The sequence below is a fragment of the Amblyomma mixtum genome, chromosome 8 (assembly GCF_055824585.1).
Source record: "Amblyomma mixtum isolate Tamu chromosome 8, ASM5582458v1, whole genome shotgun sequence".
NCBI classification, from domain to species: domain Eukaryota; kingdom Metazoa; phylum Arthropoda; class Arachnida; order Ixodida; family Ixodidae; genus Amblyomma; species Amblyomma mixtum.
Genome location: NC_143019.1, coordinates 1,185,221 through 1,256,234, shown reverse-complemented (window position 1 = coordinate 1,256,234; position 71,014 = coordinate 1,185,221). Strand labels below are relative to the sequence as shown.

The following is a 71,014-nucleotide window of genomic DNA, read 5'->3' as shown; positions in this document are numbered from 1 at the left end:
ATATGAAATAAATTTTACGTGCATTGATCCAGGTCCCCATTTGTTGCCATGCTGATCACTAAACTATGCCATTAGTTATACAATAATTTATTGGAGAAAGGTAGCTCAGTCAAATAGTGTGCATATAGTGAGCCAGTCAATGCATTTTGGCTCTAATACTGAGAGCCATGTAGTCTGCTGTGGGCGTGTGATAAGAGACACTTCCATGGAGAGAGAGAGAGAGAAAACTTTTATTGCTCTTTCAAGAGATTCGCGGAGATGAAGACTTCTTGGTCGTCCTGCTTGGGCGCTGGCGACTTGAGTCTTCGAGCAAGGGTGGGCCCTCAGTCCAGGGCTCCACTGAGTCGTGCCGCTTCAACAGCGTGCTGTACCAAGGCCCTCTGGACCTCGAGCTCGCTGCTGGAGAGACAGCTCTCCCATTGCTCCTCACTCGGTGTTTGATAATTGTGGAATGCTATGTTTCTTTCGCACTCCCAGGTAATGTGATAGAGTGTAGGTGTACCGCCGCACCAGGGACAGTCTGATCTGAATGCGTTGGTGACATTTTGCTGTATATGTACAGGTTAGGAAAAGTGTTCGTCTGTAGCCTACGCCATCCTACAGCCTCTTCCCTAGTCAGTGCTCTGTGTGGTGGTGGATACCTCAATCTAGTTCCCCTATAAAGTTGTAGGGTCTCTGCGTAGCCTCCCTCGCACGTGAGTAGCCGTAACTCCGGGGCGTCCGATAAGCCTGCTCGGTAAGTGAGCCCTCGAGCCAGGCTGTCCGCCCTTTCGTTTCCTGCTACGCCTGCGTGAGCTGGCACCCAGATGATATGCTGTATAGGCGTTTTTCCAGCGGAAGCTGCCGCCTCGCCGATGATCCTAAGGGCGATGCCGCTAATGTTGCCCTTCGTATAACTCTTGCATGTTTCTTTCGAGTCCGTTAGAATGTTCAGGGAGCGGCCTCTTCTATAGCCTTCGGCTACCGCCAGCGCGACGGCAATCTCTTCGGCCTCCGCTATCCCCGACACTCGCACTGAAGCGCAGGAGGTCATTTCCCCTGTACCATTGACTACCACTACAGCGGCTGTGCGCTTCTCTACGCTTGCGTACGTAGAAGCGTCCGTATAAGTGTGTTTTCGGATCGGCCTAGCCTTTTGTCCATCTGTTCGGCCCTAGCCCTCCGCCTCTCCTCGTGTAAGTTGGGATCCATGTTTTTAGGCAATGGCCCTACATTGAAAGTCCTTCTGAGGTCGTCTGGTACTTCTGTGTATCTGTCAGCCAGACCACCGGTGTTCCGACCCAACCTCTTCAGGAGCGCCCTTCCTGTGGGGGACCCTCTGAGTCTAACCAGTTGTGCACCCGTTTGAGCCTCTGCGAGCTCGTCGAAGGTGTTGCTGACTCCGAGCTGGAGCAGTTTTTCGTTTGATGCGTTCCTGGGTAGGTGCAAAGCGATCTTGTAGGCCTTCCTGAGGACACAGTCGGCCTGCTCCCTCTCCGCTTTCGTTGTAGCGTGGTAAGGCAGCGAGTACATGACCCTGCTGACGATCAAGCTGTTTACGAGTTTTAGAGTGTCTTCTTCCTTCATTCCGTATCTCCTCTGAGATACTCGGCTGATCATTCTTCCCACTTGTTCCGCGGCCCTCTTGAGCAGGGTGATGGTGTGACTGCATTTGCGGCTACTTTGCAGCCACATACCCAGGATGCGGACCAGGTTCTTTTCCTGGATCAGCTGTCCTTCGAGGACGACATCCAGTGAAGCTTGGGTGGGGTGTCTCCCTATTCTGATGATCTCCGACTTTTCGGTCGAGCACCTCAGGCCTCTCTCCCTTACGTAGTCTTCTATGCAGGTGGCAGCTTCTTGTAACCGATCTTGTTTCTCTCCTAGCGACCCTTGGGTGGTCCATACGGTAATGTCGTCGGCGTACATCGCGTGTTGAATACCCGGGATCTCTTTGAGCCTTCTCGCTAGTCCTAGCATCGCCATGTTGAAGAGTACAGGCGATATGACAGAGCCTTGTGGTGTTCCCTTGTAGAGAACACCACACTTCCTTGTATGGAAGTCTCCTGCTACACGACAGTGTTTGCTCCCCAGCTGCTATCTTAGGGCACTTCTGCAAGGCGAGCTTATCACACAGAAGACATTGGCCCAAAATAAAACTTGGACTGAGCGGTAGTATCTTGTAGTCGTGCACTCAGCAGGGATTTGTGAAGAGCTTCATTTGACATGTGCCTCCTTGCTTAGAGGGTGCATTTCGGAGATCTTTTTTCTGTAATTCAAAGTGCCCAGTACAAGGCTAGACACAACACAAAGAATACAAGCTATAGTTTGGTCAGAGCTGCTGTGAACTGCATGTACAGCGGGGAAGCGTGAATAATGTTTAGTTTAGCATTGTGAGCTTGGAAAGTTGAAGTGAATTATACAGCAAAATAAAAACACACAAAAATGTGTTGTACAAACTGTAATAGGATACCACTTAAAAAAGCATGCAGTTAATAACACTGGCTACAGCCTGTGGCATCCTATACTACTCTGCTGAACAGTTGCACCAGAGAACAAAATCAGCATTTTAATTTTTGTTTGTATCAAATGAGACAGAGGATTCTTGAGGCTATAATTTCGTCTCGTGATTAAGTTCTTGTTTGGTAATAAGAAGAGCTTTAGCAATGGCCTCCATTTTGTCACGGAAGGATTCTATTTGGCAGTCTTGAATGGGGGCGGAGCTTCACTGCAGACTTGAGGTGTATCCGACCATAAAAGAAGATGCACCGGGACTGACTAATGGGTGTGTGTATATTTCTGAAAGAACGGGAATGTATCTAGTAATGTCAGATACATTCTTACATTAATGTATCTAGCAATGCCTTTGCCCTGTGCGCTTTCATGACCTGTGCTCTCATCGTCAACCTTTTTCTTTGTTTTATAGACTGTGGCTTAGATACCACTTAGTAGTTTCTCATTTTTTGGTATACAACCTTTGGACCTTTCTAACCTCCTGATTGCATTAGAAGCTGAAAATCAAGACAGTACTGTGAATGGGCTCAAAATTCTGTTGCACATTACAGTTTTATAATGGAATGTCTTGTAAAACTTTTGCACTGAAAAAATGATGTATCTGTAATTACACCATTATTTGAATTGTAAAGTTGATTAAAAAAGTTTATCTTCCATGCTGGGTGTGTAAGGTAATGCTCTGTAAGAAGCATCCCTTTACATGATGTGTTGATATTACCCCATGCCGGGCTCCACTTTTTGACTCCTATGTGGCTGCAACAGGTCTGAAAGTTTGTATTGTAAATGTTGCAAATGAATTTACTCTTATTATTTTATTACCAACACTGTTGCTTTGCTTTTTTACTATGGTCACATTCTGGCGTGCATAGATATATTCTTGCAACATTTGATTTTATGTTTGGTTTCTTCTGCTCCAACTTGTGTTGTAGACCTGACAAAAAAAGGCTTGGTGTGGCACACTCTTTTTCCTTTGTGCAGTGTTTTAGTGCTAAGCCTTTCTGTCAAGCATGTTACCAACTTGCCCAGATCTCCAATGTGCTCATGTTGCATAGAGTTGGCAGCAAGAGTTTGTGGGATGCCGCTGTGTAGAAAAAAAATTCTTCCAGCTCCATCATACAATCTAATTGCCTGAAAGCCCCCCCCCCCCCCCCCCCCCCCCTTATGTAATGCCTCAACAGAGGCCTTTAAAGGTAAAATAAATGATGATGATGATGAGGTAATTTCATGCTCTGTCTGCTGATCCTCTGTTCATGCTGAATGTTGCGCACCTCATATCTCACTCGTGCAGTCATTTGCATTCAAGTCTAATTATACTTGCTTTTGGATTGCTGTGTAAGGGGAGCATCTTTTTGCTAAGAGTTAGCTTTTATCTTGCACAAAGCAAAGCTGGTTTTTTGGATTGTTTACAATTATAGCCTTTTTTTCAACAGCAGCATTCAGCAGAAGCTGACTCAGTCATGTAAATCTGTATCACCTTTCATAATGTCTTCGAGGCTGCAGCTTTGGGAGTTGTCTGTTATTGAGCGAAACATGCTCTTGCAACACTTTCAATTTTTTTCAGCAAACCGACAAGTTCAAGGCAATCAACCCTATGGGCCAGGTTCCTGTCTTGCTCGTCGATGGAAAGTCCATCAGCCAGTCGGTAATGTGTCATGCCTGTAATGTGACATTTGTTAAAATTTTCCGTCCCTACAGCTACATCAGATTAGAATTGTTATCCTTGCCAGTTAGTAGTACCTCATACCACCGTAAACTCCACATTGAAATTACTTTATTGTCTCTGAAATGGTCAGCCTGTGGCCCTGAACGCAGCCATTTGCAGAAAACCTGATTTCAGAATAGAATAGAGCACTGAACCAACATTTCTTTCAATTCTAAGCACATTCCCCTTACTCAAGGAAATGCATCCGTGAAGGTAACAAAACTAGAGCAACAAACGAACTCGGTGCACAAGTTGGGAAACAGATGGGCAAGATGAACGAGGCTCAAACGCAGTGAACTGTGTAATGCAAACCGACCGTTTAGGAACAGCTTGACCTTTCCTAGCAGCAGAATGCTATTGATTCAGTTATAATGCTAGAGGTGACTGTTCCAATATAGCAACATGCATCTAAGAACACTTATGTCACATTGGAGTAAATACGGTATTTCATTCTGAGAGTGCCAGGTTACCATCATGACTTGAAGATAAAAGGTCAGACTTTACGTTTGTATTTTGATTGATAGTGCCCTTTTTGATTACTACGGAAGTGCGAGTGCTAGTTTGCCGTCTTTGTTAATGCCTGCCTGTCTCTGATTTCCTGATAAAAACGAGAGCCTGACTATCATTGTTGCTGTGCTGGAAGTGTTTTTTTATGCATACTTCACCAAGTCACACTTTTTTTCTGGCGCTCATGAACTGCAACAAATTTTTGCATAATCTAGCTCACCTTGCAGTTGCTACTGTGACGTGAAACAAACAAACAAAAAACAAACAAACAAACAAACAAACAAACAAACAAACAAACAAACAAACAAACAAACAAGCAAACAAACAAACAAAATTTGCTGATTGTACTGTAAACACAGGGATAAACACAAGCTCTTAATAAATATAACTGTTTCTCGGAATTTTGTGGGGTAATGAGTTCGTGTAGCATGTTTGTTCAGATAAAGTGGTGTTAAGAGTTAAAGAGGATGTGCTTTCAAAGCTGAGATGTGTAACATGTGTTTTAAGGTCACCAGCAGTAGGTCGCTTTAAAATGATGGTTTAGAGCGACGAGGGTGTGTTCTCTGCATGCGAGAGCAAAAAAAAAAAAAAACCACCTTCGCAGCCAGGTCACAATCTGAAGAGGAAGCAAAAAAAAATGCTGCATGATGATGTGCGGCTAACTGAGTGCCGTGAGTGTTGCATAATCAGGCCCCTCCGGCTGTGTAATGCATTTCAGGGGGCGAACAGTGGCAAGAGGTGTTGGCCAGCTTTAGTGGTGTCTCTTTCAAGCCGTTTCGTGTTGTTTGATGGGCAGGCATACTCTCTGCGTGCACCGCAGGTGGCTATTATGGAGTACCTTGAGGAGAAGTATCCAGAGCAGAGACTCCTGCCTGCAGACGCTTACCTGAGGGCCAAGGTGGGTGCATTGCCTAACGGCGTCTCCGCTGGCAAGTCATGCGGCTAACATACCCTACGGGCACTGGGACGTCCTGTGGATGCCCATGGGACATCCAAGGGAGTTTCAATGCCCATGGGATATAGCACAACTGATGGCTTATGCTAATAAAGCCGGTCTCCGCGTGTTGTTATGACTGAAGGAAGGGTAAAGAGGACGATGCAGATAGTTGGAAGAGATGTGAGAAGAAAGGTTGACGGATGTAAACTGCAGTGACTGTGGCCTTGCTGTGCTGATCTCTATTATGCCGTGCCTGCCATGCCAACAAAAAGGAAAAAGAAAGTTCCAAAAACTGCTTGAGATCAGTGGCAAAAAAAAAATAAACTATAACCGCTTTGATTTCAACTGGTTTTCCCAAGGGTCCAGTTGTTTTTTTTACTTTCACTTGGTTGTTTCGATTGCATTTTTGGAACTTTGTTTAGTTTCCTTTTAGCATATTCCTTTCTTTTGCAGCTTTCAGGTATTGCCTCAGAGATGGGAGTAGCACGAATTGACGTGAAATAGGCATGAGCTAATATTGGACCCTATCACTAATAGTCACTAATATCACTAATAGTCATATTAGTGATTGGGCTCATGTATTTATTGCCAGTGTCCATCTGTGGTGAAATAATGGAACCAAGCAATCCTGGCAGCATTAAAGCAAGCAGCTAAAACCAAACAACAAATATAATTCAAAGTTGCCAGCACATTTGTACTAAATTTAAAACCAGACATGTAAATGGTGACATTTAGATATGTTGCACAGGAGCATTTCTGGCTGGTTTCTTTCATGTGTATAGATAACTTTGCTGCAAACTCCAGTTTTTTTTTTGCTTTGCCAATTTTTTGTATGGTGCAGTTATATTGCTTCGAAGCACAGCTACTTAACTCAAAGTCCTAGCACGTAGTTTTACTTGCCACAAGGAGTTAACAATTCTGGATGTTGTACAACAGGTCTCTAGACTTGATGATGGCATATCATTTCGGTGCTCTTTCACTGCAGGCAGTTTCATTGGAACTGCTGCAAAGAAATAGAGATTTTGTTCGATGGAGACAAAACGGTTGAGGCCCACGCACATTGTAATGTCGGTGCACTTTAAAGAAACCCAGATGGTGAAAATTTTTTGGAGCCCTTTACTACGGTGTCCGTCATACCCCGAGTTGCTTTGTGATGTTATACCCAATAACACCAAGCAAAGGAGATTTCTACCTGACATTGCTACATTCTTCAATTATGAGCCAACAACCACGCTTGACGTGACATAATAGGAGTGGCATGTGATAACTGGTCCAATTTTTATCAAAAAACTTCAGCGCATAGATGAAAGAGTAAAAGATTGATGTCCATTGTGATGCTATTCACATCCTAAAAGAGATTGATAGATCTTTTGAGTTAGTGAGCAGGAAAAAAAAATATTTTTGCTTTGGCGCCAGCAGTTTTGCAGCTGTCAAGCTAACTTGTGTTCAAGTTTATTTCAGCACAGAGCTGTACAGGCCAAATGCTGTCAGGACCCCGAAAAAATGTTTTAACAGCTCCAACGTTTACTCCAACGCATTTAGCTAAATAGCGTAGCATTTATGGGTGCAAGGACGAAATGATATTGTTAATACAGTTGAACCTCGTTATAACAAAGCTGAAGGGGCCCGGCGATTGCTTCGTTATAGTCATAGCTTTGTTATAGCCTGTGTTGACCGAGCTTCCAAAAGGAATTCTCATTCCTTCGTTATATCCATTACTTCGTTATAAACCTTTTTGTTATAACGAAGTTCGACTGTAGTACCACAACGTATTATGCAATAATTACCATATTTACTGGCATAATGAATGAATCAGATATTTTTGGTGTGAAAGTATAAATCTTTACCTAATGTGTTGCCTTATGTGGTAAAAGTGCCCCAAAATTTTTGCACATGTCTAGGGAGAAGCGTATAATCATTACGCGATTCAACGTGGCAGTAAGTGTGCGCCCGGTGGCTCAGAGAGCGGGCATAATGTAATGCACTGCAGTGCAGCCTCGAACAGTGTACGTGTGGTTCTGCCATGTGTCTCCCAGTCCGCCTGCACCTGTGTTAAAGTTGCAAAGAAGGAAAAAATAAAAACGTTGCTGTCGAACTGCAGCTGTATGGCAGTCAGAGCCTACCCGTCGGAAACAAGTGTTTGATTGGGAAGGGCAACAGGTTCACCGAACTGAACGGATGTCCACGTGCCACTCTCATTATAAACTCAAATGGGGCAGGATGTATTCCTCTCGTAAATAACTAGTTTATATTTATTTCTGGCGCAGTGTAGATGCTTTCAGCAGGATTTCAGGTTGCCAGTGTCAGCTTTGGTTGTACTATATCCATACGCAGCAGTTGGGCCAGCTTGTACTGCACAACTCGTTACTTGCATCGAGAAGTGGGAAAATATTTCTGTGGCAGTGGTTCTCCTACTCCCTCCTGAATTTCCTAATATATCCGGAAGCCTGCAGATCTCCTGGAAAGTTTCTCGGTTTTAGGACAAGACCTGACACTGTTTGATATTCTCATCAAGTGTAACATGCGAATGAAACCGGACCTATTTAGGAATTTGTGTCCTGCTTGAAAAAGAAGCTTAAGACAGTGCCCCAAGGCAAGCAATAGCTGAACACGTTTTGCATGGAGGAATTTAGCCAGCCTGGCTAGAGCAGCGATGAGGTGTGGGTGTCTAATTTTGACGCATTCTGCCCTTCAAAACAAAACTTTTTATCAATATCAAGGGTTTTTATCAATATCAAGGGTTTATCAATAGCCTTCTGCTGACTCTCAATAAGTGTCCTCCTTTGTGGCAGAATGATGATTGTTGCTGGAAGGACCAGAAGGAATGGTATGAAGTGTATAATTAATTGTGATTTTTGTGTTGAATATCAAAGATTGTTTCACTTTCGGAGTGCTTATTGCATATCTTTTTCTGGCAAGCCCATTTTTTTTTAGAACTTTTCTTATCCTTGATGTATTCATGGTGCCTTTACATTCGTACACATCCTGGTATTTTGAGGCACCTCTGTGAACGTGAACTCCTAGTGAGCTGAATAAATTCAGAACATCAAAGTCATGGCTTGGCTGATGCAGCTGATGGCGATGAGTCTCCCAGCATCCTGAGACTGTTCTTGATATCAAGCTTTTGCATGTGTCTCTTATTTTTTTTTTTGCAGTGCCGTGAGGTTGTAGAGCTGCTTGTCTCTGGAATCCAGCCACTGCAAAGCATTGGTCTCATCCCACTCCTTGGCAGGGCCGAGTGGAAGAAGTGGGCCGACCGTACCATTACTCGTGGCTTCACGGGTGAGGATATTGTGTGCACCTGACAGAAAAACAAGGCTAAAAATTAGGTCGAATCTTATTTACCAGTTGCTTTGACTGTACTGTGCAAGAGCCCATAGTGCCATAGGCACTGCGGGCAGGGCACTTTTTTTTTTTTAATGCGAAAGCCTTTAATACCTCATCGTTGTCAACAGAAGGTTGTCAGCAGAGGTATCACGCTTTTCTAATCAGACCAGAAAAAATAAATAAAACCGGGTAGGAAATTGGTCGAGTTGGGGAATCGAACCAGGGTCTCCGGAGTGCGAGACGAGCACGCAACCACTCCGCTATGCCAGCTCGATGGTTTGGAATGAACGATGGGTGATGGCGTTCTGTGGACTCCCTGGCAGCGTTGCAAGACGCTGTCGCGTTTCACTCTGAGAGGCGAAGCCTAACATCTTAACCAACATGTGTAGGTGGACTGCTAGGTATTTTTTTTTTAATTGTGTTCACAATATACCTGCTGCAGTGGCTGATTAGCTTTGCAGCTTCAATCCCCAATGCAGCAGCTGCATTACAATGAAGATGAAATGCATAAATACCTGTGTGCTATGCAATATCATCAGCACATGATATTGCCACCTAGCATTGCCAGGTGGCGCATAGCTGCTGACGACGACGAAGAAGGGCTCGCGCCGTGTGGAATCTGTCGCCCTTGCTGCCCCAGCTTGCGTGGCCTTGTCTGTCTTTGCACTTGTTATTAAAGCCCCCCTTCGTCAACAAGTACGTTACAGTTTGGTGGAGGTGCGGGGTACCCGTGAACCCATGCAAGAGACCCCTCCAGGCAGCCGTCGCGCCAGCCCTGTACCACTCGACACCCCGGTACACCGCTTCAGTCGGAGGATCCAGGGACTGCCTCCGGAGGTAGGACTAGTAGAGAGCGGCGCCATGGAGACAGCCGCTCCTTCTCCTCTGCAAACTGCCGCTGCCGCGCCATCTCACTACACCCTGCAGACTCCGCGGATTCCCAAGACGTTCCGTGGGGAACTTTTTGAGGATGTGGAGGACTGGCTCCTTCATTTTGAGCGCGTAGCTGCGTTTAACCAATGGGACGACGCAGCCAAACTCCGGAACGTTTACTTCAGCCTCGAGGATGGTGCTCGCACCTGGTTTGAGAACCGAGAGGACGTTTTAATCTCGTGGCATGAGTTCCGTCGTCGGCTGCTGGAGGCCTACACAAGCGCTGATCGTCGTGAACGAGCTGAGCGTGCACTACAATCTCGCATCCAGCTGCCGAACGAAACTGTCCAGATGTACGTCGAGGACATGACGCGCCTATTCAGAAGAGCTGACCCGGCCATGCCGGAAGACAAGAAACTCCGGCATTTGATGCGTGGCGTCAAAGAGCAGCTTTTCGCAGGCCTCGTGCGCAGCCCACCATCGACCGTTGCTGCATTCCTTACAGAGGCCACAACGATGGAAAAGGTGCTGCAACAACGTTCTGCGACCTACGACCGGCCCGTGCATGCTGCTGTTGTCACCGCATCGTTTGCTACCTCCGGGAGCCACCCTGACGATCTGCGTGAACTGATTCGCACCATCGTGCGTGAAGAGGTCCTGAAATTTTGCAGCCCTTCGCAGCCAGCGCTAGGTTCGATTTCTGCTCTTGTTCGCGAGGAAGTGCAACAGGCGTTCAGGGCTCCTGCTGTCGAAACACCTCCTCTACCAGGAGAATGTCACCGCCCCACCTATGCTGAAATTGCGAGGCGCCCGGCTGCGGTTTCGCCACCACCGTTTCCGGTAACGCCTCCTGAGCCGCGGTCCTCCGTGCCACCAGTGCAGTATTTCGACGATCGCCGAGCGCCCTTGCGGAAGGCCGATATCTGGCGCTGTCGTGCCGGCGCCCACATTTCGCTGGCGGGCCTGTCTAAACAAGCGCTGCGCGCCCGCCGACGCTCAAAGCAGGCCCAGACTTTCTCGGACAAGTCGCGACATGCAGCGTGACTCACCCCGACGCCGCGGCGCCGACACGGACCCTTCCTCCTCTCCTCCTCTCCGTCGGTGCGAACTCCTCCGCCGCTCGCTGGCTCTCGACCATTGGTCTAATTTGAAAGGTGGCCAGTGATTGGAGGATTTGAACGGCTGGCTGCCGTAACCGTTTCCAGCGGCTTTAAAAGCGGAGCCGCGCTGAACCCGAGCAGCAGACGGGCAGCAGAAGAGCCATCACGCCGGAGCTACGCTCGCCGCCGGGGCCGCCCTTCTTCTGTGTGCCTGCCCGTGGTGCTCTTGGCCCTTGTATCATGTAAAAGCCCTTGTACATACTGTACATAAAGTTCATTTGACTCACCGTCGCCTCGACCGTTTCCTGGCTCGGACACCCAGTCCCAACAGTGGAGGCAGCGGTGGGATGCCCGAAAGTCCCAACAGTGGATGGCAGCTGCGGGATCGACCGGCGTCAGCTACCTCGGCGCGGTGAGTGCCTGATGTTTTCCCCTCAATTCGCCAGACTGCTCTAGCACACGTGATTGTAGTTTAGAGTAGGGCTGTGTGTTGCACTGGAGAGAGCTTTGCTGTTTCGAGCCAAGTCGGAGCGCTTTGAAACGAAAGCTGGTGCAGAGGGAGTTAACGAGGCGTGTTTGGAAAGAATTACTCGCGCGTGTCATACTAGTAGCGCTATAGTAGTGACCGGCAAGGGAATTCTAAGAAAAGGGCAAACTACAAGAGGCTATTGTGCGCGATGGAGAACTTCAAAGTGAAGGAACTCATCGAAATTTGTGAAGAGTTGGGCATTGATTTGGGCCCCGCAAAACGAAAGCATGCGATTCTTGAGATCATGCGAAGGGAGAATGTAACGGCTGAGGAAGCCAATGAGGCCTGGGAAGAGATCACAGAACGCCGTGAGCGCGAGGAGGCAGAAAAACAGAAGCAGCGTGAGCGCGAGGAGGCAGAAAAACAGAAGCAGCTTGAGCTCGAAGAGGCAGAAAAACGGAGGCAGCTTCAGAATAAACGACGTGCTCGCGCTAACAAACTGAAGGACCTGGAGTTTGAAGCACTCGAGATCTTTTATGAGAGAGATAGAACATTGTTCGCTCTGCGTAAGACCAACGGTCATCAGCTGAGAGACAGGCCGCAGCCCTTCGTGATCGCCGAAGATATGGCGAAATATCTTGCGGAGTTCGAGCGCGTCTGCGAGAGAAAGCGCGTTGAGCGGAATGGTTGGGCACAGAAGTTGGTAGCCCTGCTTTCTAGCGAAGCGTATGACGTTGTAAAGCGTCTGTTGGACGACGGCTTGGCGGACTACGATGAGCTGAAAAGCTTCTTACTGGCGAGATATAACGTGTCACCGCTGGACCTTCGCCAAAGGTACCTGCGAGAGAATAGCACCCCATCGTTTAACGATTTTCCCTACCAGTTTAAAGCCGACATTTTAGAGTGGCTCGAAAATGCTGAAGGGTCGGATGATCGTGACACAGAGGTAGAGTGCATAGCTGTAGAGCAGAGCTGCCAGTGCGGCACAGAGGAACGTAGTCCGTGCTTGGCAGATGTAACTGCTCCTGTAACAGTGGGAATTGTCCCGCATTCGCCAACCGAGAAAACCTCTATGCCATCGGATAAGGTAGTCACAGCATCGGACGATGCATTTACAGAGGTCTCGCCCATTGAAATTGTGGCGGAGTTACCGGAAAGCGAATCTCCTAGCGTGTCGAAAGCAGGAGAAGTTGCCGAACAGGGCAGAGAGGACGTCCGTCTGGACATGAATGAAAATGCCTGCGCCGACGCAAGCGAAGTAGATGAGGTCGGCACACCGTGTTGTGCAGCGCGTTCGGCAGAAATGCAGAAACCCGACACTTACGATCAACGAAAGCAGGCGCATGGAGAGTTTGCGGACGCTGAGTTGTGCGTTGGTGTCTCTGGCGAGGAATGCAAAACGAGTCCCGTGCTTTCGCACTGCTCTGAGCTTTGCGATATTCCAGAAAGCAGTTGCAGTAGCGAGAACACCGCGACTGAGGGCAGAGCCGACCCTCATCCGCAATCGGCTGAAACGCGTCAGGAGCACGACGCGAGCTGCGTGTCAACACTAATGTCAGGAGAAAACACTGGTTCGTCCGCGCCTGTAGAAGCCAAGGTGCTGGACGACAGTGGAGTACAGAACCTCCCAGACGACATGGGGGCTGTAGACGTCATTCCTTCCGAGAAAGATGAGGACGAATGCGCACTCAGAGACGCTGAGCAGGAAGAGCGCAGCTTTGAGGAACTTAGTGAAGGCGACAAAGACAGGTCTGATCTAGGTAGCGCACGTGAATCGGCTGAGAATCATAGTGATATTGTCAGAGAACAGGAACCTAGGCGACGAAAGCAGCATGTGCTTCCTCAGGAGAAAATGATAGGAAAGCACGAGAAAGAAAGCTGCAACCCGAAGGAAAGTAACAGCCAGTTCCGAAAAGTGAGCTATCACCACAAGGTGACCGACAAACAGTGCTGCCGCCGAAAGGTCAGTAAAGGCAAGCTCAAGAGAGAGAGCTGTCACCGAAAGACGATGAAAGGTAGGCAAAAGAAAGAGTGGTGCCGCCGAAAGATGAAAGGCAGGCAGAAGAAAGACGGGCGCCGCCGAAAAGAGAGAAAGGGCAAACGCGCGAAAACGGGTTTCCACCATCGGAAGCGCCAGCGTCGCCGGCAAAATGACTTCAGTAAACTCAGTCACGTTGTCAGCCCTGTAACTAGCGTCAGAACCAGAGCTAAAGAAATGTGCGAGGCATCACTATCGCGCAAAGCGAAGCGCATAAGTGTGCCGAGGCACATAGGTCTGGGCAGTAGAATACACTGCAAAAAGAAATCGTGCAAACATTCGCGCGGAAAAGTGCACCAAGGCACCAAACCGGGATTCAAGAGAGCGCTGCCCGGGAGGCGAGAAATTAAGGAGCGGGACAAGTGTGAATCTTGCCGCCAGCACAGAGAGAGCGAGACGCGCAAAGGCACGTGCTCTCATGCGGGCTCTCGCTTTCCGCTGCATTCACGGGAGAAACCGCGCTCCCATAGAAAGCGGCACGCGCGCGGAAGGAAAGCGCGTGTACGGCTCAAAGAGCGAAAGATTGTACGAGGCCGCAGTGACAGGGGCAAGAAAATTGCCAAGAAGAAACCGTCTAAGCGCTCAGCCAAGCACAGTTATCGCGATAGAAAGCCGCGATTCGAAATGACGCCACTTAGTAGGCGTAAAATCAAAAGGCCGTGTAGAGGCGAACTACACACCGAGCGGAAAGGCAAACGGATGCGCGAGAAAGTCAAGACTCGTGAAAGGTCTGACTTGCCCCCACGAATAGAGAGAAAGAAAGAACGGTCCCATCGGAAGCGTTGCGCACTCGCTATGGGACGTCGCGACTGGCGCGCGAAGCGCAAAGAAAGGGACAAGTTGCCAGTCTATGAAAGCGAATCGCTCTCGTACTGTAGCTCCCGTAGAAACTGGAAAGACAAGTACAGAGAGAAAGAAAAGCGCGTATACCGCGAAAGAGGCAGAGACATTAGCTACCGCTGTGGTAGAGAGAGAAAGAACAGCGCGTCTACCGCGGAAGAGGCAGAGACGTTAGCTACCACGGTGGTAGAGAGAGAGAGAGAAAAGCGCAGCACAGCGAAAGAGGCAGAGTCACTAGTTTCCGCTGTAGCGGGTGTCGTTTACCGTCCGTTGGAAGCGAGGAAAACGCGAACGTAGACGCACTAAGCCGTGTGTTCTAAGCAAGGCTGGCTTCGCCTCCTCGTGACCTACATTTTGTCTCTTCGCGAACAGCTGTTTTAAGTTCGCTCGTAGATCGGGGAAAAATTGATATCCTCATTTGTGGCCTCAGCTGAGTGTCTTCTGGCCGAGTGATCTCAAGAGAGCGAATTTAATTTACAATCGTTTCATTCCTTGTGTTGTTTGCGTTTGACACTTTGTTTGAGTTAATTACTTTCAAGTTCTCGTATCCCACATGTTTCTCTTGTTGTAGAGGGAACAAAAAGGGGACAGAAATGTAGCCAACAGAGATTTGAGACTTTAAGTCTGGTGTATTGACGGGTGACGGAGGGCACTTGCTCGTGTTGGGGGTTGCCTGTTGTCGGTCGGTTCTTGGCAACATGCAGAACGATCAACGACCGATGCTGAGAAGCAAGCTCTTCCGAAGGACCGAGCGAAGCTGATCCAGTCACCTGGGCGACTAAGCTGCGGAGCAGTGATCCTGTCCTGACGAGCGGGACCCGTTCTCGGAAAGGAGCCTGGAGCTACCTGCGGCTGAACACCGGACGAGAACTTGGAGGAGCCTGGCGTACGAGCGCGCCCCGCATCCGAGCCACGAGGAAGTAGCTCGTCTTCGTGGCGCATTGTCTGGCGGCGGTGGTGCTGTCGTGCCGGCGCCCACATTTCGCTGGCGGGCCTGTCTAAACAAGCGCTGCGCGCCCGCCGACGCTCAAAGCAGGCCCAGACTTTCTCGGACAAGTCGCGACATGCAGCGTGACTCACCCCGACGCCGCGGCGCCGACACGGACCCTTCCTCCTCTCCTCCTCTCCGTCGGTGCGAACTCCTCCGCCGCTCGCTGGCTCTCGACCATTGGTCTAATTTGAAAGGTGGCCAGTGATTGGAGGATTTGAACGGCTGGCTGCCGTAACCGTTTCCAGCGGCTTTAAAAGCGGAGCCGCGCTGAACCCGAGCAGCAGACGGGCAGCAGAAGAGCCATCACGCCGGAGCTACGCTCGCCGCCGGGGCCGCCCTTCTTCTGTGTGCCTGCCCGTGGTGCTCTTGGCCCTTGTATCATGTAAAAGCCCTTGTACATACTGTACATAAAGTTCATTTGACTCACCGTCGCCTCGACCGTTTCCTGGCTCGGACACCCAGTCCCAACAGTGGAGGCAGCGGTGGGATGCCCGAAAGTCCCAACAGCGCACACCTGATAACCGGCCACTCTGCTTTCACTGCGGAGAACCAGGACATCTCTACCGTAACTGCTCTTATCGACGTCTCGGTCTGCAGGGCTTTCGAGCCGATTCACCCAGACCCCGGTTTGGCCATCGGCCCCCTGCCATTGAAGATTTCCTAGCGGAACAGCGAATTTCAGCCCGCACGCCGCATCAGCCGCGCTCATCGTCTCCGAGGCGCTCTTCCCCGAACCCCCACAGCTCCTCGCGAGCACCACAGGGTCGCTCGCCCAGCCCTCGTCGGGAAAACTGAGACCGGCGACCTTCGGGGGCGAGGTCGCTGGGAGTCGCTGCGCTGAAGACCTCCCGTCGCCGCCGCTACGTTCCGACCGTGAACAGATGGCACCGTCATCCGACCTAGACAGCCCCGTTTCTTTGGACATACCTGTTCTTCTCGACGGTCACAGAGTCAGTGCATTAGTGGACACCGGGGCCGACTATTCAATTATCAGTGATAAATTGGCGACTCTTCTGAAAAAAGTGCTTACTCCATGTTCTGTGGTGCATCTTCGTACAGCCGGTGGTCATCTCGTTACCCCAAAGGGCATTTGCACGGCTCGCGTTCAGATTCATGGATCTACGTTCGTCATCAGTTGTGTAGTTCTGTGCAATTGCTCCCGCGATCTCATTATCGGCATTGACTTCCTGCGGGAGTATGGTGCTGTGATCGACCTCCGCCACCGAATCATCAGCTTTTCGACCAGTCAAGCCACCCACCTCGCCGACTCTTGCCACCGCAGTGCCGCCCTTCGTGTTTCTGCTGACAGTGTCACGTTGCCGCCACGGAGCAGTGTTTTGGTTGAAGTCGCCTGCAACGACTTGCATGACGCAGAAGCAGTCGCCGAGGCTAACTGTTCACTCCTGCTTACTCAAGGCATCTGTGCCGCTCGCAGTCTATTAACGCTTCGTAGTGGCCGGTCTGCGGTGCTGGTCACAAATTTTTCTAATGAGTACCGACATCTTTTTGCAGGAACCGCTATTGCTTCTGCCGAACCTTTTATCGATACTCCTGTTTGTTTTGCTTCCGCGGCAGCCGGCACTGACGAGCCCTCCCTTGAAAACGTCGACATAAACTGCCACCTGCCTCGGGAACAACGACTGGCTTTGGAGCTTCTGCTGAAGGAATACAAGCCGTGCTTCGCTTCTTCCTCGAAGGTTCGTCAAACACCCATCACGCAGCACCGCATCATCACCTATGACGACGCTCGCCCTATACGACAGCAGCCTTACCGTGTTTCTGCTAAAGAACGGGCAGTTATTCAAACCCAGGTTCAGGAAATGCTTGATGATGGCGTTGTTCAACCTTCCCAAAGCCCGTGGTCTTCACCTGTCGTCCTCGTTAGGAAGAAGGATGGCACTCTCCGGTTTTGTGTCGACTATCGCAAACTGAACAGTGTGACCAAAAAGGACGTCTACCCGTTGCCGCGCATTGACGATTCGCTGGATAGATTACGGCGCGCTAAGTACTTCTCATCTATTGACTTGAAGAGCGGTTATTGGCAAATTGAAGTAGATGAACGGGACCGCGAAAAAACCGCTTTTGTGACTCCAGATGGCCTCTATGAATTCAAAGTGCTTCCTTTCGGTTTGTGCTCCGCCCCGGCTACGTTTCAAAGGATGATGGACACCGTCCTCACAGGCCTCAAGTGGCAAAGCTGTCTTGTCTACTTGGACGACGTCGTCGTTTTTTCGGAAACGTTTGATCAACATCTCCAGCGCCTGCGGGCTGTCCTCGACGCTCTCCGCTCGGCAGACCTTACCCTGAAGCCCCAGAAGTGTCATTTCGGTTACGAAGAGCTCAAATTTCTGGGTCACGTTGTGAGCGCTGAGGGAGTGCGGCCAGACCCCGAAAAGACTGCCGCCGTCGCGCGCTTTCCCGTTCCAACCGACAAGAAAGCTGTCCAGCGCTTCCTGGGTCTCTGTGCGTACTATCGGCGCTTTATTGCGGACTTTTCCACGATTGCCGAGCCGTTGACGCGTCTCACCAGGAATACCACCTCCTTTGTCTGGACCTCTGAGCAACAGACCGCTTTCTCTACGCTCCGCCAGCGCCTTCAAACATCTCCCGTTCTTGCGCACTTCGACGAAGATGCCGATACCGAGGTTCACACCGACGCCAGTAACATCGGTCTTGGAGCTGTCCTTGTTCAACACCAAGAGGGCCTTGAGAGGGTTATCGCCTATGCTAGCCGTACTCTCTCCCGCGCCGAGAGCAATTACTCCACGTCTGAAAAAGAATGTCTTGCGGTGGTGTGGGCCACCATGAAGTTTCGCCCTTATCTATACGGCCGCCCATTCAAAGTCGTAACCGATCACCACTGCCTATGCTGGCTGGCAAATTTGCGAGACCCATCTGGACGCCTGGCACGCTGGAGCTTACGGCTCCAGGAATTTGACATCACTATTGTCTACAAGTCCGGCCGCAGACACGAAGATGCCGACACACTGTCGCGCGCACCAGTTGATCCTGGCGACGCAGCGCCCGATGACGACAGCGGATTCCTTGGTACCCTCACCGCCTCCGACCTACTGACCCGGCAGAGGGCGGACTCGGAACTTCGCCCTCTCATTGACGGCCTTGAAGGTAGCGATACGGCTATACCTCGCCACTTCTCTCGACGTCTTGGCTCCTTCTGTTTGCGGCAAGGCCTCTTGTACAAGAAGAACTCGAGAGGCAACGATAGACCTTACCTTCTGGTCATTCCAGCCGATCTCCGAGCTGACGTTCTTTTCGCCTGCCACGATGAGCCCACATCTGGCCACTTGGGCTTTTCACGTACGCTCGCCAGAGTGCGGAACATGTACTACTGGCCTGGACTTTCTGATGATGTCAAACGCTACGTTAAAAGCTGCCGAGAATGCCAACGCCGGAAAACGCCACCACTTAAGCCGGCGGGTTTTCTCAAGCCCGTTACAGCCCCTCGCGCTCCGTTCGACCAGATCGGTATGGACCTCCTCGGCCCTTTCCCTTTGTCGCACGCCGGCAATAAGTGGATCATAGTTGCTACCGACTATTTGACTCGCTACGCCGAGACCAAGGCGATCCCTCGTGGCACAGCTTCCGAAGTCGCGGAGTTTTTCATGCACAACATCGTCTTGCGACATGGCGCCCCATCGCACGTCATTACCGACAGGGGGACGGCGTTTACAGCGCAGCTAATCGACCACATCTTTCGGCTGAGCTGCACAACGCACCGCAAGACCACAGCCTACCATCCGCAGAGCAATGGCTTGACCGAAAGATTGAACAGGACCCTCTCGGACATGTTGTCCATGTACGTAGATGTCCAGCACAAAACTTGGGATGAGGTCCTGCCGTATGTCACCTTCGCCTATAACACCGCCCTGCAGGAAACTACGCGCTTTACACCGTTCCGCCTTGTGTACGGACGTGAAGTTCAGAGCATGCTTGATGCCATGCTCCCGTGCCCAGAGGATGACCAACTCGACCCAGACGCCCAACAATTTGCCCAACGTGCTGAAGAAGCCCGTCAGCTGGCCCGTGTGCACATCGGGCAACAGCAGAGCACCGACGCGCGCCGTTACAACCTTCGCCACCGACAGGTTGACTACAAACCCGGTGACCAAGTCTGGGTATGGACTCCTGTCCGTCGCCAAGGCTTGTGCGAGAAACTGCTCTGCCGCTATTTTGGCCCTTACAGAGTGATCCGGCGTGTGAGTGACGTAAACTATGAAGTGGTTCCGGACGGTGTTGCGCAACCCCGACGCCGACAGCCCAGCTCTGACATTGTGCACGTTGTACGGCTTAAGCCGTACTATACTCGGTGACGCAGACGTGTTGATGTCTTGGAACGGTTCACTTGCGGAACTTTGCTCGTTTCTTGTTTATTTTTTGTTTCGTCGACAGCGCTCTTTTCATAAGGGGGGGAATAATGCCACCTAGCATTGCCAGGTGGCGCATAGCTGCTGACGACGACGAAGAAGGGCTCGCGCCGTGTGGAATCTGTCGCCCTTGCTGCCCCAGCTTGCGTGGCCTTGTCTGTCTTTGCACTTGTTATTAAAGCCCCCCTTCGTCAACAAGTACGTTACAATATAGAGCCCCAGGAGGCCCAATTAATCCGGAGCCCTTCACTTGTAGTACATGTGTCACTTTGGGACGTTAAACAGCATATACCATAGCATAAGTTCAGAATGTATAAGTAAATGCTCTAAATACTGTATACCTTCTTAACTGACCACTATGAGAGCCACCGCTGTATGAAAACCGCTACAGGCTGCTGTACTTTGTTCACCCTCAATCTGACAGGCGGGTGAGAGACGTGTGCTTATGGGCCTTGTGTTGCTTAACCCAGATGCCTGAGTTAACTGGGCGAGCATGGGCCAGGCATATGGGTAGAGCGAGATCATCTGCGAGGCAGAGAATGGGCTGGGTGGGACAATAACCAGAGCAGTGGTCTGGTGACTTGAGCGTCCACCTCGGGTGCAAGAGGTGTAAGGTTTGATACCCTCTGCTGCCAAATACCGACCGGTTTTGTGCTGCCTGGTGCTTGGCTTTTCAGCGGTGAAATGTTCAGGAAAAGGGTCTTTGGCTTCTGGCCTGTGGGAGCTCGAAATTCACAATACGTGGTAAAACCCTTCTGAGGGCCCAGGCCGGGCTGGGCCTCCACTAGTAGTCCTGTGCAGTGCTCTACCTCACTTAGTACTTCTTTTTCATTTTGCCACGTGATGTCACATTCACTTGTGTTCAGTGCTGAAAATGAGCTGATATCTGTAGCTGGGCTAGTTTTGAAATTTGATTCACAGGAATTGGAGAAAGAGATTTAACGGAAGTTAGCACAAAAGACAAATGCTTATTATCTGTGTGCCTTCTTTGAAGTCAAATGTGTTGGAAGGCTGGTCTGTTGTGCTTGTACAGGCGCGGACAAAAGTAAATGGAGCACGCAACTGTCTTCGAATATTTTTCACGCGTCACCTAATTGAAATTTCCAGCAGTGGTGCACGCATGCTGGTAGCGCAGGTTGGTGGGCTTTCTTGTAGACAGACAACGCTTCTTCATTACCAATGGAGAAAGCGGGATTGCACTTCGAACGCAATAGCATGCTCCGTTTACTTATGGCAGCGCCTGTACATGTTACTTCCCATTTTGCAGTTCTGTCAGCTTAGGACCTTGTGTCAGGGCATTTAGAAAGCTAGGGGAAGTTTAACATTTCTTCTCATTAGCGAAAAGGGACTAGAGTGGGCGGTAAACTGCATTAAAATGCTCAGTGTTTTCTCACCCTTCGGTGCTTTAGGCTCTCTGAAATTTAGGTGTAGGAGTGAAGGATTGAAACTGAGTGCAGTGCTTTTGTTTCTTCCCTGCACCCCTTTCTTCCTGCCACGATAATTTTGCAGCCCTGGAAACTGTTTTTGCTGAGACAGCAGGCAAGTACTGTTTCGGAGATGAAGTGACCTTTGCGGATGCCTGCCTCGTTCCGCAAGTGTGCAACGCATACCGCTTTGGTGTCGACGTGACGCCCTTCCCGACCATACGGAGAATCTACGAGGCCCTCCAGCAGCACCCACTTGTCAAAAAGGCTGACCCATCATGCCAGCCAGACACCCCACCTACAGGGATTCCCAACACCCCTGACCTCTTCAAGGGCCCTGGTGACCAGTAGGTCTGGAGGCTGAGAAAGTGAAACTGTTGTACCCTATGAAAGCATTAATATTTTGGTGGTATGAGTTGAAAGAGCTGATTTTGTTCTATTGATGACTGAGGACCGCTACTGTTAGGAAAGCAAATTGAAAATTTTTTTGGGTTTCTGAACTTGCTGCAATGGATGAGCACACTGAGTTCACTTGGGATGGTAATTAGCAGTGGCAAACACAACAGGTAGGAAGCGAGAATTTTTTTACATCTAGCAGACATGCTGAATGAGTTCAGGTTGCACAAAAAGAAATGGGTAGTTAGTGCTCTGATATTTTAGCTATCAGTGATATGTCTAAAATAATCCAACCCCGCTGTGCTGACCGAGTGCTAAGGTCATTCAGATACTGAGCTGGATGACCCGGGATAAATCCTGGCCGCGACGGCCATGTTTTACCCGAAGGGTGGTCAAATGTTGTGCGATGTCAACGAGCGGTGAAGAACATCAGGTGGTCTAAATAGACCTCTCTAGGCCTACGTCATCAAAACACGTGTCGCTGGTCCAACGGACAAAAGATGCCGCGCACCGAGGGGGCTATTATGCGTGCAACACTTAATGAGGCATACCCAAATAAAGATGGTGGGGGAGTGGTTGACCCATGCAAAATCAGTTCAGAAGTGAAAGTGGTTTGGTTTGGTTTATGGTTTATGGGGTTTAACGTCCCAAAGCGACTAAGGCTATGAGAGACGCCGTAGTGGAGGGCTCCGGAAATTTCGACCACCTGGGGTTCTTTAACGTGCACTGACATCGCACAGTACACGGGCCTCTAGAATTTCTCCTCCAAAGAAATTCCAGCCGCCGCGGCCGGGATCGAACCCGCGTCTTTCGGGTCAGCAACCGAGCACCATAGCCGCTGAGCCACCGCGGTGGCGGAGAAGTGAAAGTGGATGGTTTTTGCCTATTGGGAACGCCCCTTTAACGTCACGTTTATACCGGGCAGAGCCCTCCACTGTGGCGTGCCTTGAAATGTTAAGTCCCAGAATTTGCAATTTATGTTCAGAATACCATATATATATTTGCTAGAATTTAACATGAGCTTTTTTTAAAACCGAAAATAGAAGTGAAAAAGTAATACGTGGAGACAAATATAGTACACATTTTAAAACCGAAAACATAAGTGAAAAAAAAGTAGTAATACGGGGAGACAAATACACACTATGCCGTATTTCCTGGAACATTTTTTGATGCGTCGTTCAGGTCAGCCCTACACTTTGGGAAACAAAAAAAAAAGTTTTGTTTGTCTAAAGACGCTCCAAGACTCAAAATTCAACTAAGGCGTACGGTGCACCGAATCATGTTGGAATTAGAGGCGTTTTGAGGAATGGAAATGGCACAGTAACTGTTTGGCATGTCGATGGACACCTCAACTGCACTATGAAGGAGGAAGATTGGACTGAAAGAATAGGTGCCATAGTGGATGGCTGCGGAATAATCTGATCACATGGAGATCTTCAACGTGCACTGACATTGTACAGCACACGGGCACCTTTTGCCTCCATCGAAACGCGGCCGCCGCGGCCGGGTTCGAAACCGCGGCTACGCCGGCTCAGTAGCCAAGCATGTTCGAGCAGTGGCGGAGCAATCAGAAACTCGTCACCGGAGACGGCCAACTTGCGTGCCGAGCGCGAATTCGACGCATCGTCCCAAGGAAACGGCGTCGAGTGCCATGGAGGGCGGTCTCGGACACCCTCACCAAGGGATCTGGGAACATCAGCTCTTGAATGTAGGGTCTGGATGAGTCCTAAACAAGCAACCATTTTTAGTCGAGGGTACATATGTCGGCGGTTCGAACCCATGTCGAGAGGAAGCCTCCAACCTGAAAAACGGCGTATTCTATATATGCAATGCGAAATCGCATATGACACCTCCCAGAACGCTGTACGACAAATGGTTGCCCTGACCGCCGCCGAGTCCCAATGGATTCCGGCCGACGGTTAGGGGAATGAATGGGGTCAAGGCTAAAGCCTTGGTGCAAATAAAAGATATATATTTCTCTCTCTGGAGGACGATCGCTCATCTCCCCTCCTTCCCCTCCCTCCCATACTCGCTGATTTCATAAGATCAGCGAACCTTCTCATTTATTTAGGCATCCTCATCTATAATTACATACCGTTTTATGCCCTGAGGCAATCAAAATCGCACTAAAAAAGTCCCTGCAGCTGGCTGGGGTTAACTCTGAAGCCTTGAAATACGAGGACTGTTAGAAAAGTATCCGACTTTATTTTTTTTTGCGAACACCCGATGGATATGAAACAAGCGCGCTTACAGCAGCCCACCTTGAACCCTCGTGCGCATGCACGAATTTTTTCCCGCCTGCCGATAGCGTCAGTCGCTGGGAAGCAGCGTTTGAGTGAGGGAGTGCGCAGTGCTCTCGTCGGTTTTTTGTTGCAAGGAAAATGGCGGAGCGATAGGAGCAGCGCTACTACCTCAAATTTTGCCAGAAACTTGGCGATAGCCAAGTGGAAATTATTCGAAATGTTCAGACGGCTTTCGGTGATGATGCTATGAGCAGCACACAGATTAAGCAGTGGTGCAACTGGTTTCAAGACGGCCGCACATCCGTGGAGAGAGAGCCACGCTCCGGTCGGCCATCAACATGCCGAAATGACCAGGTAATTGCCGAAGTGAACGCTGTGGTGATGCGGGACTGTTGTGTGACTATCCGAGAAATTGCGGAAGAGGTGGACATCAGCAATTTTTCTGCACATTCCATTATCACCGAAGATTTGGCTATGGAGAGAGTTGCGGCGAAATTCGTGCCGAAGTTGCTGATGGTGGAGAAAAAGCAGCTTCGTGTTGAAGTCTCACAGGAGATGCTGGATTCCACAAACAGTTACCCTGACTTCACCGACGCCGTAATCACTAGTGACGAGTCTTGGGTGTACGGGTACGACCCGGAAACCAAATCCCAGTCGTCACAGAGGACGCATTCCACCTCTTCAAGACCAAAGAAGGCCCGACAAGTGCGCAGCAATGTCAAAGTGATGCTGACTGCTTTTTTGACTCCCTCTGTGTGGCACACCACGAGTACGCACCCCACAGGGTCAAAGAATGACTAAATCAGTACTACAGGTATGTGCTCCATCGCCTACGTGGTGCTGTGCGGCGCAAGAGACCGGAATTAAGGTCAACAAGAATTGGCGCATCCCTCGCGGCATTGCTCCTGCACATTCCTCGCATTTGATTCAGACTTTTCTGGCGAAAAACCAGACTCCTGTAGCTACACAGGCTCCTTACTCTCCTGATATGTCCCCCTACGACTTCTGGCTGTTTCCTAAAATCAAGAGGTCATTGAAAGGAGCGCGATTTCAGAAAAGAAAGGACATTATGGCTGCAACGACAGCAGAGCTAAATTCCATTCCGAAAAGGGCTTTTTCGGAATACTTCCAACAATGGCAGCACCGCTGGGAGATGTATATGGAGCCCCAAGGAGACTACTTTGAAGGTTATTAGGTTTCTAACGCTCCAGTTATGCCAGTTTTTTTTTCTTCGGCCAAAGGTCGGATACTTTTCTAACAGACCTCGTATATGTGCCGTGCCTTGCAGCCTGCAGCAAAGGTTAAAGGGTGAGTCTACTGAATTTTATCGACCCTATTTTCTTTGCGGCAACCGATAGCTCTTTACTCAAGTTACCGTTTAGCCAGCTGTGGTGCCAAGAGGTGCGGTAGAACATTTTAAAATAGAATTTATTGATGTGGGAACACATCTGTATGAGATGGTAGTCTCATCTGGCAACCATCTGGATTTCCGCCGCGCGGCGACAAACATGGCGGCGCCCGTCGAAGCCGGACCTCTCGCTTCGGGCTAAATTCTCGTTGTTGCTGCCTTTTTCAGTGCGTTCACTGGCCATAAATGGGGCGCCGGTCTTTCGCTTCGTCTCATCTCGCCTATAAGAAAACATATAAGAGATAAATTTGCTTTATTTTAATAATCCGAGTGACGATTCTGCCGCTCCTAGGCTTAAGTGGAGAGTCGGTTTGTTTACAGCAATGGTTCCCGTCCTGACAACCAGATGGCGCCACTATACGCTGAGTTTATTTTTGCGTCTCTGATAGCATACGCTGCACTAAAAGTGGGAATGTTCCTGCGTTTTGCGTACGTGTAACTATAAATATTCATGTGATTTACAGAAAAAGCGAGCGGTACGCCTTCTACAGTTTACTAGAACAAACGTGCGTTTTTCTCACATGGGGCATACAAATGGTATGTAGTATATTCACTTATGGTTCTACAAAAAAGACTACCAACTTCTTGAACAAAATGAACGTTTGGGGTCGCCACCATGCATTTTTACGCGACTTTTAACGCCGAAATAAAATAAATTCCTGCCTAAACCAGGAGCAGTTCCCTCGTTATTGATGTTATAGGGTGCCAACTACCAGAATATGCCATTATTTATACACCCATCTCGGTGAGTAGACTGACCCTTTAACAAAACTAGCTGGCCGTTTAGCATTGCTGAGCACGAAATATTGTGCGAAAGCACGCTTTTTCTGCTGGTGGGCACCAGTACCTCGAAGCGCGTTGAGGTGTCTCCAAAGTGATGGTTTCGATGTAGTGATTGCTTTTAGTGACGCGACCGCCGGCGGCGGCCTCGAGCGGTAGACGCGGCGGCGCTGCAATCGACTGCACTTCAAAGCGCGTTGCAGCTTTCGGGCCGTCGTGCAGCAGCGCGACAGCGCATCACTATGGCGGAAGAAAAAGTATATAAGTTCTTTATAATCATCATCCGGCTGTAAATGGTGCAGTTTGGCGTTTTTATGAGGGCGTGCACAAGATTTCGACGAACATGAAAAGCGTTTGTAAGATATAGATAGTGTAGCAACAAACACGATTTTCGCGGACTGCGAGATCGTTGAACGCAATACACTCCTCGCGCATCGGTATGAATATTATACTAAACCTTTTAAAACTGACGGTGCATTTTCATTAAAAAAAAACCTTTCTCCACCACCCTCCTTGCTTTCCAACGCTTAAAAAAATGATTTTCATGTACGCCACATATGCAGTTCAATTGACGGATCAGCTCATGCCGAGACAAAGCAAAAAAAACTAGGATGCCACATGCCGGGAAAATCTCCGGAAGGAAGATTCTTCTACATTGTGCGGATTACCTCCTATCGTGTAACACATGGAACAAAACAAAAAAAGGCAAAGCAAGCAAAGCCCAGGTGTCACCCAACTTGACGCACTTTTGCGTGGCGCGCCCTTAGATTGCATCTAAAGTGCACTAACACAATAGGGAGGCAACAAACAAACACAATTTCACCGGGCACTGCGACAGTCCGACGTCCAGAGGTCCACGACGGTGCCGTCCCGCAGACTGGCGCGCGCTGCCTCGTTTAACCGCGGCTGGGCGAGGTGTCTTGTCCCCGGAATCCAGCGGGCGCGCTTCGATGAAGCTTAAACGGCGGTTCGGGCTTAACGACAGCGGTCAACGCCCTTATATAAGCTTGGTCCGCGTCTGTTTGTTCTATGCGCCAATGTAGGCGCGAACATACAGACAGTATCGGCCGTGCAGTCTCCTTTTCCTTCTCGCGCTGGCCGCGCGTACTCATTGGTCAAAGCCGGGTGTCGTTTCGAGGAGCTTCTCGTAATTTCTGGCGTGGGGCCGCCGCCGCCGGCGTGCGAGTGAAGAGGAGGGGGACATGTCTTAGCGCATCTCCGTGCGCCAGAGGACATGTCCGCCGGTTAGGGGTAGAAGCGCCTCCATCATTCTAGAAAAATCGACGTCATGGCTGACTCATTCCCTCCGGCGAGCGGTGGTGGAGGGAGCAGCCGCACACACAAGGCTAGTAGCTCTCCGGGGGTTTCTTCCTTCCCCCCGCTTTACGACCCGGGCTCGCGAGATGCGTCCGCGCGGCGCTGCTTTTGTTTCTTTTTTTCAAGGTTGCGCCGAATTTTTTGACACCAGGAATGCATGTGTCCTCAACTGTCTAGATGCACGTGTCTGCGGAGGTCGGCGACACAAACATGGTGCTTCGGCGAAAGCTTCGCTTCAGCGTTGCCTGTACCGCAGCATCTGTAGCATTACCGCCTGTTTGAATAGCGTGATTTGTGCGGCACGCTTAACTGTCCCCTATATATTTCCCGGCGCCTACATCTGCTGTTTTCTCCTTTTAGGCTCTGCAACCGGAGTGTTTTTGATCTAATAGGCGGATGGTTACGTAGAAGTATCGGAAAATCGCCTGTGTCAAGCGTTTCTGATGTTCGCCCATAATTCGAAATCAAACGTGCCAGAGCCGGAGTCTAGGACCAGTGAAATCGATATGAAACATGCACAGCAATTCTGGACAAAACCATATTTGAACGGGAACCAGTTTTTGAACGCAATTTTTTTCATATATTGCAAGATTTCACTATAACAATCAATATATCCGCTGATCTCCCGTCGGCAGGCTTGAATTTTTTTGCTATTAACTTTTTGCTGTCGTCAAAAGAGTTTCCCATTGGTTTTATATGGCAGTCTTAATTGATCTGAACGAAAAAACGTAGCGTTGAAACAGGACACAGAAAGATGAGGACAGGACGGGGCTACACTGCTCGGTACGCAAGTCACGGAAACACACTAAAAGAAATATTTTGCTACACTTCGGAAGAATGGACCATTACTTTCAATATTTCAATAAGAATATGCCTTACAATATTTCAATAATGACAATTTATGTCGAAGAATGTTGGAAATGCTTGCCAAACAAGCCGTTGCTCTTCAGTGTCTGCGGCCTTAAAAATAGACAATTTGCGCACTTGGCCTGCTTTTGCGTACCCAACTTGTCCATTCTGATGCGTAAAAATTATATAAACACAGCTTGGCAAACACCAGAAGTAGAGAAGCAGGAAAAGGCTGCGTCGCTTCAAGCAAGTGTGGGCGACGACAGCGCCGCCGCTTCTTGCAACCAAAACCGGCACGCGCTGAACAATAGGAGCAGCCTTCGCTCTCGTCACTGTATAATATTCTAGTACACTGTAGTTTCGACCAACTGTGTCAGTGCCAAAAGGCCTGACCGGACACCATGCTGGAATGGGCACAACAAATCGTTTTCTTCAAAAAAAGTGAAGAATGTGCTTAGACACTACATAGTCGAATACCTTGCAACATGCGGAGTGAAGCCGGTCAGCTGTTGAAACATTTTCTTTGGAATGTGTAGACGGGAGGTCGGCAGTAACGAGGCTCTAGACAATAACTCATATTCACAGTTGACATAGCAGCAGCGAGGAGTCGCTGATCGATAGAAAGCTAGAGTAACTCTAAAGGAAACTAACAAAAATACCATTGATTTTCCTATTCGATAGTCGGCATGAGCATAGGCACGGAAGGTACACACACTACAAAGGTGTCCACGAGCAAAAAGATCGCTGAAAGAAAAATAAAAAACGATGGTGCTTAAACGATGTATATCACGGTGGTATATATATGCTCCACCATTATTCTATACGGTGAAAAATCGGGCCACAGTATTTCACATCCTGTCCGGTGATTAGGGGTTCATATGCGAACCCTTATCGCACTGGAAGGCAAACACAAAGTTAGGGACACCTCGAAGTTCCTTGTTGCAGTCGAAGGCAGGTCGAATCCTGGTCTGAGTGTGGCAGTAGTTGATGAAGAACAGTCGCTCCGGAGAAAACTGGGGCGATACTGGCGGACTGCGCTTTTGTGCAAGAAAGGCACGAAAGGCCGGAAGAAATCTCGCTACTGAAACAGACGATCCTTGGGATGCTGTCTCGTCGCCTTCCATTGGCAAGCTGCTGTTCGCAGAGGTAAGTCCCACTGGGCCAGCGTTCTTGCCATCAGGATCGGTTTCAACGCCTTCCACGATAGTCTTCGAGAAGGCGGCTCCCAGGCCTCCGTAGTTTATGGCGGCGTCGCCGTCTGCGAAGTAGAAGGGATCATGCACCACGATCATGGACATGCTGACCGTGTTGAGGTATGTATCGTAGTAGATAGAGTCCTTGGAGAACGAATGGGGCAGTCTTTTGTCTTCGAAGTAGGCCTCGGTTCCAATGAGATCAGCGTTGGTTTGACGTTCAGCAATCCAGTGGTCTAGCGCCGTCTTACTGCTGCTGTAGTGGGAGAGGTAAAATTGTCGGAGCTTGTCACTCAATCCGTACTCCGCCTTTGGCCACAAATCGATTCGCATTAATCGGATCTTCTGTGCCCGACGTGATCTCGTCATTGGCGCTAAGTTGGATTCTTCGTACATGATGGCGGCCTCTTCTCGGACATTGTGGAGAAGATCGTCTATATTTTGCCTCACTCTATCAGAAAAATGCAGCGTGAAGTGCTTGGCGAGGAGCAGTATCTTAAAGGAGCTCTCCATCTGGGTTTCGCAGAAGAGTGGACGGAGAAGGTCCGCTAATTCGTTGCTGCCGTACTTCTGGACGAAAAACCTGGCGTCCGCAATTGGTGCATATATCTGAACCACCCACCAGCCTAGGTGGCTAAGGATTAGTTTAGGGTCGTGGTTCACGGTGATATAGCGCGAAACCTCAGTCGTTCCTTTTTTCTGCACGATGACTACGTCGTCTGGCACGAACGCGTGTTCTGGACGAAAGTATCGGTTCATTAGCGAGACAAAGCGGTCCGCCTTTTGGCCGAGTGCGTCCGCCAACGTCTTGAACGAGAAGGTTTCGGAACCTTTGTTACTGTGAACGGCCGCCAGCTTGAACACCACGTGTTTTGTAAAATTGAAGACCTTTTTGTAGTCAACTGTCTGCTCTGTGTGCTTTTTATCGTTCTGGCTGGTGAAGTATGCCAGGTATTGATTGATATACTGGCTCACCACTGAGTCGCTGTTCATGGAAGTGTACTGGCTTCTCCAGAACTTGGCGTAGACGCTCGGGCCGATGTAGACCGCCCGTCTTCCAGCGAGAGTGCGGCCTGGAAGCAGCGTCACGTCAAACCAGAGCGGGATATTCCACCGGACGCACAATTTGAGGTGGACTTCAAATGGGTCATCGTCTCGTTGAGGAACTTCGGGCCACGGCGCGCCAAGGTTTCGCAGCAGCTGCTTGAACATCTGGCGGGTCTGGTCAGCGTTCTCCGTCGACCTGTTCTCGCAAGCCCTGAAGGACTTGGCCACCATGGCGCCCAGCTGCGTCGTGGAGTAGCGACGGCTTCGGATCTCTTCGGCCAGCATGCGTAACCAGCGGTACTTCACGTCCCATTGGTACCTCCACTCCTGCGTAACCTGGCTGCTCGGATCCGGAAGCCAGCGCGATGTAGCGTACGCCTTGAAGTCGTCGCAAGGGTTGACGCTCGCATTGACGGACGCACCGAGCAGGCCGTCGACCTTGAAACAGTCGCTGCTGCTGCAGCCGAAACTCAGCAAGTGTTCTTCGTGGCTACTGCCGCCGAATGCTCTTGCAACAAGGTAGAAAGCAGAGAGGCAAGCGACGATCACGACGACGGCCAATGAGAAGACGACAATGCAACCCCAGAAGCTGAAAGGCCTCTTCCTCTGGCCGTGGTCGTGTTGCAATGTGCACTGCGCGGTGAACATGCGAGAAGAGAAGCAGTCGGTCAGACGATTACGATTACCGCGTCAGCAGTGCAGTCCTCATTCGGCGCAAACGCCGTGGTCTATCTGTTCGAAGCCTTCACCTTCCTATCTATACCCTACAGAACTTTCAGCCACCGGTAGTCCACGCAACGAAAGAGCACCGTCGAAATCAAAGAACAATGGGAAAACGATCATTGTAAAAGAGGAAACGCAAACAGGAAAAGCAAAAGGGAAACGTAAAACCATTGCTGCTAACGCAGTTTGTCGCATCACTTCGTATAATCTCCCGTGAATTTTAACGCGATAGCATTAAAGGCCCCGTTCCCGAGAAAATCCGGTGTTGACGTTATGAGAAAGAAATCACGAGGACGGCTATGGCAGGTGGTCCCCAGAGAGCAACCTAGGAGGCAAGCGGGCCACTTTAGATCACGTGACCCTGCGGTGTCATCATAACCGGCCCACCGGATAGTGGGTTATCTGCCCACCGTGGCAGGGTAATGATTGCTCGTTCGGGAAGAGTAACGTGGGCCGCACAAGGCCCACCGCTGGTCCGACCACCTGCCATCGCAGGGCAGTGGCGCACCGCTTAACCTCTGCACCACTTCGCCAGAAGGGGTATGAGGACTTCCAGGGATCTATGAATGTAAAGTAGATAATGCCTTTCTGCATATATGGGAATTAACCCATTATGCTATCGCGTCGTACCCTTAAACGGAGGTTAAGTGTTATTCAATTTTTCAATTTTTCCTCCAATAGATCGTGAAGACTCTCCGGCTTTCTGTCTCTATAGGAGCGAACAGTTTGGCGCCAACGATAGCGTACAGCGATCTTGAAGAGCTCTGAAAAACACTGCTCCTCTTTCATAGCCCTCTGCAATCTTCACGCGTGAAGAGGGCGCTACATTACGGGAAGCTGCCTGGACACCCTTCGTGCCGCTATTGCGGAGTCGACCAATTGTATCCTCGTCAGATCTGAGTAAAAGCTCGGATTTTCAGCGTTGAGACGTATTTGTCAAGCCCCGGTTTTTCCTCGAACTACACAAAAATATTTGCAGCTGTAGGTACAACAGTTCTTTATGGCCATGTCCGGTAGCCTTGCGAAACATGCCGTAACGTCTTGTGGCGCCCATACAGTTAAATAGGTTAAATAAGTAACAGAATATGTATTCAAATAAAACCTACGAACATTATCATGATTACCCACAAGAAATTTGGAAGTTACTGAAAAGCTATTTAGCCGCTGGAAACCCGAAGCTTAATGATAAAGCAACAAACTTGAATGGCTGCGCAGAGCGCCCCTACTACTGCAAAACTTTTGCGAAGGTTGCTACGTGGAAGTCCATTGTATGCGCTTGACTTACAAAGACACTTAGGGTGGCGAAGCGTATTCTTTAAACAAGCCGTTAAAGGCAGATGTGCATTATAGTGTACGCGCGGGTCTGACGAGGACATCGACGCATCAAGTACCTCAAGACCACTAAGCTACTCGTACAGCAGCTTACAATACCGTAAAAATTGGCTTCGAGGAAAGGAAAGACGCAGTAACTGTCTCACTACTCGGCTGGCACCTCAGCTGCACCGTGAGGAAGAGAGGAATGTGGGAGCGAAAGAAAGTGGTGCCGTAGTGGAGGGCTCCGGAATAATTTCTACCACCGGGGAATCTTTAACGTCCTCTGACATCAGGCAGCACACGGGCGCCCCTTGCACTTAGCCTCGATCGCCTGCATTTAGCCTCCATAGCCTCCATTTAGCGCCCTGAACACTAAGCCTACGCGGTGGGATGCAATACCTTCCTCAAAACTTGCGTCTTACCTCTTGGAAGAGTTGGTTCGCACTACCAGCAAAGGAAATCTGACACGTCTTACTGCATTTGAATAGAAACAGCGCAGTAGACTGGACCAAGAAGAGAGAACACACAGACACAGGCGCTGACTGTCAACTGAAAGAAATTTATTGCTCTGCGCTGTTTCTATTCAAATCACACCGTAAAACAGCGCGCTTACACGGGACGAAGAAAGAAGACACGCACACACACAGCGCTGAACTTACAACTGCATGGTTTATTGCATTGCTCGCAATAAATACCGGAAAGGAAAACAAAAAACAACCAAAGGAAGGCGGGGAGATATCCTCCTGTCACATCATGTCGTCAAAGGTTATTCAAGATATTTAATCTCTTTTCTTGTCAGTGCCATCGATGGAGTAGGGCGTGCTGGAGTGAACTTGGTCCTAACCGCACCCAGAAAGCTCAATATGCTTTGCAGAATGGTGAATGAAGATGCCCCAAAACCAGCGCGGTGCAGTAAGAAACATGAAAAAATGTTCACCACCTGTGACACGGAGATAATCTACGAGATACCGCTGTCATGCGGCGCATCTTATGTGGGCCAAAGTGGACGCTGCATAAACGACCGTCTACGAGAGCACGCCATTAACATCCGCACGGGATACGGCAGCACGCTGGCAAAACACGTATCTGCCTGTCATTGCACACCTAACCTTGGACGAAGCCAGATTTTGAGGCGGTACAATCATCAGCACAAACGTGAACTATATGAAGCATTCATCATAGACAGGAAAGGCGCGTCATGCGTTAGCACTCCATCAATGGCACTGACAAGAAAAGAGATTAAATATCTTGAATAACCTTTGACGACATGATGCGACAGGAGGATATCTCCCCGCCTTCCTTTGGTTGTTTTTTGTTTTCCTTTCCGGTATTTATTGCGAGCAATGCAATAAACCATGCAGTTGTAAGTTCAGCGCTGTGTGTGTGCGTGTCTTCTTTCTTCGTCCCGTGTAAGCGCGCTGTTTTACGGTGTGATCATGTACCAACTGGCCCGGCAACTATCCTTAATGCTATTCAAATGATGTACCAACTAGCTCGGCTTATTCCTCTCTTGGTCTTACTGCAGCTCCTGATCCAGCAATTCGAGGACATGCTGAGACAGTAGCGGCAGAGACATTGCTACAACGCCGGCCTGTGCATGCAAAATAATTTTTTTCTCTCACACGTCGTGACAGGGTGTGCGCCTTAAAGGACACCAAGGGATCGAAGTCATTGCGGAGCCCTTTACTACGGTGTCTCTTTCTCTTTTGCAGCTTTCACTCCTCCTTCCACCCCTCCTCTGACTGCGCTGTTGAAAGGGTCACAGAAGGTGAGACAGTTACTGGCTTTTGCTTTTCTGAAAACCATTACTACAATTCAGGGAACTCAAGTACCAGGTTCACCTTCCGATAAGGGATCAATTTGACGATGCCGATTGAGGATCAGTTTTCCAATGATCCCTTTCTTGCCAAGCCTGGATACAACTCTCATTGCTTAGCAGATAAACGCAGGAGTTTTCGGTTAGAAGTTACTGAGAAGGGGAGAGCGAAACTGTCCTATTTTCTCATGAGAAAGTTCACATTGGGACTACCGTCATAAAACACCAGTAGTTCATTGCGCAGCGCCTCTGGGCAGTCCATTGTTCGTGGGGAAATGGTGGTCTTACTCAGCGCCTGAGGAACTGAAACGCCTGCGGTTCCTTTCTGTGGGTCGTAGCCACAGGAAACGGGAAACATCCTCAACTACATCATCACAGGAAGTCTTTTTCTTTCTATGAATCGAGGTCGCATTGCTACTGAAGTGTAATACTGAAAGGTTTAGAAGCTGTGACTACAAAAATTTGGTGAAAGGTAGCGGCTCTATTCGAGACGGATATCAAGGGAAGAACTTAATTTCGACTACGTGTGCATGAAAAACAGATAAGTGTGAACAGTGTTGCTGTAGGAACTTCTCAGCTTCAAATGCACGACACGAGGTCGCAAACACCACCATGGTGCACCAGATATGTCGATTTTGACCACCCTCTTTTATCAACAGCAACCGATGTTGCCTGTGCAATGCCTCCTGATTTCAGTGCTGTACGTTCGCGTTTTAATGAGTTCAGCACGTCACTGCGGCAGTGACTTTTGGAGCTCTGATCCCTGTGCATCATGGCGCACAGGTGGGCCACCCCAAAAATTTGGTGGGTGCGGCGTGACCCACTAGTGGGAAACTAGCGAAACTAGTTTCTTTTAGGCGCCAACCAATGGCAAAAGTGACCATGCAAGTGTGCTTTTAGCAGGCTGTTTGAACTTATTGAGTTATCCCACGGCTACATCGCATGACTTGGCGTTTTGGACCGCACAGCTTCCTGACGGGATGATTTAAAGGATGAAAAATGCTGAACTTCGCCTTCAAAGGCGAGGAGTGCTTGCTCAGAACTGTGTGGATATGAGCAGGGAAACAAAATTTGTGTTCAAGAAATTTCACCTGACAGCTAATAAGCATAATATCATCATTTACCGGGCTGCCTTGACTGACAGTGCGTTATTTGCTGGTCATGTCCCAGTGATACATACAATAACATGGTAACGCTCAGGTAGTCTACCAGACGGCACTCTTAAGAACAAGTGTTGTTAAGTGCTGCAGTAAATGTGTGCGGAAGGCATGAAAGTCCCGACTCACAAGTCCCCCCCCCCCCCCCCCCCCCCCACATGGACTCCCACGAAACGGAATATGTTTCAGAAACTAATTACTGACGTTCCCAGGAGTGCGAAAGCTGCACGACAACCGAATTCACCACATCAGTGTAAGCTATGTCAAACGAAGATGAGAAAAATGTTAGGAATCATCAATTTGAGAACACTGGGGGACTAGACAAGTTAATAAGGGAGACAATTACTCCCTTATTACAAATCTACTCCACCTTGGGGATTTCCCTGAACATTTGACCGAGTAGAGAAGCTGTTCCGACTGCTACAAGTTTGAGAAAATTGGCTTAGTTTTTTAGACAGCAGGAGCTGCTCTGGAGGTTTAGTTGAAGGGCGGTATTGTTTGTGAAACAGAAGACGGCGTCCAATAGAATGCGCCACTGCGGTGGTTTAAACATTTCAACTAGAACTTTGCTGATTTCTCTGTTAACTCGCTTCCGTGGCCGAAATAGCTTATCTGATAACGTACACTTGACACCGTTACAACAGCGCGTATGATGGCGGAAGGAAGTAAAAATCCAAGACAATATGTCCCTGACTGGCAAATGATTCCTTTCTTTTGAAGCGTTGATTATATGGGACAGTTAAGAATGTAAGGGGCTTTACTGGCAAAAGACGCTTGGCCGGGGCGACCAGGCGGAGCAGCAAAATAGCACGTCCAGGCTCGAACAGTCAGCGCTCTCGTCTCGTGCTAGGCGTTGGCGCTCCCATTGCGGGCGCTGATCGTCGTCTTCTTTACAGTCGGCCCCCCGGGGAAAAAAGAGCCATCCTGGCGACGTCAATACGCATGGGTCGTAATGTGGCTTCAAGCGAGACACATGGACTGTCTCGCGCCCACGTCGTCGGTGATCTGGCGAAAGGCTCGATGATGCAGGTAACCGGGGAAGTACGCTCCAGGACGCGGTAGGGCCCATGGGACTTCGGAAGCAGCTTGGAAAAGAGGCCAGGTGAGGCAGGAGATACACGGAGCCAAACAAGGGATTGTGGTAGAAAAGTGTCATTGTCATGCGTGCTGTCGAAGCGCTATTTTTGGCGCCCCTGGTAGGCGGATGTGAACGCCCGAGCTAGCTGCCGGCACTCTTCAGCGTGGCGAGAGGCTGCGGAAACAGCTGTGGATTCCGAGGAATCGGGCCGGTAAGGAAGAATGGTGTCAAGTGGGGACGAAGGTTCACGCCCGTAGAGCAGGAAAAATGGCGAAAAACCAGTACTCTGAATGACAGTGTTGTAAGCGTAAGTGACATAGGGTAGTACGGCGTCCCAGTTGGAATGGTCCGCTGCCATGTACATTGACAGCATGTCACCTAACGTACGATTAAAGCGTTCAAGCGTGGCCCGCATGGAGCGTTTTTCCGGGCGATTCGTCGGCGTCGACCAAGGAGGATATATAAAACTTGCTGGAGTGGAAGCCGCCTATACGCGCCTATGCGGGAGAGTGAAGCCTTGGCGGCCATCTTGCCAGTGGCAAAAAGCAGCAGTGCGCAACCGCGCTCGTGCTTCTTCGCGCTGCCTATGAAGTTGCTCGCGCTTACAAAACAATGAAAGCAAGCGGTTGGGGTTGTAAACGTTTATTTTTCATCCATCAGCAGCCAACTGGCATGTAGAAAGCAGTTAACCTGAACAAATATTAAGGAAAAAAAGCTTAATAATCAGACGCACAGTAAAAATAATGGTGAGAGGCAACCTACTGGTGATTGAAGATAACCACCCTTGACAGAACTGGTCTGACTGATCGATACCAATCCCTAAGTGTTCGCTGTGACGGAAGGGCACCATTGAATTTGGATCGGACGTACTCGTATGCGGCTGGAGAATAAAAATTTAATGTCAGCGCGAACGCACGGAGCTCAGGTGGGTACTTGCCCTTTTGTTCGTTGCTTGCCCTGCACAGAAGTTGTTGAATGTCACTTGAAAAGGCAGATGCAAACACGTGCGAGCCTTCCTCGGACAGGTGTTTTCGTTCTCTGATTTCTTTTATGATTTCTTGTGCTGTCTCATTTCTCTTCGCAAGCCTTCGCTTCGTTTGCTGCAACATCTTAATTTTCTTCGTCAACTGTGTTATCTCTTCTTCAGAGGCACTGACTTTGTCCTTGTACTATTGTTTGCTCGGCGAAAACGCATTTGATGGCTCTCCAACTTCAGGCATTTCGCAGTCTTCATGCTTGCGCTCTGAACGCTTCCTTTTTACCTGAAATGGACACCACATATTTTTGTTCAGTCTCAAGTAAGAGAAAAGTGTAGCTGCGAAAGCAAATGGGTTTCATTTCTTACCATGAACTTAGTGCTTCATAAGACGATTTTACAGAAGGGTGAAGGGCGCTTCCATATTACCACGCAATCACAATAACTGTTACCACGCAATCACAATAACTTCTTTTCAACAACGAAGCAAAAAAATAGCGCGCACGGCACTCCTTTTTTCCACGAACACAATTTTTCAGCACGATACTAAAAAAAGAAACACTAGCGACAAGAAGCTCAGACGTTTCCTTCCATTTGCTTCCATCCACTATCCGACAAGAACCTTCGTCGAATCTCGACTTCGGCAGCCGTATTAATGCCACGAACACTTCTCACGTGAGAAAGGCGAATAATTCTGCCTAGCGTGTCATGGTTTAACATTCTCCAGTAATACTCACGGGCTTCTGTAGGTGCTGCGGAAAAGCAGGAAACACAGAAGGCACACTTCCCGCGCGCAGCCGCGTCGTCTGTCCGGTGCGGTCAAAGCACTCGGACGCGAAGTCAAAGCACTCGGACGCGAAGCGTACGGAGCACAGGCGATCGCCATCTTTTGCATGCCATCTTTCACGGCGAACGGCCCGCTCCCACAGGCTCCGCAGCTCGGGATCTTTTGGAAACCTGCCACTCGACAACGCGCGCGTAGGGCTCAATTGAACACGTTTTCGTGTACTTACAGGTGGAATGTGAGGCCACAACCCTTCTTCAGCCTGTTTGCACATCCGTAGGCAACGCAAGAGGCAACCATTATCAAACCGCTGGTGTTTGCATGCCCGTCGCGTCAGCTTGCACTCAAACAGCGCGCCAAAGCAGCAGCGCGAGCCGGCGTCAAGCGCGCTTTCTGCCACTGGCAAGATGGCGGCGGCCGGCTTCACTTGACAAGCGCCCCCTCCACTCCAGCAAGTTTTATATATTCTCCTTGGCGTCGACCAAGGAGGATATATAAAACTCCTTGGCGTCGACGGCACCAGAGCGTTTTTTTGCCGCTTGAGAGGACGTTTTTGCCAAATCGTTGGGTTCTGTCCAAACAGAAAAAAACGTCGACGCCGCGCCGGGAGAGAGGGCAGCGACAGAGGGCCAATGAGAGCCAGAACTGGCGTCACGTGACTGTGGACGGAGCCACGCCGGCCGAGAGAGACGCGCTCGCGAGCTCTCTCTGGCACTGTAGCTTGACCATCAAAACTGCGTCATGCTTCCCGGAAAGACAGGCGTTTGGCGCTCCGAGGGTACCGAGGCTTGGGCTTCGAGTTTCTCGGCCGAAACGGCCGAGCAGCGTGTTATCTTTCGGAGGAGTCGCTTTTAGCTGGCCGCGCCGTCCCTCAGGGTATCAGGGGCACGCTAAAGAGTTCCAGTGACTTTAGGGCACGCGTAAACGGTAGTGCCATCTAGTGACAAGACGCCAAAACACATCGACTTGAATAAATTTTTTATCCGTAATTACTGATAACTACGATGAGTGCATTGCGAGCCTTTTTTTGTTCCAAGAAGAAAAACTGCAAATAGATGAAAATGTAGCAAGTGACTAAAAGCTAGACAACTGCTTCACCAGGTGTCGTTCTTGCGAGGTAAACACACTGTATTTAGTTAGGCCTAAGAGCTTGAAAATCGCCAAATTATCTGAAAAACAGGGGCTAGTTATGGCTTATACCTGTACGCGTGGGCTAGAGTACGTGAAATAAAATCGGAACGCTACCATTTGAGCGAGCTATCACGTCGAAGAATACAGCGGTGACATGTATTTATTCCGAAGTGGGCGAGCAGGGCGCAGCCATCTTGTCAACGCGCCCGTAGCGCGCGCCGCTCGGCTGCTGACCATGCGGGAGTGAATTCGTTGACGCCGGCGCGGGCGTTGGGCGCGCGACGCGATTTCGCGGGTAAAAAGCGCTCCATGCGGGCCAGGCTTCAGTCAGCCCGTTAGTCTGCGGGTGGTAAGCCGTCGTGGTGCGATGGGTAACGTTGCATTGCTGTAGAAGGGATGAAACGACTTCGGACAGGAACACACGCCCACGGTCGCTCAGAAGTTCACGTGGCGCTCCGTGGCGAAGTATGAAGCGGTGCAGGAGGAAGGCTGCAACATCCCGCGCCGTAGCAGAGGGAAGGGCAGCGGTTTCGGCGTACCGTGTCAGATGATCGACAGCGACAATGATCCAGCGGTTTCCTGTAGCGGTGTAGGGAAGCGGTCTGTACAGGTCAATGCCAACCCGATCGAAAGGCCTGGATGGGCAAGGTAGAGGCTGCATGGGGCCGGTGGAATGGTGGTGACTAGGCTTGCGGAGTTGACAGTCTGAACAAGAACGGAGGAATTAGCGTACGTAGGTGTACATACCGCGCCAGTAATAACTGAGGCGAAGACGTGTATAAGTTTTGAAAGCACCGGCGTGAGCGGCTGCTGGGTCATTGTGAAAGGCGGCGCACACTTCGGAACGTAAGTGTCCCGGGATCACAAGGAGCCATTTTCGGCCGTCAGAGATATAATTGCGGTGGTACAACAGCCCATCGCGAATCTTAAAGTGAGCAGCTTGACGGCGCAGTGCTCGTGGGACCGAGGTGACGGAAGGGTTCGAAAGCAAGTTGAAAATAGAACCGATACATGGGGTCTTGAGCTGCTCGGTGGCCATGGTGGTCATCGATAAGGAAGCGCAGTCGACGCGGGAAGGGCAAGCAGGTTCAGTGGTCAGAGGTGAGCGTGACAAAGCGTCGGCGTCGTGATGCTTCCGGCCAGAGCGATATACCACATGAATGTCATACTCTTGAAGGCGTAAGGCCCACCGAGCAAGGCGTCTATTGGGTTCCTTCAGGGTGGACAACCAACACAATGAATGATGGTCTGTAACGACGTCGAAAGGTCGGCCGTACAAGTAAGGTCGAAATTTTGTTATCGCCCAAACGATTGCCAAACACTCTTTTTCAGTCACAGAGTAGTTAAACTCCGACTTCGCCACTGTGCGACTCGCGTATGCAACAACATACTCAGCAAAACCCGGTTTACGTTGCGCAAGGACGGCGCCAGTACCAACGCCACTGGCATCTGTGTGGATTTCAGTGGGCGCATTGGGGTCGAAGTGGTGTAATATGGGCGGAGAGGTAAGCAGGCGACGCAAGGTTCTCAATGCGTCGTCACAGGCAGGATTCCAGCCGCTGAGGTCGTTGCTGGCGCGAAGAAGCGTAGTCAGAGGCGCGGTGATTGAAGCGAAATTACGGATGAAACGCCGAAAATAAGAGCATAGGCCGATGAAACTGCGAAGTTCCTTAATCGTGGAGGGCTTCGGGAGCTCAGACACAGCACAAAGTTTTGCTGGATCGGGAAGCACACCGTCCTTAGATACGATGTGGCCTAAAATTGTCAACTGTCGGGCTGCGAAGCGACATTTCTTCGAATTTAGTTGTAGCCCAGCTTCAGTGAGAGATTTCAACACATGTCCAAGGCGTGCGAGATGAGTCTGGAAGTCCGGGGCAAAAACAACAATGTCATCGAGATAGCACAAACAGGTTTTCCATTTGAGGCCGCGTATTACGGTGTCCATCATGCGCTCAAATGTTGCGGGGGCATTACATAATTCGAACGGCATTAAGGTGAATTCATACAGCCCGTCTGGCGTCAAAAAGGCTGTTTTGGCGCGGTCATCGTCGGCCATCGGGACTTGCCAATATCCGGAACGGAGATCTAGAGATGAAAAGAATTCAGCGCCCTGCAGACAGTCAAGGGCGTCATCTATTCGGGGCAGAGGATAGACGTCTTTACGAGTGATTTTGTTGAGGCGGCGGTAGTCCACGCAAAAGCGAATAGAGCCGTATTTCTTGGTGACGAGAACTACGGGGGAGGCCCAAGGACTGTGGGAGGGTTGTATGACGCCCCGCAGCAGCATGTCGTTCACCTGTTCGTCGATGACATGACGTTCGGCCGGTGACACACGGTACGGTCGTTGGCGCAACGGCCCCTTACAAGAACAACAAAACAATCAAGGTCTGAAGTGATAGAAAAGAAAAAGCAAAAGTAGAAAGTTAAAAGTCCCACGTGTGCAGGCCAGTCAAGTGCAGACATGCAGCGTGAACCCCTGCTCTCGGAATGTACCAGTCAGTAAGGAGGACAAACGTGCGTTGAGAAGTGATCACTCGATCAGCACAAGAGGATTACTGCGTTGTCTTCAACTACGCTGGCTTCTCGTGACTGACTGACTTCAAGAGCGGTGGCACCCGGTGGATGTCCTTGCATTTGACTGGCCTGAGCACGTGAGGTTTTTATCTTCATTTATCTTTGCACAATTGTTCTTGCTTTTCTCTCTCTTTATACTATATGTTTATATTGTTGGCCCTAACTTTCCTATATAATCATGGCTTTTTAATGAAGGAATCAGCTGATAGCCAGCACCGTGCTGACTTGGATTTGTACATCCCTCCGTAGATTTATATGCTTTTGTAACTATGTCAGGTTGGAACCGATTCGCCCAACTTTCACGTATACAGACACATAGGCGCTAATAATTCATCTGTGCCGCGAGGGAAGCCGTGACCAAGGAAGTACTATTGGGGACAAAGGTCTCCAGGACGCCCAAAAAGCAATCTAGGCACTTAACGAGCACGTCTATTAAAGATCGCTTAGTTTCGCTACCCGAAATTGGAGAATGCGAGTCAAAATTCATCTGTACAAGTGTGGTCTCGAGCCACTGTCTAATATTAAAGGGACACTGAGGAGAAATTGAAGTTGGCTTGTATCGACAGAATACCAGCTCCTGATTACAAAAACACCACTCATACTAACAACAAAGCTCTTGCAACGTAGAAAAGAGCAAGAACCAAAATACAGGCATCGCCGCCACAGGCCAAACTCGCAAGTACAAGTGTGATGACGTCATAGGACAAAACAGTGTTGCTAGAACCAATGGCTCTAGAAACACTGGGACACGTCACTTAGTCCTGTGTCGCCATAGGAGAATGCCAGGTTTGAATCACAGCGGCGGGAAAAACTTTTTCAATTTCGAATCCAAATTTCTTAGAAATAAATGCATCTTTCGCTGCCGTCCAAGTGGCAACAAAGCCATGAAATGCCGAACTATCGGATTTTTCTTTAAAAAAATATTAATAGAGCTCTCCTTACTGTCCCTTTAAAGCTATCGGATTCGGTTGCGACTCACCCGTCCAGGAGACTTTTGTCCCCGATAGTACGCGTCATTGCTTCCCCAGATATGGTGACACTTCACTGCAGGCCACTCACAAGTCATACAGGGCGTCGCGTAATGCGTCCTGCAGCGACCAAGGCATGCTTACCGACTAAAGCCAAGCGAGAAGCTTAGTAAGGTAAGGGACTAGTTGGCGTGCCATATTGACATAAAGAGTGCAGAAAGACAGGTACGAGTGGAGAGGGCAGACAAGCGCATGCCGGGCGCCACCAAGTGAGGATTCTTTCACGCTGTGAAACACTGCCTCGAGTGAGAGCAGTTCGATGGCATAGCATGTAATAGCGATAATCTTCCTCATCATCATTACATTCATTGTAGGACAAAGACACACACCACTGATCTCCCATTAACCACGCTCTGTGCCAACTGTGGCCTTTCTAACCTCGCAACTTCCTAATCTCATCGTCCACATGACTGTAGCGCGCCTCGACGCTTTTGCCTTCCCCTTGAACCCATTCCGTTACTTCGTATGACCACCGGTTATTATGGATCTTCCTGAAGCTTGAATGATGTTTGGGCTCCTCGTTTGCTGTTGACAACTGCGGTTTCTGCTTCGGAGACAGCAAATTGTAGGAAACACTTTATCCAACTTACCGATGTCGCCGATGAGCTGTGTGACGTGAACATTACTGCTGCTGCGGTTCGAATGGCGGACGATGATGATGATGATGTCCTCGGGCTGAATGGCACATACCCACGGCGGGGGATTGGCCAGGGTGCATAGCGGATACAAACGCACTCATGTACAGGGAATGGAGTATAATTAAATCTAAAATTTGGGACACAGAGCTAGAATTTGTACAATACAAAAAATACTGAGAAAGAAAAGTTGTGAATTCACATTCTAGCAGAGGAATCTACCAGATGAAATTATGTAATTGTGAATAGAATCGAACACTGGTTTCAGGGCATATCCCTTGGCGGACGCAGACAACACTAGGCTTCTTCTTCTTCTCTCTTAGTACACATGGCAACGCTAGGCTTGCAGCCCCAGCCTCGTCTGCTTTCGGCACTACCCAAGCGGGAGGTCTGTTCTCTTTTCTCTTTGAACCCTATTTTAAGCCGAACATTTCTCGATTGGAACATCACGGATTTGCCGCTGCGTCCTCGAATAGTATGCCAGTATAGTATATAGATGGATCACCGTGTGCACTTTACGGACGCTAGGTGCGTAATTTATAATCAAAACACAAACTGAGAGAAATAAGAGAGAGAGGGACCGAATTTATTCAAAAGTTGCAAATCTTCCCGGTAGGACTCTCAGTCCATGAGGTCTCTGGCCTTCCCCTCCAGCATGGCCCGGTCAATCCGCTTGAGCTGTTCACTTGTACGCCTGGCCAGAAAGACGGTCCTTCAGGAGGTTAGTGCGGATGAGTGAATGGATGGGATACAGATTGGATTCCCAGATGTAGCGATCGAGTGTGGTGGAGTCTCGCTTCGAAAATGTCACAGTCTGGAGGGAACAGGGCGGGTGTGGAACAGGTGCGGAAATTGAGCTGATGTGAGCGAGGTGCTTTGTAAGTGGTCTAGTGGGGAGTGAGGAGGAGGGTACGCGATACGGCTTTGCCTGTGGTGTTGTATGACGGCGCGGTAGTCGAGGAAGTCGTTTCGGGTGTGAGCATATGGTTGTGGGTTGAGGAGGCTATCCAGCGGTGCCCGAACCCGAGGTTCCCGGGCAAAGGCATGAACACGCTCATTTACGGTGATGCCCTCACGCCCAGGGCCTCATATAATGGTGATTTGTTGTAATGGTGTTGTAACTGGTTTGTAATGGTGTTGCAGTGGTGGAGGTAGTGCAGGTAGTATATGGGCTGAAGATGAAGTAACGGTGTCTTTGTGGAACACCGGGAGACCCGACAGTTCTGTCTTCCTCTAAGCTTCACTTAGTCTCATTGATCAAAAAGTTTCTTCATTCGATAGTGCGCACTCAAAAGTTGTAAAAGGTGGAATAGCTGGCGTGTGTTCATGTCGCGCTGAACTGTGTGTTCACTGCATTCTAGTCACCTGGAACACTCTGAATGAAACTTTGGAATCAGTTTAATCTACAGTGCAGTTGGATAGGAACCAAGGGTCAGAAGCATCTTCTTTGCCAAAAGCGACCAGTAAAGACCAAGAGGTCTCGAACGATGAGCACTAGGGCTATCCTTATCTGCCACAGATTTAATTAAGCGGTGCCCTAAAAGCTGAAATATATGGTGATGAAACAAACCCTGTTGCCTGGTGGCTTTTGGCAAAGGCAGAAAATGCTAATAGTTATTTGCTTGCACGGAGTACCGCATATCGAAAGACCTGCAAGAAGTCAATGCATCAATACATTTCCTGTCAAGTGTAAGTTGTGAAGAATATGCCAGTATAATATCAAATTTCACGACCCCAGAGGATATCAAGAATTGACAGCACAAACGTTTACTGTTAAGGGCGATAAGGAGTAAGGGTTTAGAGGGGATCTGGGACAGGGGTGTTGCCTAAGTAGCCGTCGTAGTCTGTTCAGTAGACCCGGTTGCTACGACGTGGGGCTTTCGATTTCTTATCTGTCATCTGCTTGCGTCTACACGCGGCAGTGATAGCGGCTCGGTTGGAGCCGGTCGAGAGGCCCGTAGACTCAGGAGGAGCAGTAGCACTCAAAGTGTCTAGGCAGATGCCCAGAAGCAGCAGCAACAGCCGTTGGAGAAACCAGATGATCTCAGCGCTTGATAAAGAGAAGGACGGCCTCACCGCAGTTAAAATTCTGCCATGCGCGAAGCCGCACTGTAGTGATAACATGGTGGTGGTTTTGAGTGGTGCTAAGCAGGCACAAATTAAGACAATGTTATGCTGTGACACAGTAGCCGTGCAAACTAGAAGGGTTTGTCCAGAATGCATGGGCGAAAACATCAGAACTCGAAAAAACAATTGCTGGAATTCAGGTAAGTTTAAAGTGGTTACCATCACGCTATGAACTTGGTCCAAAGAATAACAAGAAAGGCGCCACCATCACCGCCATCATCATTAGCCCAACTAAGCGCACTGCTGGACCAATGACTCTCTAACTGGTCTCTAACCTTGTCCTGTCACAGCTGGAGCCACCCTACATGCCTGAAAACTTCATCTCATCCGCGCGCCTGACACTTTGCCTTGTCTTCGAATACGCTCCGTTAAACATACGACCGTCGGTTATTTGACTGCGCCTTCCATGTTCTGCTCATGCCAATTTCCACTTGTTAATTGCAGTTAAAATATCTTTACCAAACGCTTGTTCCCTAAACCACTCCACTTTTCATTGCTGTCTGCGTTACCGTCATGGCTGGTTGTGCAGTCCTTAATTTAATTTCGAGCCTTTTCCTGCGTTTCAAGTTCGTGCTGAATAGGTCAATACTGGCAAGATACAGCTTTTATACACTTTCTTACTAAGGAGTATAGTTAAAATTTAGAGGACACTTTGGCAACTAAAACGTTGAGAGGCGAAAGCCGAGGACACTATGCCGTGACGATTTCCGTTGGATGTGACGTCACACCGTTCCCGTGGCTATATCCATAACCAAATTATACATCTTTCGGGAATCTTCAGTGTTAATTACGCTGAATTACACATTTTGCCATCTAATTTGACGCAAATCCGACGTTATTTCGACCGTTCTGTGACAATTTTTACTACGCCGTGACTTCCGGTGGATGTGACGTCACACCATTCCCGTGGCTATGTCGACGTCCGCGGTATTTAGACGCAATTTCGACATTTTTGCCTACAATTAATTAACTATTTAATCTATGGTCATCAAACTTGGCTTATAGGTTCATTTTTTCCCTCCTCTATTAAAGAACCCCAGGTGGTCGAAATTTCCGGAGCCCTCCACTACGGCGTCTCTCATAGCCATAGTCGCTTTGGGACGTTAAAACCCATAAACCAACCAACCAACCGACCGACCGACCGACCGACCGACCGACCGACCGACCGACCGACCGACCGACCGACCGACCTATTTATTTATTTATTTATTCAATACTGCAGGCCTTTACGGCCCAAGCAGGAGGGGCATACAAATGACATCAGTGTACAGAACGAAGATAGCAAATAATAATTTTAAAACACTTGTTCTTTGGGCAATAGAATATGAGCAAAACAAGGACTAAACGAAATGCAAACCGAGCTCTTCATTTGGGAAAGTCAAACAAACAAACAGAAGTAAGCAATATCAAAAAATGAAACGTCAAACATGCAGCAAGGCAAAAACACGATCAGTTTGGGCAACCAAAAAGCAGACAAGAAAAACATTTAAGAGCAATTCAATGTTTCAATTGAATCAATGCTGCTTAGAAGAGGCAGAGGTAAGTTGTTCCAATCTGTTATCGTGCGAGGAAAAAAAGAATATCTAAAAACATTAGTTCTGGTGCTGTATGGCGTTAGGGAGTCATCGTGTCGATCTCTTTTAGTTCCCGAGTTAAACGTGACACGCTTTGCTAACGGACGGACGACAGTGGGAGCCATTAAAGGATTTAGACAGAGTGAAGGAAAAAGAAATTAGCGTGTAGTGGTGCTCCTATGAGCCGTTCCCTTCAATTTTTTATTCCTCCACATGTTTCAGAAGTTCGCTTTCACTGGGTCCCTGGGCACTGTGGCATTGTTTCTAATGAGAGGGCTGATTTTTTAGCAAAGTCTGCCCTTGATGGTCCTATTGTCCCTTTCGTCCCAAATACTGTTCACTTGACTCTAGCACGCTTTCAGCGATTCCAGCGTTTCCACACCTTGAGCCATGGGCCTCTCCTCGCTGCAGCGGATTTTCAACACCTGGCATTTCCTTGGAGTGTGCGGATGTGCAGTTCGAGGCAACGTGAGGTGTCCACGACCCTTTTGCGCTGCAGGATACCGCGGCTAAATCTTTATTTATGCCGATCGGGGCTTTCGATATCCAACCTTTGTGAGTCTTGTGGCGAAATTGAGTCTATAGAACATTTTTTCCTCTCCTGCCGGCGGCTCGCTGCTCTCCGTAGAATTTACTTGGAGATCCCCCTCGCTCGGCTTGGGCTTCCTCTATCTATTCCGATTCTCTTATCCTTCAGGGCAAGCGCCAAGGGATATGCCCTGAAACCAGTGTTCGATTTTATTCACGATTATATACTTTCATCTGGTAGATTCCTCTGCTAGAATGTGAATTCACAACTTTTCTTTCTCCGTATTTTTTGTTTTGTACAAATTCTAGCTCTGCGTCCCAAAATTTTAGATTTAAATATACTGCATTCCCTGTACATGAGTGCGTTTGTATCCGCTATGCACCCTGGCCAATCCCCCGCCGTGGGTATGTGCCAGTCAGCCCGAGGACATCATCATCATCATCATCACCACTACACCTTGGCCTATCCCCCCCAAGTGGGTATGTGCCATTATAAAGAGGTGAAGAAGAAGAAGAAGAAGAAGAAGAAGAAGAAGAAGAAGAAGAAGAAGAAGAAGAAGAAGAAGTCACCGTTCCGCATGGTCGCTTCATCGTTCTGCTCTGCTCCCGTCGAACGTGAGCGTTTCGTGGAACTCGCCACTGGTCGCCATTAAGAGCACGGCTTACTTCGCCTTCCAACCGCGATCTCGTCGAAAGGCAGGTGGTTCTCGCATGTTGTTTCCGGATCTTGTAGCAATAATTGAGCAGGGCTGCTTTCCCGGCACCCGGCCTGTGAGGCAGATCAGTTCTGTGCGCACGTAGAGTCGAAATTAATCCCGCGACGTCGCCGTCTTGACATCCTGCAGATGCACTACTCTCGAAGTCGCGGCATATGCGAAGGGTGCATTTTCGTAGGCATGATTTTGCTGTAGAAACACAAAATGCTCTTGAAACAATCCCACCAAGGCCGAAGAGACAAGGACATGGAAAAAGAACATAAAACAAAACTTGTGCGTTGGTTGGTTGGATGGTTCATTTTTGGTGCCCTTGAATATACGCTGTTTGGGCCAAAATCTGTTACTAATGCATACTACTGCACTGCCCCCTCGTCGCCATGACAGATGAGTTCCTTTTGTAAACAAGGAATCGCTAGTGGGACCATTTGTGGCTTTCAGTCTACCCTTATCCTCTCGGTGTGCTGCGAGAACAGATAGCAGCAATGGGAGACTTGCGCTTTCCAGAAAACCCACACATTGAGTGTGGGTCTGTTCGTGCGTGTGATCTAGCCATCGTTGTTAGCGCTGTCAGCTGTTTTATTCTCTTGCGCTTCCGTACACTCGTGAACAGTCTTGTCGCTACTCTGGTACAACTTACAAGTGAATCTGTCATTGGTGGCGTCTTTTTGTCAGTGACGCAACAGAACCCTATTTGACGCAGATCAAACCAAGGAGAATAGCGGCCTTGGAACGACAAACAGGGATGTGGTATTACGATACCGGCCCTTAGGAGCATTTCAGTTTCGAAGTGGTGCCACATTTGGTGCGCAATGAGAAACTAACAAACGTCCCTAAATCGGGGCATGATGGAAATTGTGACTTATTTCTTGTTTCAGACTACGTCGGTCAAGCGATCCAACATGTCGGTCGTTCCCGAGCGGATTCAAGAGTTTTACGAGCCTCCAAAACCACAGGTGGGCACCGCCTTACCGAGGTAATGTGCCACTCTTGCCCTACTCTGTGAAGACCATTGAGTAATCCTGCGGATTCTTGGATAAATGACGAGTAAGAATTGCAAGCTGGGGTATTTGGTTCGTTGAGATACTTGGGTGGCGAACAGCGCGAAAAACATAAGGACAATGGAAAAACACAACGGCACAAGACGAGCACTTGTCATGCAAACTGGAAACGGGCAACTGCATCTTCAGCAAGCATACACCACTATCTTTTTGCCACCCTTCCGTTAGTTCTGTCAGTGATTCAGTACTTCCGACATGCCGTTGCATTTCATGAACTGAGGAATGAGAGGAAAATATGAGAGGTGGGGGTGCGTTATTCTGCGGTAAAAGTTGATGTAAAAGAGGTTCTAAATTCCTTCATTGAGTGCATTAGCTATTCCGAATCGTCCGCGAGAGCACCCATCCGATGCTCACCTCGGTCACAAGATCCCACAAAACGCATTTTCGGGAACAATTGGTTTTTGAGCGGCGTTTACAAAGCCTAGTTCGAGACTCACGTTTAACTACACAGGGAACATTCATTCTCGACTCACCTGATTAGCAGTAGCGAAAGGTTTCTCCGCTTATCTTCTTAACAAACAATTAAAATTGACTACTGCATTGGTGATAGTTTGGAGATGTACAGAGGGCAAAACGCATGTCTAGAACACGCTCTGAGCGTGTTTCAGGCGTAACACGCGATAACTAGCCATAAGATTTGGTTAAAAATGCTCTGGATGTAAACATGTGCTGTTAAACTCATAGAATTTCATCGTCATTTTTTGCTTTCTTGGTCGCAGTGGCTTTGGGAGCTCCGGAACACACAGTTTGGTTGTTCTAGGCATGCGTTTTGCCCTCTGTACCTATTATGTCTCACAAATCTAAAGATCTAATCTAAAGGTATCACACGCATAAAAATAAGCCCGGTGGATTTTCAAGCGCCTTGTAACGAATCTAAGGATCAGCAAATTTGCTTCATGGAATTCATAGGCCTTGAGAGTGTCTTTTCAGAGGCAAAACATCGAACGCTCCGATTCCTATGCTAGTTCTGCAACAGATGTCCCTTTCAGAAATTGCCTAGAGGCAGAACCTTTTATTTTGTGGTGCTACGTGAGGTTATGTCACCAGAGCTGATGGCTTTCATCTTCTACAGCTATCTCGTTGCCTTTTGAGTAGTAGTAAGTGGTTTTATTAAACATGGTAAATGGAAGGAAAAAGATTGTTGCTAGCCCCGGCATCTGCTATCGCTGCTGGCAGCACCTGAGCTGGGGCAGCGGAAATAAAGGATATCAGGTAGTGTGTAGAAAGGAAATGAAAGGGGTCAGGGGATAGTACATAGGACAGGGGGAGAGGTACACTGGCAATAAATCTATTTGCATTTTAACATGATAGCATATATACAGGTCGTGTTTTTATGCACGTTGTTGTTTATGCGAGCCGCACATTTACGACAGAAATTGCGCAGGGTTCTCCCTAAGTTCTTAACAGTATCGCGGTTCAGCCGGCGTTGTGTGTTGTAACTGAAAAGTCCAGGGTTTGCATGGAGGCTAAGACGAAGAGTTGACTGGTTGGTCCGTCATAGGTGCATAGCATTCATAACGGTGCGTGACAAGGAAGACGTGCGTGATATATTTCTTCTTGTCCTCCTCTTTTTCGTGGCGCAGCCCATTGCAGCTATATTTGCGACTGCGTGACATCACTTCACTTCACTTCACTTCACTTCACTTCACTTTATTACCTTAAAGACCCCCTGTAGCGGGTATTACATAAGGGGTGGGTACAGATAGAATCAAACTTTATGTTCAAAGATGTTATTCGTTAAATATGGCAGTTATACAATTCAAAAATGAGGATGGACAGGTGGTTGCAGCGACATCGTGTGGAAGGCCGTTCCAGTCTTTGGCTGAGCGAAGAAAGAATGATGCAGCAAACGTTGTGGTATGAGTCTGTGGACGGGAAACTTGCAGGGGATGACCAAGGCGCAGTGAAATACGTGCTGGAGGGCTAATGTAGGGTGGAATACGCAATGAGCTGCAAAAAAAACTTCTGAAATAAACACATACTGGCGATGCGACGACGACAGGCAAGGTTTGCTAGGCTCAACTCTGCTTTTAAAGATGATATGCTGATATCATATGAATAACATGAATGAATGAATCTAGTGGCTCGGTTCTGTAGCGATTCTAGTGATGTTAACAAATAGATTTGGCTAGGGCTCCAAATGGGGGATGCATATTCTAGTTTTGTTCGAACGAGGGACTTGTAGGCAAGAAGCTTAACAGCAAGAAGCTGACTGACCGCGGGCGAGGCTGAAAATTGCGGAAGCTATGCCTGTTTCCTAGTTTGTGCAGGGTCACTTTAACCATGCACTCTGGACCCGAATACGCCTACACGGGAGTAAAAAGGAAGTGAGTTGTCCTCCAGCGCACTCCTTTATATAAGAAGTGGTGCACTAGAGGACAGGACACCCTTTTTGCTTCTTTCTGTTCAGAGTGATGATGTGTCCGTAGCTATCTCGTACTAGTGCTCGGCGCGCAGTTGTGCTTTTGTTGCGAAAGCAACACTACGCTAGTCGCCAAGCCAAGGAAAGGCTATACTGCGCATGCGCGAGGAGCAGTGACGTCACACGGGGCACAGCTGGCGCGCCGCCGCCGTCGCTGCGCGGGTGGTTCAGAAGTGCCGCCGCTGCGCTCGCCAGTTGCGCATGCGCAGTAGCGGCGCATAGCTAGCGTGCCGGGGCCGCCGCCGCTGCCGCACGCTCTCAATCGCCTCTCTCTCTTTCTCTTTCTGTCAGACCAGAAGAAAATATTTGTGCACGATGGGATTCGAACCACCATCCTTCCGTCCTGCAGCCGAGCGTGCTAATGGCTACGCTACTTCCCGCCAACGCGTATGAAGTTCTTGACTAGGACGCTGGAGAGTGTTTGCAGAAAGGCGTAGTTAAAAAAGGTCGGAATGGCCGGTTGGTATGATCGAATGCTACTTCACGTCTTCGTAGCTCGTCCGGCGACACGTTGCCGGTTGGGGCAGCCATCCAAACTTCTTGACCGAAAAAAATGATTTATTGAAGACTGGAGCAAAATACAAGGACTTAGAGAAAAAGGCGGCTTAAAAAAGGCTGTTAAAGAAAGGGCTGTAGAAAATCGGCCGAGACTGCTTTTTGTTCGCAGCGGGTTTTAACACCTTGGATAATTGGGCGGAGCTTTATCAAATCTGCTCTCGCCCAATTTCAACCAATACTGCCGCGATGGCACCGTAGATACAAGTGGGCGGAGCCCAGTGCTCGCCAGAGCCCGACTCTGGCGGACCGCGCACTTTTCCTGAAACATTCGCCTATTCCGAGGCGCCAGCAAAGTCGACTCCACCGCTTAACATGACAGTCGGGTGGTTTCAGAAGGCGCCGACCTTATTGTCCCCACCCCCACTTGACAGCTCATCTCTCTTCAATGGGAGACGGTCGCCGACCCTTGCTCCCTGTTTCCCGCGGCCTTGGGCAGCGTCCGAGGCGCGCGACCCGCTGTCACCATTCCTAACCCCTCCCGACTTCAGACGGACACGGTAGGGGGGGAATTAGCTACTGGCGCCGTAGGCTTCTGCTTAACAGGTGTCGAATCAGACGGATGCCTCCGAAACTCTCTCCAGTGTCTCCAGCATTTAGGATTCACAAACGATCGTGTATTTAATTATTATCTTCACCACACATCAGTGACACAAGCAGCAACACCGTGCTAAAGGCTTTCGCTTCACCGCACTTTAGGTCAACAAAGTGCCCCCCTGAATTTTTCGATGCTCTGACACACCAACCAAGTCACTATAAATAAATAGCTACAGCGAACCCTAAAATTATGTGAACCTCAGCAGTCCTCTTTCTGATCTTGTCCGCATTCTATCAACAAGATCTGCGTTTACATCTTATAGCCCGTCCTTCCTCACTCCGGAGCCGTTCATTACGTCACCTCTCGCCGCTCACGTGGAGGGGATGACGTGAAGTCAGACTGTAACACTACCACAGACCATACCACACCTTACTTCACTTCCCGTATCTTGCTGCTGTGGTTTAATTTAGGCTACCACCAGTCAGTAATAATGTTATGGCGGCAGGAGTGATTCAACTTTCTTTTCGTTTCAAACAAGCACTATTACCACCACTTCCATTACCACAAACAAAAATACAGATGTTGAACTTTAAATATGGAACACGCCGTTTTTTGCTTAGTTCTCAGATATTCAGCAAGTGTTTCTGCGTTAGCTGTTAATGCCAGAACGCTCGGACATCACTTGTAATCTTATGACGTCATGAAGTGATGTCATAAGTAGCAGCACGATGTCATATTTACATAATACTGTAGAATAATATGACGTAACGGAATGACGTCATAATATATCAATATCAATTTCCTATCGCCATCAGACCCACTGGTCACAGTATGAGTCACGTGATACAAGAATTGTCTCTGGGTCCCACGGATCATAAAGCGCACGCTACCTTACACACTACAGACCCAAAACAGCTGTCACTGAAATTGGGATTATTTTAACGCCCCGAGATTTTGTAGCGAGAGCTACACTACGCCAGCTCTTCGAGCCTTCAGCGTGGCACCCGTTGAGCTCCCTGGTGGCACCGTGGCCTTGAGCCGGTTGGCCACGTGGTGCGGAGCAGCGCCGGCGAAACCGAGCTGAAACAGCATGCGCCGTGTCGAGTGGGGAGGGGAGTGGAGAGGGGGAGAGGTGTCCCAGCTGTATAAGTAGGCGGCTCGGCGGAGCTCTCGCGTCACTCCAGGTTTAACCAGAGCCAAACCACAGCCATTTTTTTCCCACACTTCGCAATATCTACGGAGCGACTATGTGCAGGTACGGCGTCGAGCAAGGCTACCTGGTGCTGGAGGACTTGAAGACGCGCGACCTGCCGCGCCCCCCTCCGGCCGGGTGGGGCTCTGCCAAGCGGCTGGGCCTGGTGGCCGCGGCCGCGCTGTGCATCTTCGTGGCCGTCTTGGTCTTTGCGCTGCTCAGCAGGGTGGCTCGCTCGGACGACGGCACCAGACCCGTTGACCCGGTGTTAGGCAGGAACGGCACCAGCAAAGCCGCCGCGTGAGTGAGCACATTTCTAATTGACGGAAACTAGACAAGAAGGCGCACACAGGACAGGACGAGCGCTGAACTCTCGACAGGCAGGTCATTACGGCAACGAGGTTAACCAGGGTGATGGCTGAATCGTGCTGCGTTCGTAGACATCAAATAGAGCCCACTGTACAAGAAATACGTTGAATAAGGACTTTCGACCTGGTTAGCTGGAACATACCTAATAGACGGAAACCGCAACGCGAAGAGAGCGAATACAAGAACCAACACACAAGATAGGATGGGCGCTGAACTCTCGACAGACAGGTCGTTACGGCAACGAGGTTACAGTAAAACCTGTGCAGTATTATTCTGTGAATGCTTTCCGGACAGTCATCGTCAGGGATTTTGTACGTAATACTTTTTTTTTCCCTTCAGGGCTGCGAAATTTCACATCGGCACCGAAATCGAAGACAATAGCACTATGGAGGAAGCTGGCGTGGAGTCCACAGTAGTGCCCACACAGCGTTACGGCCTTCGAGAGGCGACCTTGAAGCGGCGGAAACCGTCGGCCGCAGTGACCTCACCTGGACGTATAGTGGTCTCACCTTCCCGACCCATCCGCCTCGTGAATACGCTGGGGAAGTTTGACGAAGAAGACATCACCGTCACGTTTGGTGATGACGTCAGCAGCGGCGGCGTAGGAGACGACTCCGGTGCTGCGAATGTCCTAGCAAGCCTTTACTGACTTGAGCGAACGAAGCCCCGACTCTCTCTTCATCGAAGTTTGCGAGGGGGAACCGCGTATTGTAATACAAACACAAAACACGTCTTCCGTTTTATATGAATGAACGCGAGACCTGTGTGATTTTATTTCCGTTATTCCCAGTAGAAAGGTATGCGAGCCGTGCTTTCTGCTAGAACAGTTAATAAAATTGGTGTTGTCTGCTGACGACCACGAACAGTAACGTTTTCTAATGAGTACTTCCTTATTTCAAAATATTCTCTATCGTCGGCGCTGATGTTCAACATACTTTACTAACATTGCTCGCACTTCGAAATGTTGGTGAATTCAGCCCTGCGCTAACAGCTTACTTGTTGAAACAGATGGTGGCCCCGTGTTAAATCCCCGGAACAAGAGAAAGTTTCTTTACTCTGAAGAGATTCGGAGCATGTTGCACAGATTTCCTTTGTAGCCATATGACAGCGCTTTTTCTAATGTCGCTGAGAGTGCGGAGCATGCATATGGCGATGTCCTACATAAGCGCTGAAGAATGACGAATGGCGAAGAAGAATGACGAATGAATGAGGTGCTGGCCCAGCTACCGTCTCTGCGAGGTGGCCAAGTTGCATTGATATTCTTTGTGACACGAGAAGCCAATGAGATTTTGATAGGGACTCATGAACAGTGACATTGTTCGCTGCCGTCTTCGGAACTCCAAGTGCTCTTCCTAGGCACTTTTTATGCAAAATTTCGAGACGCTCAAGCTGAGGTTTCGAGGGAAAGTTAAAGGCAGTTCTCACTTCATGTAACTTATCATCAATGCTTCGTGAAGAGCGACCACTGAGGAAGGGTGGTATCCCCATTGCTCACTTGCGATTCTACCGAGCACATTTAGACCCGAGGATAACGATGAGACAATCGAGTACACAACTTGTAGCCACTGTAGGCGGGAGTCAATAATAACGCCGAAAAAGCGCATGTGATTGAATTGGCGAATACCAGAGTGACCAAGGCCTGTCTTCAACCGCGCATAACGTCTTCTTTACCTGGAAACAGGACGGGTGAAGCCGGATTTTTCCACTGATAGATGATCCCATGCCTTGAAGGTAATCTTGCACCGAAAGTATGGCCTGTCGAGCTATCAGGGCTAATCGCATGTCTTGGTAGCCCTTAAACCAAACACAAATGTCGACTGCTTAAATCGACATCCGCACATTCCTGCGATTTTTCTGCAGTGAATCGGGTAGGCCAGCCATTACAACGTTAAAAAGCTTGGGGGAAAGAGCACTTCGCTGAGGCACACCTCGCGATACAGCCCTTTCGGTGCTTATTGTGCTCCCTAACCGTAGTCTAATTGCACGACCACTGACGAAGGAGTGAATGAACGTTAGCAGATGGCCCCGTATGTCTATTCCTTGCAAACGATTCAGCATTGAGTTCTAAAGGACGCTATCATAAGCTTTTGAGACGCCAAGGAAAATAGCTGAAACCGAAAGCTCTCTGATGTTCGATGGGGTTTACGAAGTCCAAGACGTTATCTTGCGCACTTCGACCTGTGGGGAGTCTAGTCGTACATGTTGGCAGTGCCTTGCTGTCCTCGAGCCACCCCGATAAGAGTTGACTTGCCAGCTTCTCCACCACCTTGCCCACACAGGATGTCAGTGCTACAGGATGATGCGAGGCCATGGATGTCCGTGATCTGTTTGCCAGATTTCAGCACTGAAACAACACAAGCCACCTTCCATGACGGAGGAACGTCGCCAGTCTCCCAAGCTCTATTGAGGTAGTTTAGGAGCGTCTTAATACCTTTCAGAGGCAGGCTACGCAGCATTTGGTTTGTGATGCCGTCGGGTCCTAGTGAACACCGGCGTCTCAGGCCTCTGTCCGCTGCCTGAAGCTTTCTAAGCGTGAGGGGGTGTTTATGACAGAAGCGGAGTAAGAAGGTGCAGGAGAGAGGTCAATTCAAGAATTTGAACGTTCAAACTATCTGCTAATTCCTCTGCCAAGCGCGCAAGAGGTTTTGATTGCGCATTGCAGGAGCATCACGTGGCTTCCATGGGCGAGATTCTCCAGCAAGACTACCGATGACTCGCCATATTCTCATCATCAGTGAGAATGCAGTCATGGTAGCACAGAAGGAGACCCATTGTGACCTGCAGAGCTTGTTCATGTGTCGTCGAGTGGAAGAACTGAGCCTATTGAAGGCTGTTCCCAAAGCTACGTCGTCCTTCTTCCCCATGCGTTGTCGCTCCGCCCTTCTGCGCGCTGCGCAGAGGTGCTTGAGTTTTAAATCCCGGACTATAGAATGCTCAGGTAGCGTCAGCGCCGTTGTTGCTGTCATTTTACTAGAAATAATTTTGCCAATAACATGACCAGAAACACAGTATAGGCGCTTCCTGTTGCCCCAGTTGACATGGCAGATCCTAGAACCACGTACACGGAAGACGGCAGCAAATACAAAAATCGGCTGGTGGTCACTCCTCATACGGTCAGGTGCTTTTGACCACTTCATCCGAAACAACCTTCTGTTGTGACGGCCCTCAATTGGCCTTATAATCTTGTCCCATAAAAAAAAAAAAAAATAGAGGGTACACCTAACCTCCGCCTTAAGGATGTTACACGACCGCCTTCATGGGATAATGCCCATATAAACAGAATTGGTCATTCTATACTTGGCATTCATACTTCCTTGGGAGTCCTCACACTACTCCTGACGCATTGGTACAGCTGTTAAGCGATGCGCCTCTATGCTGCGATGGCAGGTGCTGCCACCGGTGGGGCTTATGCGACTCAGGTCGCTCTTCCTGAGTAACCTCTCGCGACCAAGCATTAATTTGACTGCCATCTGCCACGGTGCGCAGTTTCCTCACAATCTGGTGGGCAGGTTGCGATGACGCTACGATGTTAAGTGACCTAGGTGGCCTGCCTGCCTCTCTGTTAGCGTCCATGGAGATTTTTCGTGAATTTTTTGCGCAGGTCAACGACGTCGACGGCCACGCAGGCCCCTTAACGCTATGCGTTAAAAAGTTCATTAGTCAACTTGAGTTAATTGTTCGTTTGATTAGTAACCTTTGTCACGTAAATAACGTGCGCCTTTTTGCACACTGCACTTGCACGGACCACTTGCACAGTCCTGCACCTTGCTGTACAGTGCGCCTGCACAAACAATGCCAAACAATGGCCACTCAGGGCTCGCGAACCTGTCGCGCAAGATAACGTCTTGGGCTTCGTAAACCCCACTGAGCATCAGAGGGCTTTCGGTTTCAGCTATTTTCCTCGGCGTCGCAAAAGCTTATGATAGCGTCCTTTAGAACTCAGTACTGAATCGTTTGCAAGGAATAGACATACGGGGCCATCTGCTAACGTTCATTCACTCCTTCATTTCATTTGATTTGATTTGATTTCATTTCATTTCAGGTTCGCGAGCCCTGTGTGGCCATTGTTCGCGAGCCCTGCGACGTGCCCGTACTACCACCTTTGCCGCATTATTTTTTTCCCGTACTGCAGCAGACTGGAACGACCTACCCAACGACATCGCAGCCATCATGTGCTCATCTAACTTTGCTAATAATGTTACCAGTCATGTTTCTTTGTGTTAACACTTGCTCACCAAAATATATGTACCCACCCCTTATGTAATACCCCTCGTGGGTCTTTAAGGTAATAAAATGAAATGAAATGAAATTCGACGATGATGATGATGATGATGTCCTTAGGTTTAATGGCACATACCCACGGCGGGGGATTGGCCAGGAAGCACCTAATTCGCTTTCGGCCTAACTACGGCAATCGACCGTCAGTTTTTTTCCTTTTACGGATTACTACGCTTCGTACCCCCATGAAGCCGGGGGCAGGGGGGGGGGGGGGGGTAAAAATATTGTAAGATATAACCTTGCGCATGTGACAAGGGAAGCGAGTATATTGTTTCGTGCTTGGCGTTACCCGATAGAGAATAAATTGTTTATGTTCTTTGTTTGCCGTCGATGTCCTGAGAAGAGGATAATGAAGAGTACCTGGTGTCTCAGGCGATGACGACGACGAAGGAGGACACGGCCTGCGGCGAGTAGCGGTTCGCATCAGCGACCCCCGGAACGGCGCCTATGCCTGCAGCCCCTGTCCACGCACCTTCCTCCTCCTGACCCCGAAATTCGCAACCTCGCTGCCTTGCCAGCTCGACTCAAGGAACGCCAGATTCGACGTACCAGTCATGGCCTACTTGCGCCAGGGAGGGTCGACGGATGCGTCCACTCCCACGCACGGGATACGAGAAGGGGACATTGACGAGTGGGAACTGTTGCCGACGCTGCAGTCCTGTACTGACCTAGACGACGGAGGCAAGGACAGGGAGCAAGCGGCTGCGCCTCCAGAGGGGCTGAAACACCGCGGCGTGGCACGGGATGACCGGACTACGAGCACCGACCAAAGCTGCGGAAACGAGCGCCATGTCGGAGGCATTCCCTTACGACTGCAGTCCTGGGCCCCCACGACAGACCGAGTTTTTTATGCCGCCGCTTTCGGGGTGAGATGATGCAGTTTACGCATTAATGTACGACATTGCTCAGTGTGACAACAATTGTGTCTTTCCTTATAACATCTACCCTTTTCTGTCCTCCAATTTCCCTCTTTCTAACGAACAGTATGGAAAGAATCTGCTCTCTGGACAGTGAAATAAGTGTTCAGTGGCAAAAGGCCTGCTGCTTCGGTCGGACGAACCTCAGTTTATAGTGTTTCTGGCTACCTTTTTTATATTCGGTTACCGGAAGATGATTAGAGGGGACATGGAAGCTCCCTCTTAAGGGTACGACGCAATAGCTTTAATGGGTCAATGCCCATATATGCGGAATTGGTCTTTCTCTACTTTACATTCATAGATCACCTGAGGTCCTCGTACCCCTCCTGGCGCAGTGGTGCATAGTTTAAGCGATGACAGGTGCTGCCACCGGTGGAGATTGCGCAACCCAGGTTGCTATTCCCAAAAATCCTCTCGCGACCAGTCATTAATTTAACTGCCACTTGCCACAACGGTTATTTTGCTCACAACACGGTGGGCAGGTTGTGATGACGCCTCAAGGACACGTGACCTGGGTGGCCTGCCTAGGTTGCTTCTCCGGAGATTTTTCGCTCACAACGCGAACGACGTCGGATTTTGTGCTTAACGGGAGCCTTAACGCTATGCCGTCAAAACGCAGTGAGCTGCGGACCCTAACACGAATTAATAGTTAATGCGATAGCATTAGCACGGTCATGAAGGCTAAACCTGACCGGCATAGGCGGCTCGTGTGAAGGGTTCACCTGTCAACCATGGCAGTTGGTGCTTAGCGGGATTTCTCTCTCTCTTCACCTGCCACATGCCAATCATACCTTCCACCTGCTGTCCCCTCCCTCTCCCTTTCTCCAATTGTAGGCGATATGAGTAAGACATCGGAATAACAGTGGCTAAAAAAATATGACTAAAACGACTCGGACAATGGCGGGCCTGCGCGTAACATAGCCTGCCGAAGAACTGTGTGTGCGAAAGTGCCGCTTCCGGTAGGTGTTCCACTGCCGCATTGCTCGGGAAGCGCAAGCTGGGTCTCAAGCCCCACACGTCGCTGTGTTTAAAATTGCCTCCTCCCAAGACAGTGACTCATTACTTAACCACTGGATCACTGCGCCTGTAGTGGTATGAGGACTTACTGTGATCTATCGATATATTACAAGTTTTCCGTAATTTACGGACCACAGCCAGAGTTAACAAACAACCGGATGAAAAAAATGGGGAGACTAGAAGTAACCGCTAGACGAAAAGAGAAATTTCTCAGGCAACAACAGGTCTGCATGCAATACGGACAGCCTCCGGAAGAACTATCTGTGCGCAAATGTGCCTAGCGCGAGCTAGTGAGGAATTGCAGTTGGAATGGAATCAGAATTGGAATACATTGATTAGTGGAAGACAATTGAATCAGAGTTGGAATAAAAATGAATTGGAATAAATGCAAAATTGAAATTCATTGGCTAGTCAAAGGGGAATGCGTTCGAATTGCCTCCTCATCAATCAGATCATTATATTATTTATGTAATAGAGTCAATGAATGGGAATGGGCTGGGCCCGTAATGCGGGCTACACGCGTTACCGACTGTTCTTACTAGCAGAGAAGGCAAGCAATCAGGTCGGTGCGCAAGGTCCCGAGTAGTAGTGTAGTGTTCGGTTTTGGGGGAAAGCAAATGGCGCAGTATCTGTCTCACATATCTCGGCGGACACCTGAACCGCGCCGTAAGAGAAGGGAGGAAGGTGGGAGTGAAAGAAGAAAGAAAAGAGGTGCCGCAGTGGAGGTCTCCGAAATAATTTCGACCACCTGGGGATCTTTAACGTGCACTGACATCGCACAGCACACAGGCGCCTTTTACGTTCAGTAAACGGATGACATCTACAACACGCCTTTGTTCCGCATTGGACGTGCATAAGCTTATTTTGTTGCCACTTCTGATGACGACCCTTCATATCTCGCTTCTGTTGTCATGTTCGAACTTCACGTCCACAGTTGTGATGCACAGTTCGGCCGTGGCCTGGGATCGCGTTCTCTAACATTTCAGTTCATGCACCATAGGTCACTGCTTCCGGTGACGCAGGCCGCGGAATTGACGTCAGGCTAGCAGAGGCATGAACACGGCCATGATATTACTTGCACAAAAGTGCCCAATGCCTATGATGTACTGTCTGACCGCCGCATACGCCGATTAATGAGAAAACACGATGATGCGTTTCACATGGCAAGCATGTTTTTTGGCACTCCTTCTTTCTCGGGAAAGAAGCTATGCCATGTTTGTGCGACGAAATGGTGCAGCGTGATCTATGTAAAAAGTTTGGACAGGTCGCCGCGTCACAAGGACCTGCGGCACCAGGCCACTAGGGCAGCGATGGCGCCGCGTGTAGAGCTGCGTTTGCTATGACTGGTCATTCGCTTCCCCACAACCTGCCGCTCTCGTCATGGTCCTGTAGCGACGAAGTGAAATGGAAACGAATTCACTCGTTACAAAATACGCAGCCTCGTTGTTTTCGGGTTCACGGCATTCAGAGCAACGCATCACGCTTGTCTGCCTCTGTCTTTACCACGTTCGCAGTGCCTGCCACTCATCGCAATTCTACACGGGATGCTGCTTCGCCTGAGACTGCGCTACTTGCCGCGGCCCACCGAGGATCTGTGCCTTCCAGCTATCTTCGTGTTAATGTCCATCGTTCACGCTGGCGCAGTAGATGACATGATGTACATGATCACGTACTGGATGCGCCAGGCGAAGCTCGCTGTGCCCTTTGGCGTGTTTCTCCACATCAAGCTGCTTTTCAGGCTGTCGCTGCTCGCCCCAGCCAGGATAGGCGCTACCGTGCTGGCGTCTGGCATTAAGGTGAGAGTGGCGCTGTCGCACGGTGCAGTAAAGGGGCAATTAACGGCACGTAATATTCGCAGTATAGTTCAATCTCTCGCTTAATCTTACGTCCTGCGGCATGCTACAGCCCGTTATCCAGCCGTACCGAGCAGCGACGTTTGACGAGAACGCTCTGACATCAGGGCTGCCCGCATTTCGAACCGTAAAAGTAGCCCTTCCACCGGGAAAATTATTATTAAGAATGTAGAAACGTACTTTCGAATAGCTCTGTAGACTTTCCTTACTTTCCTATTTTCAGGTTTTTGCTAGGAAGGTACCTCGATTGGACATGAATTCTCAGTTTTAAACGAATACGATAAAACCTCTGTCGGGTCTTTGCATCCTTCATATATCTACATCGTGACACCCCTTTGATTTTAGCCTCGTGGCATAAGAAGTCGTTAGATTATTAACCACATTTTCAGCACTTCAGGATGTAACTCAGGATAATTGCCTTTTCCGGTACTCACCATTCGGGCAGAAACGAAGAGGCTAAAGAAAAGTTTGTAAGTGAAACCGGAGACACCACAGCGAGGTATGGAAAACCAGTGATAGATATATCTTTAAGAGACAGGGTAGAGAGCAGAGCTTGTCGGGGAACGAATGCTAGTTAATGATACTCTGGCGGAAGCCCTGAAGAAAGATTGCACATGGGCATTGCATGTGATGTGAAGAAAAGATAACCGGCGGACCCTTAAAGTAACGGACTGGATACACAGTTAGCGCAAACGTAATACAAGGAGGCAGAAAGTCAAATTTGCGGGCCAAGTGGCACAGGCCCGGGATAATTGGAGAGTGGGCGTGGGAAGGCTGATGATGATGGTGATGATGAAATAGCATAAATATTGATAATCGAATCAAATTTTCGATTGAAGCATTGGTATCCTGCGAGTTAAGCCGTTTCAGTTACAATATCACCAGTAGGTTCTGCTGCAAGATATTGCAGCAGGTGTCTCACTGGACCGATATGCGATATAGTTATAGCTGTGTTTAACGCTGAGGAAGCATAAATTTACCTGACAACGCTCTTTGCCGCAACCCCAGTTTTAGGCGCAGTTGGGATGGCCCGAGTTGATTCAGATCGGAGTGTCTAGTAAATGCAGGTATTGTGTGGGTGTTTGCTGTATTTATTCCGGTACTCTCGCGTGAGAAGAATTGAAACTTGTAGTGATTTTTTTAGAGCGAAAGCTCTACTCTTAGCACTACAACTCCCAAGGTCAAGTTTGGTGCGTGTTTGACCTTTAGTCGGTGGAGCGGAGGTGTGGCAAGTGACGTCATACCACGTGATTGAGTGTGGAGAGGCGCCGCATCTGCGCTCGCTCGGAGCCTCGCCTCTGCTGCCCCATGTGACTTAGCGAGGGGTATAACAGCTGCTTCACTGGCACTCGGTCGCTTAGTCTCGCCATGGTTGAGGCGCGCGCCGGACCGACTCCGGCGTCAAACCATGCGTAACTATGCTTAACAGAACTTCGGTCCTATGACTAGGTTTAACAAGCGCTAAACCTCTGCTAATTTTTTCTGACATTCTTGGAGCATCCGGATTCAGTAAACTGTCGTGGCGTGCAATGGGTGCGTCGCGCTCGGACGAAAGCGATGCCGACGGCGACGACCCGATGTACAGCTTTCGCTGCTGCAGGAAGCATCGAGGTGTGACGCATTACAAAGTGACCGTGTTTTCTCCTGCTCTTCATAGCGGCGCCCATTTGGGTGCAACCTAAAGCGAAGCGATGCACTGGTTTTTCTCTTCAGGCTACATGGGTCCAACTTCTGGACGCGGTGACCTTGGACGCCCATGAGAGCTACAGGAATTACCTCGGCCACCTGGGATGCCTTCGCCGCTCGCTGCCGGTCCTGGACGGCTTGGAGGGCCAATCCAAGGAAGAGGTACTCCGGGCTGGCGCCTGCCTTTACGAGTTGCTGTATGCGTCGGAGAACGGCGAGCTGATACAGGTACAAGAACCAAGCTGACCCACGGTCCTCTGCGTCAAGGAAAGGCACTTTTCCTTTTGTATCATGTCATCTGTGGAAACTTGCCATGTTCCCTTCCCGTAGCCTGGCTAAGCTACCGACTTCAGCGGTGAACTTCAGTAGTGCTATGATCGTAAATTTTGCACTGTAGCTTACCATACTGCAACAGTCTTGTCACCATCGAATGAAGCTAAGGGTGTTTGAGATCCGCTTTAAATAACTCAGCCCTGTACTGACAGTGTGAAATTCTCGGACCTGGCTCACAAAGTAAAACATAAAAAATAAGGTTTAAAATGTAATCTTGGTAATTATTATGCTTGAATGAAGTCTTGTTAGCTGGATGCATTGCAGGAATAGAAGGTGGTTCGCATGCTCGCGCATAGCGCATTATGCATGGCACACACGCAATGAAATGCACATCGTAAATGTTTTGGTGATATGTCTCGAGTTTCTCAGTCTAGAAAATATGTCGCGGTCACCGTCCTTGTCTTGAAAGTTGGGTTAATTTTCGTAATGATGCTTTTTGTACCTGTAAAGACCTTAATTTCGAGTCTGTAAGGTCTACTAACATGCTGCTCAAGGCCCGCAGCATATACAGAGTCACTTGGTCGTAGTTACTCTTCTAATAGTCTGAGACTAACAGTCACGCACAAGAAAATATTCGGACTCCGAGCGAGGGTTGCTCCGATTTGGAACTTTGAGGAACAGCAGTGAAATAATCGTAACTTAAGAGAGACGTACGCACACGAGGCGCCGTAACCGGGAAGCCCTTTTGTATCTGTTGTCACTCAGCGCTTCGCCTAACTTTGGACGATTCCCATTAAACATCAGTGAATAGTATGAAGCTCTTTAATTCCCGCGCCGAGCCCGCCGATGATGTCGCTTTAGCTGCTTTCAGGTGCTAATTGAATTTTCTCTCCATGCCAGTTTCTACGCACCCTTTAGAAAGGGTTCTTAATTGCAGTCAGCGCAGACAGTGACAGAATAAATTTGTGAGATGCAGACCAGACGAGACGGTAGCTATGATGCATTATACAAGTGAAGGTAGCGGTAGAACCGTCGTCTACTTTCTACTTTCCACAAGGTGAGACCATAGGTCGTTTTACTGTTTTCCCGAGCAGGAGAGACCACACAATTTGTCTTCGCATACCCAACAACTCTGGACAAAAGGATTTTGAGCAGGAAACCATCGATGAACGCAATTTTCTCATATAATGTAGGATTTCACAATAACAATCAATATATCCGCAGATCATCCGACGGCAGTCTTGCATTTTTTTTCTATTAACGTTTTTGCTGTCGTCAAAAGCGTTCCCCATTGGTTTTTTATGCCAGACATAACTGCTCGATGCGATCGATGGAAGCTCTTTAAACGATAAGTTTTGCTACATATCAGAGGAGTGAACGATTATCTCCAATATTTCCATCACAGTATCTTGCAATTTTTCAGTTTTAAAAATTTTTATCCGAGAATGTTGGACACGATAGCAATTCGCACGAAGTAAACATCTGTGGCAGGGAATCGGTGGACTTCTTGCGTAGGGTCTTCAGTTTTTAGACTGTGCACCCCGTCTGTCTTTTTTTTTTTCAGATGCACAGCGACAACTACGGACCACATCTGGAGAGCTTCCTACACAATAACGCTCTCGGTTTCTTCCTGTGGGTTTTCTCATTGTGTGTGGTGCTCCTGGAGATAGTCACCCTGCTGAAGATGGCTCTCGGAGACGTCGCCGGCATGGCAGCTCTCTACACACACTACCTGGAGCAGCGCCGAGGAGCCGTCACAAGGGGGGAAGCGTTCCACGCAGCGGCCCAGCAATGCTTGCGAAGGACCTACTACCCCCTGGTATGTGGCTGATGAAAGTGAGGTCGCATAGTACAGAGCTGATTTAGTCAGGGGATTTGAGCGTCTGGAAGCGCAGAAATGTTCCTTTACTGTGGTTCTAATTGCAGGAGTGTTTACAAAAGGGCATTAAGGGGTCACCCAGTGCAGAATGCTTGGTTAGCTGGTCGGACGGAACTAAATGATGCAAGTTAATACTTGCAGAAGCCGCACTGGTCGTTGGCGTGGGGTCCAGTAGGGGGATTTTTACGTATAGCTTGAAGAGTTGTCATGAATTGCATGACTGATCTAGTCGCTCATATGGAACACATGACGTGCTGCAACTCGTGCTGAGAACCCACTGTCTCATGGAACAAGACCGATTGCACCCAGCACAAATCTTTATAAAGGGGTATGATGTCATAGTACAGAGGCCTGGGATAGTTAGCAGCTTTGAACACGATGAGGCGCCCCAGTGCTTGCATCGGTGCCACTCATGATGACGTGTCCCCAGATATAAAAGAGGGCTTTAAAAGCGATCATACTGTGCACCTATTTTCTCTAGTTGGTTGATAGACAGACATGTCTCATTGACAACCCCACTGAATCAAGCAGTGGCGAGCACCACCTTGCTTAGTCATTTGCAGTGGTTGCTTTATTTTTCAAACTTGGCTCTGCTTTATTACTCTTCTGGTTTTTTGTTCTTCACCATTGTAAGCCTTTTATTTGCTATGTTCTAAACTGCGCTGTTCTTGAATTTCTGTGACTGGTAGTGCAATTTTTCAATTATGTATTCAAAAGCCACTACTGCAGTCCTCTCTTCCTCGTCTCTATTGCTGATGTGTGAATTGTGTGCTTATTGTCTCCTAAGCCCATCGCATCTAGAAGGCTTACCATGTTCTCCTTGAAATCTGGCTGGAGAGGTTTACAGTCTAGTTTAATATTTGTTTAATATTTTCTACATTACTCAACACTGTTCGAGATAAGGCGCTTTGCGCGGCAATTCCGTCTGGAGATTTTATTCATGTCCGATTACAGGTGTCTGAAGGAAGGTGTGAAGACGGTACGGAGTACAGAGGTTTAGGCTAGCTGGTTGCTTTGACCAAGATGAGGCGCCGCAGTGCTTGCGAAACTGCCAGTACAGACTGGAATTGATGTGAAGCCATGTGCATTTGTAAAGACTTAAGCAGGGTAGATCATGCACCCAGTTACGTGTGTTCGTTGCATTGAACGTTGACGCGTAGTACTCACTTCGCCAGAAGTAACCAGACTTCATGGTTTGCTTCTAATTCGAATAACAAGGCCCTGATGTCTTCAATAAAGACCAAAGCGGCCTAGGAAGGTGAGGAAAAGGGTTCTCCTTGTCATACAGAGATTCAGAGCTTGATGGCTGGCAAAAGAATTTCAACATACGACTGAAACAAACCATGAATCCTGGTTACTTTTGACAAAAACTTTACCTTGACGGCAGACAAGATCTGAAGATGTGCACAAGCGTACCTTTTCTTCAGATAATTCAAACAATTCCGACGGCAGGAGTGCTTGCTACCAATGCACATATAAGCGTGCGTGCATTGAATCTTCTTTATGACGCGATTGCCCCGCCAGCGAGCCTTCACTTACGCGTAGTCGGAAGTGTCATTTACCATAAATGAAATATACTCAAAGTATGCAACGAACTTCCCCAAATAATATTTGCCTAAATGACATTATTAGCATGTCTGGGACATTCTTGTCTCGTTGTCAATACAACTTCGATTCCCCCTCTTTCCCATAGACGCCAGGCGTGAAATTCCTTGCTATGATTCCTATGACTCACCGCATCTTGCTATAAGAGAACAGGCCCAAGGATGTTATTTCGTTCTCGCCTTTCAAAGAGCGCCCCACGTGGGGTGACAAGGCATACTCATGTAAACACACAGTGATTTTGCGTCTCCGAACACATTTGGTTCCGCGGTAATTACAGCGTGGTAGAAGCGACAGTGTGTTCATCGCGTATATTTGCAAATTCTGCCTTATCCATATGCGTAGCTCTCAAATATTTCTCCTTACCTTGATCTCGTACCTTTGTCGAAAGCTTCGGGCCGAGAAGGGTTGGATTCTCGGCCAAGCCTTGTGGTTCGGTTTGTAGCCCCGGCGTCTCTGATTCCTTGAAGGCAACTGTGGTCGTCACTGTTTCGAAGGTTAGGACTCCCAAGGATGCTGCAAGAGTCCAACTGGACTTCTCGACTTTTAGAAGGAAACTCCCTTGGGCTTTAAATTGTTGAAAAAGGCTGAAAGTTCCGACTCGGAAAATTTAGTGGTTATCCTGTGATCGACGTTTTGTCATTAAGAAATTTTAGGTACGCCTTGCTTTTCTAGCTCTGTCAGCGCGGTAAAATTTTTTAGGCCGGAACAAACGGGCTCCATGAATGTGCGTTGGTGATTAAACCTCTGCTAAAAACGATTATCAAAGAGGTTAGTAGGACGTCTTTTTCTGTTTGAATTTAGAACTTTGAGAGCTCATGTTCCATTCATTTTTTTGTCATTTACTAAGCGTGCAGTGCGTTCCCACGCATAATCATTACAGTAATGTTAGTAATCGCCAATAATGCTCCGTCAATAGCCGTGGAGAGTTCGTAGAGGAACTAGGGGAGGATTCAAAGAACAGCAAATTTAATCTTTGTCATCCTCAAATTCTTAGCCGGCCAAAAATCAGATCGATTTTGGGCGACCACGTACGACTCTGGCAAACGTGGAGGAAACGGCTGACCCGCCGTATTGAGGACGAACTATGTCAAGCCGACAATCTTCACGAAGTTTACACTTACGGCCGTTTTGTAGTAGTGGTGGCAATTCCAATCTGTCTCCTGAGTGCAAGTTTCTGGGTTCCGTCGTGACAGTTTTGTGGAAACCACAGTTTTGTGGAAACTGTTTGCAATAGCTTGTTTATGCTCATATTTGGGGCATATGTGAAAACAAGTGATCTCTAAACAAGTTCACAGCCTACGTGTGTGTCGCGCCTCATTGCCTATACAGCGCTGCGTTGGTACTAGAAATTACGGCAAGCAAATAAATAAATCTACCCGCTGTTTTACAATATGCTCATGAATGCAGGAATGAATAAAAGTAACATTTTAAAAATTCTGATGAACTTAACACTTGAACTGCTGCTAATCACATTACTTTTCCCTGACATATACCTCCTCGGACTTTTGCGAAATTGAACAGCTTAGTTCTGGAGAATTGAAATGGTTGTGTGCTTTAGAAAATTTCTTGTCATGTGCGTTTGCGCCTTTGAGATATACCGAATGTTCCAGCGAAGCTTATCGTTAATTTCTAAATATAGCCCGTTAAAAGTTCAAACTAGTATTAGCGATAGAGACCTTGAGGAAACAGGGGCATCATGTTGACTGCTAATCTGGCTTTCTGCTTTTCGATAAGCTTTTTTTATGAATTCGATGAGATTCGTAGTTGGCGAATAGTAATAGCCGTACCAGCTTTTGAAGTTTAATGAGCGAAATTGTTCTACGCTCAGTATCTGAGTAAAGTTTGGCCATTTCGTGCGGCTTTCCAAAGCCCTCTGGGTGCAAAGCGCGCAGCGACGCCTTCCCCTTGCACAAAACTCTGTGGCGCACTGATCCACAGAGCCCAGGGTAATTCCGATGAGGAAATTCGATAAGCTGACATTTTCCCTACTAATGACTTTCACGAATAACTAAATTGATTCACTGTAATAATTAAATCGTTAACCATTAGAATCGTGTCATCCATCTCACTATGGTTTACACGATTCACCTTTTTTATGGCATCCACCGACGCTGATATTACACTGCTCCAAAAAAAATCCCTATACCTTAAAATGCCCTTTTCTAAACATTTGCTGTGTGCATCGATGAAACACCCGGTGCCGTAATGTTACACTGTTAATCTACTTTTTCCACTGCAGCGGTACGCACCCAGAAGCACTGAATTTTTCATGTCACTATAATGCTACAACCTCCTTCTGCTTACAGGTGGATCGATCGATAAGATGGTTGGTGGGGGTGAATAGGACCATCAGCAAGGGTCCGCGGCAGCCGTGTAGTCGATCCTACAAGAAGGCGGCAAAGAGTCTTCCGTCAACAGCCGTCGGCAGGCCATAGAGACATCACCGCTCCAGAAAGCAACAAAATTGAACATTCGTCATCCTGAAATTGACATCTTGGCCAAGAATGAGATTCATCGTAGACAGCGATGAGCTCCTCCGGTAATGCCGTGGAGACAGCCGGCCCATCTTTCCGAAGAGCGACTCTGTCAAGCCGACAAATTACACTATATGCATTAACGCCGAACTCGAATTGGCCCTCACTGCAAAATGGGCTTCTAAATATTTTTATTTCATGCGTACAAGTACCCTCGGTTTCTTCTCTTTTGAAAGCAGTGGAAGAAATGTAATCACGAGTTACAAGTGCATCAGTTTGCTTTGCTGTGGGCACATGCAAAACTGTTCTATACAAACCAGTTAGTTGGGCATATCACGTAGTCGTTCGCAACAAAGCTTGACGACGCGACCTTCAATCAGTAAGCAGGGGATCTGTCAAGTCTTCCTTTACCGCGTTT

At 48.9% G+C, this 71,014-nt stretch overlaps 3 protein-coding genes and 2 pseudogenes across 4 annotated transcripts in view; 3 read left to right on the top strand and 2 right to left on the bottom strand.

The window, feature by feature from the left end:
* The window catches only part of LOC149331119 (maleylacetoacetate isomerase-like), a 22,769-nt gene extending 1,268 nt beyond the window's left edge, over window positions 1–21,501 (top strand). The window contains exons 4-7 of the mRNA XM_089556336.1: window positions 4,055–4,135; window positions 5,523–5,600; window positions 8,795–8,921; window positions 21,172–21,501. Coding sequence (XP_089412462.1) covers window positions 4,055–4,135; window positions 5,523–5,600; window positions 8,795–8,921; window positions 21,172–21,437 — 552 coding nt within the window. The 3' untranslated portion in view covers window positions 21,438–21,501. The remainder of the gene's footprint in view (window positions 1–4,054; window positions 4,136–5,522; window positions 5,601–8,794; window positions 8,922–21,171) is intronic.
* Window positions 21,502–28,945: 7,444 nt separating this feature from the next.
* Window positions 28,946–30,967, bottom strand: LOC149331118 (neprilysin-2-like). Its single transcript, XM_089555871.1, has one exon. It carries the CDS (start codon window positions 30,965–30,967, stop codon window positions 28,946–28,948), a length of 2,022 nt encoding a protein of 673 aa, XP_089411997.1.
* A 6,198-nt stretch (window positions 30,968–37,165) lies between these two features.
* On the bottom strand, window positions 37,166–38,469 carry LOC149331117 (THAP domain-containing protein 2-like; annotated as a pseudogene).
* A 10,819-nt stretch (window positions 38,470–49,288) lies between these two features.
* LOC149331116 (uncharacterized) lies at window positions 49,289–56,184 on the top strand. The gene is made up of 3 exons (XM_089555396.1): window positions 49,289–49,453; window positions 54,309–54,545; window positions 54,954–56,184. The coding sequence occupies exons 1-3, from the start codon at window positions 49,323–49,325 to the stop codon at window positions 55,261–55,263; spliced, it is 678 nt and encodes a 225-aa protein (XP_089411522.1). The 5' UTR covers window positions 49,289–49,322; the 3' UTR covers window positions 55,264–56,184.
* Window positions 56,185–59,157: 2,973 nt separating this feature from the next.
* Window positions 59,158–70,712, top strand: LOC149331115 (uncharacterized; annotated as a pseudogene). Its single transcript, XR_016285032.1, has 5 exons — window positions 59,158–59,758; window positions 62,341–62,622; window positions 64,393–64,593; window positions 66,203–66,457; window positions 70,429–70,712. The product of XR_016285032.1 is annotated as an uncharacterized LOC149331115 (transcript).
* The last annotated feature ends 302 nt before the right edge of the window (window positions 70,713–71,014 follow it).

What these genes read in the sequence shown, in the direction of transcription:
- LOC149331118 (XM_089555871.1), bottom strand. Translation starts at nt 30,967, where the DNA reads ATGTTCACCGCGCAGTGCACATTGCAACACGACCACGGCCAGAGGAAG.
- LOC149331116 (XM_089555396.1), top strand. Translation starts at nt 49,323, where the DNA reads ATGATGGAAATTGTGACTTATTTCTTGTTTCAGACTACGTCGGTCAAG. An exon ending in GTGGGCACCGCCTTACCGAG is followed by an intron (nt 49,454 to 54,308) that starts GTAATGTGCCAC and finishes GACTATGTGCAG; the next exon opens with GTACGGCGTCGAGCAAGGCT. An exon ending in GGCACCAGCAAAGCCGCCGC is followed by an intron (nt 54,546 to 54,953) that starts GTGAGTGAGCAC and finishes TTTTCCCTTCAG; the next exon opens with GGCTGCGAAATTTCACATCG.